At 40.9% G+C, this 72089-nt stretch overlaps 1 protein-coding gene and 1 pseudogene across 1 annotated transcript; one reads left to right on the top strand and one right to left on the bottom strand.

The window, feature by feature from the left end:
* Window positions 1-17913: 17913 nt before the first annotated feature.
* Window positions 17914-18834, top strand: LOC115075430 (olfactory receptor 1019-like). Its single transcript, XM_029575786.1, has one exon. The coding sequence runs from the start codon at window positions 17914-17916 to the stop codon at window positions 18832-18834; it is 921 nt and encodes a 306-aa protein (XP_029431646.1).
* Window positions 18835-41644: 22810 nt separating this feature from the next.
* LOC115075283 lies at window positions 41645-42520 on the bottom strand (annotated as a pseudogene).
* Window positions 42521-72089: the final 29569 nt, after the last annotated feature.

The raw sequence follows: 72089 nt of genomic DNA, 5'->3' as shown, positions 1-72089 counted from the left end.
TGGCTCCAGATCACAGATTTATTTTGTGATCCCTTCTCTATAGCCTTCGGGGTGGATGCTGGCACTGGAGTTGAAGTAGTGGATGGACCCTGAGAAGCAATGTCAGGGGCATCAGTCACACTCTGTGCCTGGGCTGACTGCTCTTCCTCATCATCATCACCAGTTTCCTCTCTCTCCTCCAGCACTGAAATGGAGACTAAGACGGAACTAACTAATCCTCCTAAACCTTCTTTAGCTATTATTTCTTATATTTATAATGAAGGGAATCCCATACAAGATAATTCTTCATTGGAATCAGAAGCAAACAGTGACTGTGCTACATTGTCAGTGCTAACTAGAGTCTGCTGTCACACTGCTGCTTTTGGGTCTCACTCTTTTGCTTTCTTCACTGCCCCAACTGCCTTGGATGGCTCAGCCTCCCCATCCCTCACCTCCAAAACAGGGTCAGAAACAGGTGGTGGTGGTGCATGATCTTTAAATTTAATTTTTTTCTGGCTGGAATTGCCTGCCCCTCCAGAAATTTTGGATTGGAACAGGTCCCTTTTTAATTTTAATGGGGAACTGCCTCTTGAAGTGCCTCCTGTGCCAGTGCCAATCACTTGACCTGTACCTTTCCCTGACAGCATGGATTTTAATGTCACTGCCTACTGGGGATTTGGATTAAAAGGATTATTTCTTGGTTGTACTGAACACCACTGTACCAATATATGTGAGTGTGGGAAAACTGCGCACACAGAAACACAGACACACAGTGCAGTGTCTTGCTGTACACAACTGAGACTGCTCTATGTGCACAAAAACAGTACTGAAACTCCAGATAAAACACTGAAAGCCTTAGCCTGACTACTGCTGTGAGTCTGCAAGCCCAATTCCTACAGTTCTCCTCTCTGTGCACTCACTGTGATGCTGCTTGTAGTTAAAATACCTACTGCCAGACAGCCACTGCAGCTCTCACACTATCTCCCACCCTCACCACCCAAACCCTGCCTGCAACCTACCCAAGAGGGTAAGATCAGCAGCAAAATACCACTGTTGACAGCTTGTCTCAGTGGGTGAGACAGAAAGAAAAGTCTGAGTGCAGTAAAAAAAAACAAAACAAAAAAAAACCCCAACAAAAAAAACCTGGCTGCCTGGCACAGCAGCATAAAAGGACAAATAATCTTTTTCATCAATAGCAAATTAGCAATAACTCTGATTTTCAGCAATTTAATAGAGATTTGAGACACTCTGAGAGAGCTCAATCAGCAAACAACCTTCTCTTATAGAACCCAAGAAGGAAGTGCACTGTGCTACACTGGTGAAGGTAGAAAAACACCAGGATGAACAGTGATTGGCTGAATTAGAAAAATGCTTTGCTCTGATACGTTGGTATTCTGGTCTCCTTGACAACCTGTCCAACCCACTCTATGACAGGGCTGTGAGGTCACTTATGACTCACAGGAAAGGGCTGGTTGCTATGGATACTCCCACATGACCTTCTCCTATTTCAAACGGCTGCCAAGAAAGCACTGTGAACCAAACAACAGCTTGCTTTAGCCCTGCTGACACAGCTTTTTGCTTAAAAAATAAGTTTCCCAAGCTTAAAAAGTTTCCCAAGCTTAAAAAGTGACAGTGACAGGACAGCATAATATTTATATACCGAGGCACGTTTTGCAAACGTGCCTCGGTATACAAAAAACCCTTAAATAAAAAAAATAAAATAAAAATATTTGTTCTGAGAGCACTTTTTAACCCATCGTATTACACTAACCATAGCCTTGGACCTGATCACATTTGCCTGCTGCCTGGATGTGACCATTGCCTTGTACCTGACTATGCTTGCTTGCCAGCAACCACAACTCCTGGCCTGTTCATGGTATGTCCAGTCTGCTACCTGTCCTGAGCCCAGCAAGTTCTTGGACTTGTGTTCTCTCTCTAGGAACCTGCCTAAGTCCTGCCAGCCTGCAGAACCAAAGGGCTCAAAGTGAGTGGGAGATGGCTCAATTAGGTGAAGCTGCAGTCTGTCCCACTTCAGAGTGTGGTAGCTCCCTGTCAGCATAAGCCTCTTAGGTTCACCTTCAGGCTGCATCAACTACACCAAAGCACTAAGGGCTCACTCCCATGCCACTCATCACAGTTATCCTAAACAAGGTTCATTATCCCACAAGTTTTATAAATGCTTATATACTGACTCAGATACTCTTCAATGCACAGTTTAGTAAAATTGGTTCCACCAAGACCATCCTATCCCCCTTTCTTTTCTAAAGCTGAAATCCACTCTAGTCTCAACTTTTTTTTTTTTAAATGAAATTAGAGTTAAAATGTAAGAAGTCTCTCCAATCTTTAGTTAATTTGATTCCTGTCACCAATGTTCACCCTAGAGATGACACCAGGATGTTCATCCCCCTTGAGACCTCAGTTACAAGTCATTTTTCCATCACCAAATGAAAATGCTATAGCAAAGCAAGACTCCAACCATGATATTTTAGCTCAAACCCAATTACATGTCAGATTCATAAGGAAAATGGTCAAAGTGTGCTACATAATCAGAAAATATAGAAATAGTCTGAAGTATATGAAAGCTGAAAAGATTTATCAAATGAGTACCAAGAGTAAATAGTGGAACAGTATTTAAGAATCAGTAATCTTTCTAATCCCTAGTCAATGCTCTAACTTTCTAGAGGATGCCTATTCCTTGAATTATTTCATCTGAGAATTTAAATACAATAGTTTTAACAGTGTAGATGTCTTGGCTCTTACGTGTTTAATTCCTAAGACATTGCATACTGTGTACAATAATTGCCATGCTGAAGTGTTTCTGATAATATCATATGTCCCATGCCCTCCAAACAATACAGTGTAAACAATCATTTTCCAATAAATTACACTGTAAATTTAATCTCATTGATTACAAAATTTGAACTGGTAGATCAAAATACAATCTTTAAGTGTACTGGACTTAGGTACCAGCTCATTGGGTTCAGTGTGTACAGTACCTGAGCACTCCTCAATATGGAGCAAACTCCTTCACTGTGTCCAAGGATGAGTAATTTGTTTAGCACCCTCAATCATTTAGAAAAGTTGGTGCCTAGGGCATTAACTATCCATTAAAAGGTGTCAGCTAAGCATAGATCCAAGGAAGCAAACAGTAACTGTGGAGCTGATCATGAAGCTACAGGTTTTTGTTTATTTTTTTTTCAATTCATGCATTTCTTTGATAAGTATGCTGCTCTGATTGCCTATAAAGATAATTTGTTCTGGGATCTGTAATACTGCTGCTCTGTGCCAGAGGTAGACTTCTCCTGGGTGTGTATTACCGCAGGTCTGTGCTCATAAGGTGAACTTGTTCTGGGATCTGTAATACTGCTGCTCTGTGCCAGAGGTAGACTTCTCCTGGGTGTGTATTACCGCAGGTCTGTGCTCATAAGGTGAACTTGTTCTGGGATCTGTAATACTGCTGCTCTGTGCCAGAGGTAGACTTCTCCTGGGTGTGTATTACCGCAGGTCTGTGCTCATAAGGTGAACTTGTTCTGGGGTTGGTAATACTGCTGGTCTGTTCTGTAAGTCTGGCTAGTTATGAGGTATGTAATACTGCACGTATGTGCTGTTAAGGTGACTTGTTCTGGGTTCTGTAAAACTGCAGGTCTATGCTGTAAGATGGACTTGTTCTGGGGTTTGTAGTTCTGCAGGTCTGTGTTTGTAAGTCACTGAAACATTCTCGTGAGCCAAATGTGATAATTGTCATGGTTATGGTGAATGTCTTACCACAGTTATAAGAATAAAATTCAGCATTCGATCAGGTAATAAGGCAATGAAATGCAAAAATATTAAGCTCTATCCTATTTATCATGCAAAGAGTCTGTATTACCAGGAAAAATATCATACTGTAATTTGACCAAGATACCATGACAACATCATCCTCTCAGAATATGCTAGACCAGCAATTATATTTTTAGATAGTACTGTTAGAAGATTGTGCAGAACTACTGCAGAGGGAAAAGTATTATAAGGAGTATTATAATGAGAGGTGCAAAAGTCAGAAGAGTGCTGGGGAGGAGCCGGCTGTCGTGGTACATGTGGGCACCAACAACATAGGAAAATGTGGGAGGGAGGTTCTGGAAGCCAAATTTAGGTTCTTAGGTAGAAAGCTTAAATCCAGAAACTCCAGGGTAGCATTTTCAGACATGCTCCCTGTTCCACGCGCAGGTCACCAGAGGAAGGCAGAGCTCCGGAGTCTCAATGCGTGGATGAGACGATGGTGCAAGGAAGAGGGATTCAGTTTTGTTAGGAACTGGGGGACCTTTTGGGGAAGGGGGAGTCTCTTCCGAAGGGATGGGCTCCACCATAACCAGAGTGGAACCAGACTGCTGGCGCTAACCTTTAAAAGGAGATAGAGCAGCTTTTAAACTAGAACAAAGGGGAAAGCTGACAGTCGCTCAGCAGCGCATGGTTCGGAGAGAGGTATCTTCAAAGGATACTAATGATGCATTAGAATTAGGGCATCCCGACAGTGAGGTTCCAATAATAAGAAAAGTAGTCCAAGTGCCTGTAACTAAAAACTCACCTGAGCTAAAAAATTCTAACTTATCCCTATCAATTAAAAAGCAGAATGAAAATACAAACAAAAAACAAACTTTGAAATGTTTGTATGCTAATGCCAGAAGTCTAAGAAGTAAGATGGAAGACTTAGAATGTATAGCAGTGAATGATGACATAGACTTAATTGGCATCTCAGAGACATAGTGGAAGGAGGATAACCAATGGGACAGTGCTATACCGGGGTACAAATTATATCGCAATGACAGAGAGGAGCACCCGGGAGGTGGTGTGGCGCTTTATGTCTGGGATGGCATAGAGTCCAACAGGATAAACATCCTGCATGAGACTAAATGCAAAATTGAATCTTTATGGGTAGAAATCCTTTGTGTGTCGGGGAAGACTATAGTGATAGGAGTATACTACCATCCACCTGGTCAAGATGGTGAGACTGACAGTGAAATGCTAAGAGAAATTAGGGAAGCTAACCAAATTGGTAGTGCGGTAATAATGGGAGACTTCAATTGCCCCAATATTGACTGGGTAAATGTATCATCGGGACACTCTAGAGAGATAACGTTCCTGGATGGAATAAATGATAGCTTTATGGAGCAATTGGTTCAGGAGTCAATGAGAGAGGGAGCAATTTTAGATCTAATTCTTAATGGAGCACAGAACTTGGTGAGAGAGGTAATGGTGGTGGGGCCGCTTGGCAATAGTGATCATAATATGGTCAAATTTGAATTAATGACTGGAAGAGGAACAGCATTCAAATCCACGGCTCTCGTGATAAACTTTCAAAAGGGAAACTTTGAAAAAATTAGAAAAATTGTTAGAAAAAACTGAAAGGAGCAGCTACAAAAGTAAAACGTGTGCAAGAGGCGTGGTCATTGTTAAAAAATACCATTCTAGAAGCACAGTCCAGATGTAATCCACACATTAAGAAAGGTGGAAAGAAGGCAAAACGATTACCAGCATGGTTAAAAGGGGAGGTGAAAGAAGCTATTTTAGTCAAAAGATCTTCATTCAAAAATTGGAAGAAGGATCCAACAGAAGAAAATAGGATAATGCATAAACCTTCACAAGTTAAATGTAAGACCTTGATAAGACAGGCTAAGAGAGAATTTGAAAAGAAATTGGCCATAGAGGCAAGAACTCACAGTAAAAACTTTTTTAAATATATTCGAAGCAGAAAGCCTGTGAGGGAGTCAGTTGGACTGTTAGATGATCAAGGGGTTAAAGGGGCACTTAGAAAATAATAAGGCTATCGCAGAAAGATGAAATGATTTCTTTGCTTTGGTGTTTACTGAAGAAGATTTTGGGGAGGTACTAATACTGGAGAAGGTTTTCATGGGTAATGATTCAGATGGACTAAATCAAATCACGGTGAACCTAGAAGATGTGGTAGACCTGATTGACAAACTGAAGAGTAGTAAATCACCTGGACCAGATGGTATACACCCCAGAGTTCTGAAGGAACTAAAAAATGAAATTTCAGACCTATTAGTAAAAATTTGTAACCTATCATTAAAATCATCCATTGTACCTGAAGACTGGAGGATAGCTAATGTAACCCCAATATTTAAAAAGGGCTCCAGGGGCGATCCGGGAAACTACAGACCGGTTAGCCTGACTTCAGTGCCAGGAAAAATAGTGGAAATTATTCTAAACATGAAAATCACAGAACATATAGAAAGACATGGTTTAATGGAACAAAGTCTTGAAGCAGAGCAGGAAACAGCGGGCACTTCAGAGAGTTGTGCTAGCCCAAGCAGGAGTAGCACTCTGTCAGTGACAGCTAGTACCGCCTCCTCCTCCACTTCAGAACACCAAAGGCCCATAAAGATTCATCTGTTGTGCGACGGGCTAGAGAAATAGCTGCCGGCATGAGTGACTCTCAGCATACCCAAGCAAAGGAAACACCAGCACAGCTGTGAGTGGCACGGTATATCTCAGAGCTGACAGAGAACATGCAAGCAGATCCACTGGCATATTGGGCACACAAGTCCACTGTCTGGCCACACCTTGCCAAAGTGGCTCAGCGATATCTGTCATGTCCACCAACCAGGGTGCCTAGTGAACGTGTCTTTTCAATGACAGGGGATATCATGAGCCTTCACTGCTCAAGGCTGTCACCAAAGTTGATAGAAATGCTAGTGTTTTTGAAAGTAAACCTGCCTTTGCTTGGGTTTCCAAATTTTCCCTGTGAATGGCAAGATGAATAAAAGCAATTGAAAGCCTTGCAGCAGCTTCAACTGCCTCCTATGCTCCAGATAATATAAGCACTGCAGCACATGTACCTGACTTGAAATTATGTGCCTGTCCGTCCACTGTCCACACTGTACGTCCCTACAAGGGCTTGATCTCAAACGCTGTGCCTGTCCATTCACTGTCCAGGCCATACATCCCTACAAGGGCCTGACCTCAAATGCTGTTCCTGTCCATCCACTGTCCAGGAAGTACGTCCCTACAAGGGCCTGACCTCTACCACTATGCCTGTCTGTCCACATTTGGAATGTAAGAACATAAAATGCTCACTTAAGAAGTTTGGAGCTTGCATATTTCATATGCTCAATATTTTTCATGACCTTGCCAACAGTAATGTTTCTAGTACTATCGAAAACTGGTGGTAGTTGCACTCTAGTATCCTCTGTGTTCCAAATGTTTACCGAGGCACTGTGTAAACCACAAAGTCAACATAGGTTGATATTGTAGATTTTGACTTGAGTAGCGGTTTTCTTATTTCTAGAGCTCTTCATGTTCCTCTGTCATCAGCTGAAGTGCATAAGTACAGTTAATAGCTTCTGGGTATTCAAAAATAATCTCCAGCTCAGTTCTTGCTTCACAAATGGCAGTCTCTATTACTGTAAAAGCATCCTCTGTTGAATTATCTTTCAGAAATGAAAAAGATGCCATTTCTTCTGGCAGTGAACCAGTTCAGGAAGAAGTGACAGGTCAAACCACAACATACCTGCACAAAGGAACTCCTCGATTGCTGTGCCTGTTCATCCAGGCCTTATGTAACTACAAGGGTTTGACCTTGATTGCTATGTCTGTGCATCCAGCCCTTATATCCCTATGTGGGCTTGACCTCTGTCCTTGATTGCTGTGCCTCTTCGTCCAGGCCTTATGTCCCTACGTGGGCTTGACCTCTGTCCTTGATTGCTGTGCCTGTCCGTCCAGACCTGATGTCCCTACAAGGGTTTGACCTCTATTCTCGATTGCTGTGCCTGTTCGCCCAGGCCTTGCGTCCCAACATGGGCTTGACTTCTGTCCTCGATTGCTGTGCCTGTCCATCCAGGTCTTATGTCCCTATGTGGGCTTGACCTCTGTCCTCAATTGCTGTGCCTGTTCATCCAGGCCTTATGTCTCTATGTGGGCTTGACCTCTGTCCTCGATTGCGTGCCTGTCCATCCAGGCCTTATGTCCCTACATGGGCATGACCTCTGTCCTCGATTGCTGTGCCTGTCTGTCCAGGCCTAATGTCCCTACAAGGGTTTGACCTCTGTCCTCAATTGCTATGACTGTTCATCCAGGCCTTATGTCCCTACGTGGGCTTGACCTCTGTCCTCGATTGCTGTGCCTGTCCATCCAGGTCTTATGTCCCTATGTGGGCTTGACCTCTGTCCTCAATTGCTGTGCCTGTTCATCCGGTCTTTACGTCCCTACAAGGGTTTAACCTCGATTACTGTGCCTGTCCGTCAAGGCCTTTTGTCCCTACAAGGGTTTGACCTCTGTCCTTGATTGCTATGCCTGTTCATCCAGGCTTTACGTCTCTACAAGGGTTTGACCTTGATTGTTGTGCCTGTCCATCCAAGCCTTATGTCCCTACATGGGCTTGACCTCTGTCCTCGATTGCGTGCCTGTCTGTCCAGGCCTAATGTCCCTACAAGGGTTTGACCTCTGTCCTCAATTGCTATGTCTGTTCATCCAGGCCTTATGTCCCTACGTGGGCTTGACCTCTGTCCTCGATTGCTGTGCCTGTTCATCCAAGCCTTATGTCCCTACAAGGGTTTGACCTCGATTGCTGTGCCTGTCCGTCCAGGCCTTATCTCCCAACTTGGGCTTGACCTCTGTCCTCGATTGCTCTGCCTGTGCATCCAGACCTAATGTCCCTACAATGGTTTGACCTCTCTCATAAGAACATAAGAACATAAGAAGTTGCCATGCTAGGTCAGACCAAGGGTCCATCAAGCCCAGCACCCTGTTTCCAACAGAGGCCAAGCCAGGCCACAAGAACCTGGCAATTACCCAAACACTAAGAAGATCCCATGCTACTGATGCAATTAATAGCAGTGGCTATTCCCTAAGTAAACTTGATTAATAGCCGTTAATGGACTTCTGCTCCAAGAACTTATCCAAACCTTTTTTGAACCCAGCTACACTAATTGCACTAATCACATCCTCTGGCAGCAAATTCCAGAGCTTTATTGTGCGTTGAGTGACCTCTGGAATTTGTAACTCACTTATTCTTCAAGCTGAAGTAACTATTCAAGAACAAAAGATTCTGAGAAAGCAACAGGTGAACTAAAATTCTTAAGAGCCCAAATGGTGGTTTAATGAGATGGGCAAAAGCTACATTCAGATTCCAAAGATCAGAAGAATTTTTTATTGCATGAGATTTTTCATTAATCTGGCAACTGTAGGCTGATGGGTTAACAGGAGCACCATCCCAGTCCTCATATTATACTGCTGTAGCACTAAGGTGTACTCAGACAGTTAAGTTTTCATACCAGAATCAGAAACGTTTAGTAGATATTGTAGTAAAAATGAGATAGGACACAAAGGGATCTTGACTAGAAATACTAAACCCCTTCCACTTAAAATGTCCTTGAAGCTAGAATACATTTTATTTCAGTAGGCAATTGCATAGATGAAAATTGCTGACTTCCAACATCCAAGCACTCACAGCTAGAGAATGAAGGCTAAGATGTGGAAGATTTCCGTTGTATTGTGTGTGAAGGGATGAGAATTCAGTCTGTACCATTGCTCTATTAGTTTTAGCACCCATCTGTCTGTTATTAGAAAAAGCTATGCCGGTTTGAAGTGCTGGAACGTTTCTCCTACCATCCAAGGCAAGAGGGGAATGATTTTTAAGACTGTAGTCAAAAACTAGGATTGGCTTTGACTTACATTTGTTGCAGAGGCTTAGGTTGTGTTCTTTCTCTGGAAAGAGGTCTGTTCTAATGTTGCTGCTGCAGACGAGGGTGCTAATAAGGGTACTGCAGCTTCTGCTTGAACAGAAGAAGTATCTCCTGTCATTGATTGTTATGCCTGTTCATCCAGGCTTTATGTCTCTACAAGGGTTTGACCTCGATTGCTGTGCCTGTCCATCCAGGCTTTATGTCTCTACAAGGGTTTAACCTCGATTGCTGTGCCTGTCCATCCAGGCCTTATGCCCCTACATGGGCTTGATGTCTGTCCTCGATTGCTGTGCCTGTTCTTCCAGGCCTTATGACCCTACGTGGGCTTGACCTCTGTCCTCTATTGCTGTGCCTGTTCATCCAAGCCTTATGTCACTACAAGGGTTTGACCTTGATTGCTGTGCCTGTCCATACAGGCCTTATGCCCCTACATGGGCTTGATGTCTGTCCTCGATTGCTGAGCCTGTTCTTCCAGGCCTTATGACCCTACGTGGGCTTGACCTCTGTCCTCTATTGCTGTGCCTGTTCATCCAAGCCTTATGTCACTACAAGGGTTTGACCTTGATTGCTGTGCCTGTCCATACAGGCCTTATGTCCCTACATGGGCTTGACCTCTGTCCTCGATTGCTGTGCCTGTTAGTCCAGGATTTACGTCTCTACTAGGGTTTGACCTTGATTGCTGTGTCTGTCCGTCCAGCCCTTATGTCCCTATGTGGGCTTGGCCTCTGTCTTCGATTGCTGTGCCTGTTCATCCAGGCTTTATGTCCCTATATGGGCTTGAACTTTGTCCTCGATTGCTGTGCCTGTCCGTCCAGGCCTAATGTCCCTACATGGGTTTAACCTCTGTCCTCGATTGCTGTGCCTGTTTGTCCAGGCCTTATGTCCCTACATGGGCTTGACCTCTATCCTCGATTGCTGTGCCTGTATGTCCAGGCCTAATGTCCCTACAAAGGTTTGACCTCTGTCCTCGATTGCTATGCCTGTTCGTCCAGGCTTTACGTCCCTACAAGGGTTTAACCTCGATTGCTGTGCCTGTCCGTCAAGACCTTTTGTCCCTACAAGGGTTTGACCTCTGTCCTTGATTGCTATGCCTGTTCGTCCAGGCTTTACGTCTCTACAAGGGTTTGACCTTGATTGTTGTGCCTGTCCATCCAAGCCTTATGTCCCTACATGGGCTTGACCTCTGTCCTCAATTGCTCTGCCTTTTCTTCCAGGCCTTATGTCCCTACATGGGCTTGACCTCTGTCCTCGATTGCTGTGCCTGTCTGTCCAGGATTTATGTCTCTACAAGGGTTTGACCTCGATTGCTGTGCCAGTCCGGCCAGGCCTTATTTCCAGTCCTAATGGCTGAACCCTTGTTGAAAAGGGAAACCTTAGTCTCTGGCAATTCAAACTAGTTATCCTTCATAGCATATATATATAAATGATGAAATGATGGCAGAAGAAGACCAAACGGCCCATCCAGTCTGCCCAGCAAGCTACGCACCTCTTTTTTTTTTTTTCTTCCTCTTTCTCTCTCACACCTGTTACTCTTGGCTTCCAGTACCCTCCAGCCCTATTTCCCCTCCACCCCACCACCAATGTAGAGAGCATTGCCGGATCTGCATCCATGTGAACATCCAGCTCAATTAGGGGTAGCAACCTTTGCAACAAGCAGGCCACACCCCTGCCCCTGTCCACCCAGACTATACGATCCAGACCCCGTTGGTTGCCGTCCACACCCCAATCCTTAAATAAAACAAACAGTTTTCTTTAGTTTCAGGGCAGAGACGAAAACTTACTCTGGCTTGCTTATGAAGTCATGATCTGTTTGCAAATGCTTAAATCCTAACAATTTGTACCATTATACACTCTAGGGGGTCAACCCATTCCAGGGAGTCCTTTCCTGCTGTAAGGATAGGGAACTCTCCCCGGTGTAGCAGCCTATCTCTTAGCACCTGTTGACCCATGTTCAGAATGAGAAAAGAGCTCCAAGGTACTTAGACTGTGGCAAACACAGTGAGACCCTGCTCCAGGTCACCATGCTTTGAAGGCCCATGCTCCACTCTAGGGGCCAACCCATTCCAGGGAAGCACTTTCCTGCTCAAAGGAAAGGGAACTCTCCCCAGATGTAACCAGCCTGTATCTACCCTATGACCCATGTTGAACATGCACCCTCCTCCGTCTCGGCCTTGAAAACTCTCATTTGTATATCAGCTATGTCCAATAGATTTTAAAAGACCAGTGAGAGCTCACTAGATGCCAATGGCAACACCCCACTCTAGGGCGAACCCATTCTAGGGAGCCCTCTCCTGCACAAAGGAAAGGGCTACCTTTTCCACAGTCTAAGTACCTTGGAGCTCTTTTGTTCTTCTGATGATTGCTCCCCAGAAGTTTCATGAAAATTGATAATAAAATACCAATTGTGCAGCCAAAAAGAGGCTGCAAATACTTCCTCCATTGACTTTAATGGGAACCAGAAAATGAATGCAACGTATGAAGTAATCGGAGGCGCCATTGAACGAATGCAACGTATTTGGGTCCCAACGAATACGAAAACCGAATCTGACAAATCCATACCCTCTGCACATCCCTAGGATTACATGGTCAATTTTCTCAGTGGAAAAGAGTAAACAGTGGAGTGCCTCAGGGATCTGTACTTGCACCAGTGCTTTTCAATAAGTTTATAAATGATCTGGAAAGGAATACGATGAGTGAGTTTATCAAATTTGCAGATGATACAAAATTATTCAGAGTAGTTAAATCACAAGCTGATTGTGATACATTGCAGGAGGACCTTGCAAGACTGGAAGATTGGGCATCCAGATGGCAGATGAAATTTAATGTGGACAAGTGCAAGATGTTGCATATAGGGAAAAAGAAGCCTTGCTATAGTTACACGATGTTAGGTTCCATATTAGGACCTACCACCCAGGAAAAAGATCTAGGCATCATAGTGGATAATAGTTTGAAATCGTTGGCTCAGTGTGCCTTAGCATTCAATAAAGCAAACAGAATGTTAGGAATTATTAAGAAGGGAATGATTAACAAAACAGAAAATGTCATAATGCCTCTGTATCATTCCATGGTGAGACTGCACCTCGAATACTGTGTGCAATTCTGGTCAACGTATCTAAAAAAAAAATATAGTTGCAATGTACAAGGTACAGAGAAGGGCGACCAAAATGATAAAGGGAAGGGAACAGCTCCCCTATGAGGAAAGGCTGAAGAAGTTAGAGCTGTTCAGCTTGGAGAAAAGACGGCTGAGGGGGGTTATGATAGAGGTCTTTAAAATCGTGAGAGATCTTGAACGAGTAGATGTGAATGGGTTGTTTATACTTTCAGATAATAGAAGGACTAGGGGGCACTCCAAGAAGTTAGCAAGTAGCACATTTAAGACTACTTGAAGAAAATTATTTTTCACTCAACACACAATTAAGCTCTGGAATTTGTTGCCAGAGGATGTGGTTAATGTAGTTAGTTTAGCTGGGTTTAAAAAAAGGTTTGGATAAGTTCTTGGAGGAGAAGTCCATTAACTGCTATTAATCAAGTTAACTTAGGGAATGGTCTCTGCTATTCCTGGCATCAGTAGCATGGGATCTTCTTAGTTTTGGATACTTGCCAGGTTCTTGTAGCCTGGTTTGGCCTCCGTTTGCAACAGGATGCTGGGCTTGATGAATCCTTGGTCTGACCCAGCATGGCAATTTCTTATGTTCTTAAGATCATTCATAATTTTAGTAGACACCTTCTAGACCAACTCCATCTGGTTTAGAACCTTTTGAAGGTGATGTCTCAAGAATTGTATATCATATTCCAAATGAGGTCTCTCCAAGAACTTATGCAGGAACAATATTGCCTACTTTTTCTGTGGATCATTTTTCTCCCTATGCATCAGCGATTTTTTAGCTTTTATTGGTGTCTTAGTCCAACTCAGCTTATTGTTCCATAGGTGGCAGGCATTAAAGGGTTATCCACCCCTTTGGCCACATTGAGATCATCAGATCTCACTCTTGTTTCATGTAAAATAGAATCTCAGCCCCTAAACTGTACCACTCCTATGGCTTTTGCAACCAAAAATCATGATTGCAATTTTTAGCATTGTCTTAGCTGCCAGACTCTAGACTATTCCATAAGTTTATTAGATCCCTCATCATGTTTTCCATATGTTTATGGCTGTTTACATTGTTGTTGAGTTATGTATCAACTGCAAAAGAACAAACATTTCCTGACAATCCTTCACAATGTCACTTACAAAAATGTTGAAAAAAATTGGTCCAAGGAGCAATCTCTGTAGCACACTGCTAAAAGAATTCCTCTCTTCTGTATGAACTCCATTTATTACTACCCTTTGTCATCTCCCACTCAACTAGGATCTAATCCAATCAGTCACCTCAGAGCTCATACCTAGGAAACTCAATTTATTTATATATATCCTATGTGGAACCACGTTAAAGGCCTTACTGAAATCCATGTTCACTGCGTATAGTCCTCTCCTCTGATCAAACACTCTGGCCAAGACAAGACTTATATGTAGTAAAACCATGTTGCCTCAGTTCTTGTAATCCTTTGCTTTCCAGGAACTAAAAATAACTTTTCTTTGAGTCAATCCACCAACGTAAAGTTCTCTACATTTTTTCTACAGTTCTCCACTCTATCAGCTGAGCTATTTAAGGAGCTCAAGCTTATGCTGGACATATGCAGGCAAGATAGAATCTTCTGAAACAATAAAATGGCTTGCTCACTCTACCTGGAGAGGGGGAAAAGGATTTCACAGAAAGGTTAACTTAACCAGATTAGGATTTCTTAGTTTAGAAAAGAGACAACTGAGAAGGGGAAATGATTGAGATTTATAAAACAATGAGTGCGGTGATTATTTACCCTTTCAAATAACACAGGGGTAGGGGATATTCCATGAAACTAGCAACCAGCAGATTTAAAACAAATTCTAGGATATATTTTTCACTTGGCACACAATCAAGCTATGGGAACTATTGACCTGCACTGGCCACTGTCAGAGACAGGATGATGGACTGAATGGACCTTGGTCTGATATAGCATGGCACTTCTTATATTCTTATGTTCTTACCTTCACAATGCACCTGAATTTGCATCAAAATCCTTCAATAGATAACGTGTCATGCATTTTCCTCTTAACACACATCCAGTCATGTGGTCAAAGTATTTTTATTTTATTTATTTATTTAGATTTTTTTATATACCAAAGTATAGCTTCTGCCTTCACTCCTGTTTACAAGATAACAACATAATACATCCATATAACTTAGAACCTTATTTAACAATCAAAACGTAGAACCTTATTTAACATATTAATTTAAAAATTTATATGAATAAGATAATCATTAAAAGAGCTAGTAAATCAATTCTTGTAATAGCATATAGACCCAAAATAACAACATAAGTGTTAAACGGAAGAAATGATTTATCGGTGATAAGGGTCTGACAAGGAGATCGGAGTATGTCGGGGGATGCAGGTAATGTCTTGGGAAAGGTTGGAAGTGGGACGGGGGGAAAGGGGGTGGGATAGAGAGGGGAGGCGGGGAGGGGAGAGGGAAAGGTGTGCTAGTAGAGTGGGATCGTCGAAGTGTAATGGTTCAAGATGAGAGTGTATTATTTTTTTTTTTATTATTATTTTTTTTTTATCCCACGCCATCTCGAAAAGTTTGGCTGAATAACCAGGTCTTTAGTTCTTTTTTGAAGGATTTGATGTCGTGAATTGAGCTTAAATGTTGTGGTATGTTGTTCCATAGATTTGGGCCTGCTATGGAGAACGCTCTGTTCCTGGTGTTGGTGAGTTTGGCTAGAGGAAGTGAGGGAATTTCAAGGTGTAGTTTATTGGCGGATCTGGTCATTCTTTGCGGTTTGTGTGGTTGGATTATTTCTTTGAGAGCGGTGTTGTCCATTGTATGTAGAGTGTTGTGAACTATTGTTAATGCTTTGAATTTGATTCTTTGGTCGATTGGGAGCCAGTGAAGTGATTTAAGGACAGGGGTGATATGGTCTGATTTTTTTTTCCCGGTTAGAATTCTTGCTGCGGCATTTTGTAGTAGTTGCAGAGGTTTTAGGGTGGATTTTGGTAGGCCAATCAGGAGGGAGTTGCAGTAGTCGAGGCTGTTGAAGATGAGTGATTGGAGAACTGTTCGGAACTCATGTTGGTGGAGTAGTGGTTTTAGATGTTTGAGGATGTGAAGTTTGTGAAAGCCTTCTTTGGTTTTGATAGCGATGTTCTTTTTTAAGTTGAGTTCGTTGTCGATCCAGATGCCGAGGTCTCTTGTTGAATTTTTTAGTTGGATGTTGATGTTTTCTATTTGTAGAGAGAGGGATGTGGAGGATTGTATTGGGTTGTTTCTTCCTATGAGAATGCATTCTGTTTTATTCATGTTGAGGCATAACTTTAGGTGGTTCAGCATGTCTCTGATGGTGCTTAGGTGTTTGGCTGCAGTGCTTAATGTTTCTTCTATTGTGGATGTTATTGGGAAGAGGAGTTGGATGTCATCGGCGTACATATAGAAAGTAACTCCGATGGTTGATAAGAGGTGGCAGAGAGGGAGTAGATATATGTTAAAGAGTGTTGCCGAGAGTGCAGATCCCTGTGGTACGCCGGTTTCGAGTGGGAGGGGGTTAGAGGATTGGTTATTAATGGTAACCTTGAAGAATCTGTCATTCAGGAACGATTTGAACCAGTTGAGGGTTTTGCCTGTGAGACCAATGCTGGCTAGTCTCGAGAGTAGACATGTGTGGTCCACGGTATCGAAGGCTGCGGATAGATCGAGTAGGATGAGGATGTGGCTTAAGTTGTTGTCGAATCCCCTAATTATCTTGTTTGTTAGTAACTAAGATAATGGGGTGCAAAAGGGAATTGGACAAGTTCCTGAGGGAAAAGGCTATAAACAGTTTCTTGCCAGAATCACGAGGGAAAGCTGACGCTTATCCCTGAGAGTGAAATACGAGACATGGTTCAACTATTGGGGATTTGATGGGGGACTTGTGACCTGAACTGGCCACTGTTGGAGACTGGATGCTGGACTCAGTGGACCCTGGTCTGATACAGCACGGCACTTCTTATATTCTTATGTTTTTACCTTTCCAATGCACCTCAGTTTGTCTCAAAATCCTCTAACATATAACCTGTCATTCATTTTCTTCTTATCACACAGCCAGTCATGTATCTGTCCATTTAAAAATACACCATTTGCCTTGCCTACATTATAGATACTGTGATCTGTGCCATTGCACCTGTTTAAAATCCCCCCTCCCCCATTCTCTCTTAGTAAATCAATCCCGATTGATCTGGGTAAATAGCAAAGATTGCCTTCCCTTAATCTGGTTAAAGTAGGCACATTGCACATTCTTTTATGCAGCTTGAGGGGAGGCATTTTGGGAGGGGAGGGGGTTGGTGTTTAGGTCAGGGAAGAAAAGTAAAGCATGGTGGGTACTGGTGGTACTGGAGATCACTCCTGCCCTTGGTGGTACAGTGATGGGGATACGGGAGCATGTTTTAGGTTGGGAGGAGGGTGGGGATCTCTGGTGGTGCAGAATTTAAACTGAAACTTGATTTGGTGATGCTATGTCTGGCAATTTGTTAAAGGGGTAGGGGCTGAACTAAATGGAGCTTTTAGAAAATGGGGAGTTTCTGACACGGGGCTTAGCTGTCCTTGTGTGGATCAAGGGAAGTTGGAGGGGTGGGTGGGTGCTGACCTCATTAGCAGGCTTGCCCATGCTCTCAGGGGGGAATTTAACTCTTGAGCTGTATTTCATTTTCCACAGAATAATTCCGATCACAAAAAACATCAAGATCTGCATTGCTCTTTTTTAATATTCATGAGTTGCTTTGTATTAATTTGAATGCAATGCAGCGCTGAGGATTTCGCTTGGGCCACACTTCATTGCAATATTTACAGTATTTGTTCAACGATTGCTGCTCATAGCATATGACAACATATATTTAACACATTACATTCAAAATTTAGCATTAAACGCATGTTGCTGCATGGTAGCAACTTACAGAAATAGACTTCTAAAGTTTCTAGTAATTCGCCACTTGCTCTAGCATGTTTAATTTTCATCACATTGTAGGAAGATTAAAAAAAATACAAACACAAAGTTATCAAGCCATCTAGTGTCCAACTAATTGCACATGTATTTGAAATAAATTGCCCACAGCTTTCAGATTCTTACACAAACTTTTCAACTCTATTTACCTTTTGTCATGTATTTTCTATTTTGTTTTGTATTTCTCAGGTTTCACTCTGACTGAATGGCGGAGGGGAATTTTACCTTATTGAGAGAGTTCCTTCTCTTAGGATTCACTTCATCTCCACAGCAGCAGATGGTGCTATTTGTCGGGTTTCTAGTGATGTATTTGATTACACTGCTGGGAAATCTTGGCATTTTCCTTGTGATCAAGATTGAATCACGCCTTCACACCCCCATGTACTTTTTCCTTGGTAACTTGGCCTTCATTGATCTCTGGTATTCATCAGTCACTGCCCCAAAAATGCTGGTTGATTTTCTTTCAGAAGATACAAGCATTTCATACCTTGGGTGTGCAACTCAACTGTATTTTTTTGTAGCTTTGGCATGTACAGAGTGCATTCTGCTGGCCGTGATGGCCTATGATCGTTATGTAGCAATATGTAAACCATTGCATTATGCTGTCATTATGACCAAGATAGTTTGTATCCAGATGATTGCTTCTTCCTATATTGGGGGGTTTTTATATTCCTTATTACAGACAGGCTCCACCTTTAGATTGTCATTCTGTGGATCTCATGAGATCGACCATTTCTTCTGTGACATCCCACCACTGCTGAAGCTCTCCTGTACCAACACGTACATCAATGAAATTGTGCTTCCAACGTTTGCAGCTTCTGTGACATTCTCTGCGGTTCTGGTCATCTCTGTCTCATACATTTACATTCTGTCCTCCATCTTCAGGATCCGCTCTGCAGAAGGCAGACGCAAAGCCTTTTCCACCTGTGCCTCCCACTTTGTCTGTGTTATTTTATTCTACGGGACAATAATCTTCATGTATCTGCGCCCTACTTCCAGTTATTCGCTGGAGCAGGACAGGGTGGTCTCGGTGGTTTATACTCAGGTGATTCCCATGTTAAATCCCCTCATCTACAGCCTCAGGAACAAGGAGGTAAAAGCAGCACTGAGAAGACTCAAAGCATAAAATATATTTATAAGGAGCTGAATTCCTTTAGTATAACTATCTAAAATAGCGGAACTGAATATCCACATAAAGGTTATCTTAATAATGACCAATGCAGTCAGAGTTCCCTGCTTGACAATTGCCTCTTCCTTCCTACCCCAGAGTGGCCAAATGCTCACTGAATATTTCACACCTGCAGGGCAAAGGAAATCCTCAGGTCAACTGAAGCCATTTTTATCAGAGGAGCAGCAAGGCAGGAGTGAGTGGGGATACTCCTGCCCCAAAGAAATGTTCCACTTTCCCCAGTGGGGGTACCCGGGGGTTAGAAACCCAGCAGAGTAGCAGGGTCTCCAGCTGAAGATTCACTGGGGCTCTCAGCACCATGACATAGCTTTGCAAGGTCTTCAGAAGACTGGCTTAATGGGGCTTTGCCATAATCCCGTGAAGCGAGGGGGAGGACTGCACGGTGGAGGGCCGCGTCTTCACGCTCAGGCTGGGAAAGGGGCAGGGGGCTGTTTCATCTTGCATCATCATCAGCAGGAGCACAGATGCATTGCCACCAGTAGTACCTTACAAGAAGTAGCTGCCAAGTTAACCCACTCTAATGCGGTATTTATTAATACCTTAACATCCTTTGCTAAATGCCATTTTAAAAGACCTGCACTGTGCATTAAAAATGAACATTAAAGAGTATTCTTGAGGACCCATAATTAAAAAGGAAAATGAATGGAGTAATTTTTAATCTGTGTGTTTTGGTGATAACTTTGTGTGTACTTGAACCCATATATATTTTGTAAAGAACCTGTGTGTTTATCTTTTGGAAATTACCATAGGAACAGAGTATGCACACACCCTTGCACCTTATTTTTAAGTGGGTACCAATTCCCTGGAGTACATATGAATGTGCAATCTATGCCCATTATTAAACGATCCTGCCCACCCATGGACTGACAGGTAAGAAGCCAATCCCCATTCAGTGCTGAGCTTTTCTACAGAATGTATCAGGACTTAGGTTTCCAGCACTATAATATCCAGTTTCTCTCACTGATACAAAATTAAAAAAAATTATAAATAAATGTAAAATGCACCACCTTGGAAGCTCTTGGACATACATCTTTAATCTTCAAACTTAGATTTACTGTTATGACTGATAGTGTGCATCGAGCAGAAAGGTTACAATGAAAAATTATCTGAGCACATGAGATTCCATTGCACAACATTCTGCAGTCCATGGCTATTTCACTGTCATCTAGCAATGCATGATATCTGTGATATGTCATGCTAATAGAGAGTATGAGGATTACAAAGGAGCAACAATAGTGTTTGAACAATGAAACCCTAAATTTTAGAAAGAAGTACATCCATGAATTGTTAAACCATTATTGTAATATTGTTGTTCTTATTATTAATTAAATATGTTGCCATCTTTGGGCATTGGAAAATGTGTTCACTGGTTTGATTTTTTCAGTCAATCTTTGAAAGTAATTCCTTTATGACTAAGGCCGTGTATTCTCGCAGCTGATCTTTGGCGACATTGTTTGGAAACATTTCCTTTACGACTAATTCTGTGTATTCCCGTAGCTGCTCTTTGGGGTTCTTATTAAACTCTATTAGCTCAGAAGGGCTCAATGTAGGGGTCAGTAGGTTGCAGGACTCTGTGTTGCAGCAGACAATGGATTTATCGTTACAGGTGTCTTTATTAGCACAGCCAAGGAAATAAGCGTAACGCATTTCCACTGCAAATAAATGACAGCACAGGAAATGTTAGTGCAAAACAGGAATGGTCTCTCCTTTGAAGCAACCCATAAAATCAAGGACTAATTCTAAACCTAACTATAGCCCTGGGTCTAACCCTAATCTTAACTATAAGGTTACACCAAAATCAGAATCCTAAATCAAATAAGACTATATTAAAACAATGGTTTGATCATCCTTTGCAAAGTTATGACTCTTACATCCTCTTAAACTATTACTAGACTCCTCTTATTTCCATGCAATTTTGCAGTCTTTATTACTGTTGAGCTTGGATTACTGCAACTCCTTATATATCAGTTTACTTGCTAGCACATTGTGTCCTCTACAAATTATACAAAGTAGAGGTGTGCATTCATTTTTTATGAATTAGGAAATTCTTACAATATTTCATGGATCGGTAAAACCGAAAACCGATTGCATTTCCCCCGAATTTTCGGGAAAAATTGTTTATTGGGTTAGCGCACACTAATCATTTTATGTTAGCGTGCACTAATGGGTGTTAGCGCACATTAACTCCCATTAGTGCATGCTAACCCGATAAACGATTCACCACGAAAAAAAACCATAATGATCCAGGGGACATATGAAATTTCCCACGGTTTTATGGAAACGAAGCCCAAAACAATAACCGGTACGATACACATCTCTACAAAGCTCATCAGCTTGTATGGTATCAGGTTTGAGTATTTGTGATCCTGTTTCACCAAGTTTGCAATAATTACACTGGATCCTTACCTTATGGTGGATAAAATACAAATTGTCTGCATTAACATTTAATATAATGAAAAATATCTCCATGGATTAAAGCAATTTTGAGATTATTTACTCTGTCAAATCAAGTTCCATCTCTTAGGTCAGCTCTTCTAGCTGAAACATGGAAAGGGCATTCTCATTTATGAATCCTATACTGTGAAACTCTACCTTGGTTTAAGGTCAGAACATCCTAGCAGCAAGTCTTAAAATAGACCTTGACAATATATTTGTCTAAAGAGATGTTCCACTTGCCAGATTAGAGTATTTATTATTTTTCTTCTACCTTAACTGAACCATACATACTATATGGGGATTTTGATTCTTGTGCTCTGAAGATTGCATTTATCATGTGTATATATATATAATGTTTTATTTTGTTTGCTTGTGTTTTATGGATGTGAAGATGTACCCTGCCCCAAACCTTCAGGATGTGGGCAAGAAATTATTTTAAGTAACTAAATAAAATACTTGATAATACAAGTTTATGTAAGCTATAGGTGTTACTGTATAACCTGCCTAGAACTGTGGATTGCATGGGCTACAAAAGCTTTAAATAAATAGATAGAGAGATAGACAGAGAGATAGACAGAGAGATAGATAGATAGAGAGATAGATAGATAGAGAGGTAGATAGATAGAGAGATAGATAGATAGATAGAGAGATATCGAGATAGATAGAGAGATAGATAGATAGAGAGAGAGATAGAGCGATAGATAGATAGAGAGATAGATAGAGAGATAGATAGATAGAGAGAGAGAGAGACAGATAGAGAGAGATAGACAGATAGATAGAGAGATAGATAGATAGCGAGATAGAGAGATAGATAGATAGATAGAGAGATAGAGCGATAGATAGATAGAGAGATAGATAGAGAGATAGATAGATAGATAGAGAGATAGATACATTTCTTAGTTCTAATCTTAATGCTCTTCCTAGCCCTATTTCTTATTCTAATCTTAGATCTTAACTGTATAACTAATTTGTCAAAGTCCATCTGTCTATTCATCACAGGATAACTTTCAAAATTTTCACATATATCCATATACATGTGTATATGGGCACATGGAAATTTAATATGGTAATCTGCATTTTATAACTTGTACTCAAATGATATGCGCAGGTTATAAAATATGAGCAGATATGCATGCATACATGCTCATGTATGTAAAACCCACAAACTGCTCAGTTTTTAACTTATCCAGATAAGTTCTGATTTATGCAGCTAAGTACCAGCACTTAGCCAGAGAAGTACATTTAATTAGAACTTTTTAGACTTATCCATGTATGTAAGATAGCTATAAAAGCAAAAACAAGTTCAAATATGTCTGCTCATTTCTGTGCCACAGGACCATTTTATTTAATTTTATTTTATTAGCTTTACAGTGCTACTTAAATGGATATCTTTGAAGATATATGGTTAAGAAGCAAGTTATTCAGGCCAATAACCTAAAAACCTAACCAGTTATAGCTGGTTACTTTTTTAGTTATCCAGCTACTTGTAACTATGGCCTGGATTTATCAAAATGCACTAAATATCGCATGCATTAGGAAAAGGGGTGTGTTTTATGGTAATGGACAGTTTATTGCAAAGTGCACACTCCTAGCACTTTGCATGGATATTACTGCAAATTGTGATAACTTTTTCACACTTTGTGATAAGTGCCAGAATTGTTGTATTTCCTACATACAACTACTGGGGGGACCATTTTAAGGTGCTGGAGAGCCAGCCTAGCTATTAGGTCCCTCCTACAACCATTGGGGGGAGGGGGAGGGAGGGAGAAAGAGAGAGAGAGAGTGCAATAAAACCCTATCGCATGGCTTTACACAAATTAAAAGGTTGTTGTTAAAATACACATTAAAGCAGTGCGATAGGGCTTCGCAAAATTGTGAACCCAGCCCACTTGGCCACAAATCATGCCCCAAACTCCTCCCTTTTTTTCTGCTTTGCATCCACCATGCGTTATGGTGCTTTCACAGGCATTAAAGGCGTTTTCGCATGCGTTAAGTCATTTTCGTCTGCGTTGTCATTTGCGCCTGCGTTAAAGGGGATTAATGCAGGCAATAACGCCTTAACACATGCAAAAACGCCATATAGCACTTTGATAAATGACCCCCTATATTAGGTGAATATATTCAGCAGGAAGTTTATCCCATTGAATATATTAGGCCAGATAACTTGTCCACTCTCTAGCTTACTGAATATTAGCTTCTTTGTTGCCAAAATGTGTTCATCTATGACCACAGGATAAGAGTATCACTTAACTGAATGTACATTTGTTATTTCCATGGTAGAGTAGACTCACCGAATCTGACAAACCTTACTCGTGTTGCACACATCTCTCCTAAATCCTGATCGCATTCTATAGAGCCCATCTGAGACTTACACCCTTTGCCAGGGACATACGCGTCACATGAGTTACACAAGATAATGTTCTTTGTTTGAACTAAAGAGAACAAATTAAATACATGAAGAAAGTTAGTTCTGGTTGAAAGCAGTTCTAATCCTCATGCCTCAGACATAGAGGAACCCATTGACAACTGAAAAGCAAATATGTGCATAACTTTCACCACACACAACAATTTGAAATTGTAGGTCTATGTGTCATTCTTTTATGTGTATTATTATCCCCATCATATGTTGGAAAAAAATATGGCTCACTGGCCCAGTGTATCTCATAAAAGTCACTTAAACTAACGTCAACTAGGGGGCTTACTTCCTTATAAGAGATAATGGGATTCATTGAAATGAGCTTGCTATTGTAGTCCTCTTAAATATATGGCATCAACTTCCCACTTCCCCCTCAAAGAAAGGTAGTTCCTTGTTATTGAACTAACACAATATATTTCTTGACCAGCTTTTCTCAGGGCTGAAAAGAAACAGAATAGAAGAGAAATGTATTTAAGTCATAGATGAGACTAGGCTAAAGAAGCATGCAAGTCAGGGGGTTATAAGCCCTCGCCTTGAGTATGTTAATGCTATCCACCATGGATATTCATGAAACAGATTTGCAAACAATTCTTTCAAAGTATACAAATCTATCTCACACATTTTCTTTAGAGACTCAGCTGGTTATGGGCAATTCAAGACAGGGTTGAAATTCCCTTGATATAAACCATGTTTTTTTAAAGTTAGTCCCAGCCATGGCATATGAGTATGAATCTCATAATCCCAGATAAGATAAGTAAGTCATCAAATTGATGTTAGATATTTTAAATAGGATGATTAAATGCCAATGTCAATTCAAAATAAGGTAATGAAGCTAAAACAATCTTGCTCACACTCTAGTCCCCAAGCAAGTCATTTCAACAACTTACTCACCCAAACTTTATATAAATTAAAGGGGAAAATATAAACATATATACAAATCCTTATTTCATGGTGACAAATGCATTATTTTATGACAGAATATGCTGCATATACATGAAATATAATTGACATATTGTGAATCCAAGAAAGGTAAATACAACCATACCAGCTCTCATTTTTTAATCTAGCTTAGTTGAGTAATGATTTATCCAGCTAAAACATGGCTGGTCAGTGGTGGTGGTGGTGGTGGGGGGGGGGGGGGGGGGATTTAAAACTCAGATTTGTCTGGCTAAGATTGGAACTTAGCTACAAAAATCTTTTTGAATATTGACTCCCTATTCTTCCAAGATCCTTCTGCATTTCATCATAATCCGCTGTTGTTTTAAAAATCTTTGAATAATTTTGTGTCATTTGCGAACCTGATCACCTTATTTATTTGGCCTTTTTCCAGATCATTAATGAATATGTTTAACAGCACAGGTTTCAGTACATATCATACATGTTCAGCCTTGTCCTAGATACTGATCTGATGGACTAAATGCCTCAACCGAATGCCACCATTTACTGACCAGAGCAGGGCTGACTCATGAGCTCAGGAGGTAAGTTGATCTGTAACTGAAAGCACACACCTGGTACACCTCAGGAACTTGACTGACATATACCAGAGTGGAAATGTCATTTCAGTGCATGTTCAGCTAGCGGATACCCCTGATGCTCAGAGGTGAAGACGTCTTTATTAGCAAGTCCATCTTTAGGAAGGTGAAAGGTAAGGTAGAACTGGATACTCTAAAGTGCAAAAATACCCTGGACAAGAAACTAATTTGCAAGTGGGAGCAGGTAAGTTAGTGCCGAAGGTAGGTGGTAGAAACTTCAAACACGTTTTCGTAATCAGAGCTTTAGGTTCACAGAAATACTTGGGCTCAGACTGCGAGCCTTTATTAACCTGGTGAACGATATTGTCCGGAACCTACTGGAAGATGATCTGGTAAGCAGCCCCGCCGTTCACAGGTCACGCAGGTCCGGGCAGGCAGTTCCCCAGGGATGGGAAGTGGAGAGACCTGCAGGGGCCCATATCCGTTCAGCTTTTTTGCCTGCGTTGTGCCCGTAATAGGACCGGAAATACTTTTACTGCATGTGGTGGGGGGAGAGAGAGAGAGAGACGGGGAAACTTTAAACTCGGGGTGGGGAAGGCTTGGGGGCAGTTTAAGATACAGCATAACAGGTACAACTAGCACCGTATAAACCTGTGACGATTTGATGTTGTTAGGAGTTCTGAAACTTGAAAGAAAAGTAGATTTGTAGATTGTGGTTATTTCCAGCGATAAAACACATTATTCCATTTGTTGTTAGAGCTGATCATTTCCATAAACTCTGCCCTAACTCCTCCCACATGCGTAACTAACGTATAATTTGCTAATTAACGTGCATTGTGGTATTTCAGGACTATAATGCAGGCATTGAGCCCTTACAGCAAAATGATAAATGACCCCGATAGTTCGTTAATAAACTATATCTGTCTATAAGTGTATAGGAGTTGGTTTTTGGAAACGTGTGTGCGGTTCCCGGCACAAGCACATGGACGCGCCGATTGTATAACATGCGCCTGTCACTGCACGCGTGTTATAAAATATGATTCCTGCGTGCACATGCGTGCTGGATTATAATGTCTGTGCATGGATATACGGGAGGGTAGTCTGTCCCATGTGCAATGGGGGGAGTTTTTTAAAAATATGCACTGTGACGCGATCAGCCGGTTCCCAGTTCCTTTCCAGTCCACTCAATTAAGGAGCGGACTGGGAGGGAATTTCCCTATACCCCTTCCTGCTCTGCCTCCATGACCCCTAAAACCCTTTACCTACCTTTATTTCAGAACTTACCTCATTTGAATAGATGATGTAAGTTCCACGTGCTGGCCGGATGCTGGTGTGCATTTCCCCGGGACAGTGCCCAGCCGACCCCCACCCTGCCCACACCCCACCCCCCAGTCGGCTTCTTTTTGATGGCCCTGGCACTCCTGCGTGTACCGGAGATACTCGTGTGGCCGGGCCATTTCTAAAATGCGCTCGGTGCATGCATGGCCTGGCCATTTATTATTTATTTTCATGCAATGATTCCATATTTACATTTTGCTATTTTATTGATTTTATTATTATTTTTTCATTATATTGTAAACAGCTCTGGTCAGTACATATTGTTAAGACGGTATAGAAATATTTTTAAATAAATAAAAATCATGGATTGTAATATTGTAATATTCTTTTAACCTGTTTTAAAATATCATGGATCCCCTTGGTTTGTTCCTAAAATATATATATGAATGTGTACTTGCAAAGCCCATCCTGGAATACCCCCAAATTGTCCTACTTCTGAACAGAGACATGCACGTACAGCAAAGGCTGTGTATTCAAGGGAATTGTCTATGAGACGTGGCCTTTATACGCACGATGAAGAAACTGGGGGGGGGGGGGGGGGGGAGGAGACAATTATAGTCCTTTTAATGTGAATAAAAGCTCTCCCCACCCCTTCTTGTCAAATCTATCACTGTCAGCTGAAGGGACATTTTTCACTTTGAAAGCTCATATTCTGCCTCATTTTGAATAATTCTTAAATTGTTCCACTAAAAGTTGTCACAAGGCAGTGAAGGGTCCTGTTTCTTCCGGTGCCACCCCAGCTCCTCAGTGCCATTCTGCTTCAGCTTAGTGAACGAATGGAGTTTTGTGACGCCGCATAACGACTCCAGCACCGTCACGCAGAATCACTTTCCATGCTGGAACTAACCTTATTTTTAGATAACTTACCTACTCTGTAGAAGCTAGAAGTGAGGATCATCAGAAGAATAAACTTGTCCATCTTATTCTCTTTGTCAGTAAAAGAAGGAATCTCTCTGGTGAACAGAGACCCCACTGTAGAATCAGGAGAAACGCCTTTGTCTGTCTCTCAGAGAGCACTGACTCTTGCTGCCATTCACTTACATCTGTAGCTCTAGATATGATGTTTATCAACCAATAGTGCTCAGCTAATACTCAGTGTGCTTGTTCCCATGCAGTGCTTCCAACCCTTCTCATAAAATATGCTGTCATGATTTGGTTAGTGAGGTTTAAAATGGGAATGGGCAGCAGCTTCTTTACAGATGGATGGTTTGACATCCTTCATTAGATGGAACAGTTCCTTCTTTACCCATTGCTAAAACTGGGAAAAATAAGCCAGGGCTAATTCTGTTGGATATTTGTACTCATTCCAAGTTACTAGGATAATTCTTCTTATTGCAAGAATTCTGATCATGTCCTGGTGTTTTTATGCCAGAATCTGGGACCATGGGTGTAAAAGAAAGGGGAGAAGAAACCTCTTATATGTTTAATAGAGGAAAAATGACAAAGTCAATGCACTTTTAGCTTCTCCATGGAATTTCAAAGCCATCAGTCAATATTCCATAGTTTTGGTGATTTGAAATCTTCAGAAATGCATTGACATAACAGCAGCCTTTCTTCATATCTCTCAATTTTCAGTTTAGTTATTTTATTATGGTCACAATTTCATCTGATGTCTTTAGCTACAGACTCTCTAGGTCAGAAGTGAATGACTCAGAAGACATCGATGGTGTCAATGAAGTGGCCCCTTACAGATGTTTGTCTTTATTTACTTGACATCCTGTCTTTTCCCAGGAAAGGCACAAGGCAGATTAGAAAGAAAATGTGCAGTACATATATTCAGGGGGAGGGGAAGGGGGGAATAAAATACATATGCATTGCATACATGGTATATCATTTTCACTCCCCTTCAACACTATTCAAAGAAAATCAAAGCAAAACTTCATGTTCAAAAACGTTCACAGTCAAAACAGATAATTTAAAATGCATGATGAATATCTCATAATAAGCTCTGCAAATAGTTTTATTATGTGCATTTTAAGGTTTTTACAAAACTAGTGTTATGACCGCCAGTTGCAGACAGCTGCGACCTCTCATGCTCACCTCTTTTTTCCCTGCACTGTCAATCATTGGGAGAATGCCGGCCTCCGCCAACCAACGCCGACCTCCCCGACATCCCCGGGACAGCGTGGGTGCTGCTGAACTCCATCTTACTTCCCGCAACACCTAGGCATGCAAGAACGCAGATTCTCCTTTTGTATATGTCATGGCGGGAACCTTGGGGGCATCCCCTCCCAATGACGTCAGCCTGTTAGTGTACTTAAGCTGACCGGCCCACTGCTAAGATGAGTTAGCAAGGAGTTCTCTCATTGTTAAATCCACTCCTCTTTGTATCTTCTGTTCCAGAATCTCCTCGTGACATTCGGACACTCTGGGTACCCACTTCACGGGGGCCCTTCCGCGTTTTGGCTATCCGCTCCTTGGAGGGCTTTTCTGCCTTGGACTTATCCTGACCCGATCCTAGGGTTTCTCTGCTGGAACTTCCTTGTGTGAGTGCCATCTTCAGTTTCCTACAACTTTGCTGAAGTCTCCACAGTGTACCCCGTGCTTTGGGCCACTACCGTTTTCAGCATATCGATTCTACCTATACCGAGCTTCAGGGTATTGCTGCACCTACTCAAGATCCTCTGCCTGGTTCCTGTATCCCAGACCTCTGCTACTTCATCACCTACAGTACAGCTATCCTCGGCATACCCTGCACTGTGGGCCACTACCAGATCTGCACTCAGAGGTATCTCCACCAGCCTACAGGAATCTCCTGGTGTACCCCGCGCTGTGGGCCACTACCGGATCTTCTCGTCTACAATATCATCTTGACTATTTCATACTCAAGAACTGTGTTATTACATTTCCCGCTCCTCAGGTTATGCATTATCTTTTTCTCCCTAATAAAGTTTCTCTCACAGCTGTGTCCTACGTCACTGAGACCACACCCATGGGGGTCCTCCCTGTGGGTAAAGACATCTCTCATCTCAGCCCGGGGTTCACAACTTCCTTCAAAACTATAACAGATTGCTAACTCCATGGACCCAGCTCAGCTCTCAGCCCTTCAGGCCATTCCTGGCCTGGCCCAATGTCTCGCCGAACAACAAAGGACACTAGAGATTTTGGCTAATGCCTTTAAACAGCTAAACTCTTGGCTGAATTCCACAGGAATGCCTGACAAGGCCATTTCCACTCCACAGATGACGCCTTTATGTCTCTCCGTGCCCTTGCCAGCACCTATATGCTTTACAGGTGACCCCCTGTTATGTAGGGGCTTTCTAAATCAGTGCTGTATGCACTTTTTGCTTCAACCTACTTACTTCCCAGACGTAGTTTCCAAAACTCTGTACATTCTATCTCTGCTAGATGGAAAAGCCCTGGCCTAGGCTTCACCTTTCTGGGAACGCAATGACCCTATATTCCAGGACTTGTCGGGATTTTTCACACTCTTTCATTCTGTATTCAACGATCCTGCTTGCAAGACTGTCGCTGATTCCGCTCTCCTGCGCCTACAACAAGGTACCAACCCTTGGACTGATTATGTTATTGAGTTTAAAACCTTGTCCTCGGAACTACATTGAGATCTGGGTTGCTTACGGGCTGTCTTCCTGGAGGGTCTTAACCCTCACATCAAAGACGAACTAGCGGCACGTGAACTCCCCGATACCCTGGACTCTCTCATTGATCTTGTTGGATGAATCGATCGACTACGTGAGTGCTCACAAGAGATAAAGAGTTCCAAGAAGATGTCATCGGGAGTTTCTCGCTCTCGTCCAATGGCAGTTACTCAGACCACTCCTTCACCCAATGCCGTGGAGGAAGAACCACCTTACGTCGAAGGAGAGATGTTACCGAAAGAGGCTTGGCCTCTGCATGTACTGTGGACAAACTGGCCATGCGATACCCTTCTGTCCTATCTGTCTGGGAAACTTGCAGACCTAGGATCCGCCGGAGGACTCTTCCTAGGTCTAACTTCTCCATCTCCTCCACTGACACTACCAGTCTCTATTATTTTGGAGGCCCTCAAATTCCACACGCTAGCCCTTGTAGATTCCAGGGCTGGTGGGAACTTCATACTCCATCAACTCGTAGAGTACCTACGAATCCCTACTGTTCAGATACCCACTCCACTACTGCTGTCATCTATACACGGTGAGCCTTTGCCTGGTGAGGTCTCTTATACTGCTCAGCCACTTCATCTCTGCACAGGGTCTCTGCACTCTGAAACCATTACATTTCTAGTCCTGGATAAAGCTATACATCTGGTGGTACTTGGAATACCATGGCTTCAAATTCACTCACCCCAATTCAATTGGAGTACCCTTGAATTATCCCAATGGGGAAACGCCTGCCATGGAAGATGCCTAGAGGATGTGTTTTCTAAACAAGCGGCAGATACTTTGTTCTCATAACCTAAGTGCTGTGATACTCAGGTAGTTCAGATCATTACCTGCTTGTGCAGGGAATTCAAGGTATCATTACCTGACCTTTTCAGGGAGTTCAGATCATTATCTGTGGGCTTCACACACACAGAGGGGTAGATTTTCAGAGCCCTGCTCGCCTAAATCCGCCCAAAACCGGGCGGATTTAGGCGAGCAGGGCCCTGCGCGCCGGGAAGCCTATTTTACATAGGCCTACCGGCGCGCGCAGACCCCGGGACTCGCGTACGTCCCGGGGTTTTCGGAGGGGGCGTGTCGGGGGCGTGTCAGGGGCGTGTCGGGGGCGGGACCGGCCGTCGCGGCGTTTCGGGGGCATGTCGGCAGCGTTTTGGGGGCGGGTACGGGGGCGTGGCTATGGCCCGGGGCGGTCCAGGGGCGTGGCCGCGCCCTCCGTACCCGCCCCCAGGTCGCGGCCCGGCGCGCAGCAGGCCCGCTGGCGCGCGGGGATTTACGTCTCCCTCTGGGAGGCGTAAATCCCCCGACAAAGGTAAGGGGGGGGTGTAGACAGGGCCGGGGGGGTGGGTTAGGTAGGGGAAGGGAGGGTAAGGTGAGGGGAGGGCAAAGGAAAGTTCCCTCCGAGGCCGCTCCGATTTCGGAGCGGCCTTGGAGGGAACGGGGGGAGGCAGCGCGGCTCGGCGCGCGCAGGCTATACAAAATCGATAGCCTTGCGCGCGCCGATCCAGGATTTTAGTGGATACGCGCGGCTCCGCGCGTATCTACTAAAATCCAGCGTACTTTTGCTTGAGTCTGATGCGCAAGCAAAAGTAGGCTGATTGCGCTTCTTTTAAAATCTACCCCAGAGAGTTCAAAGCCCAAAGCCTATGCTTCCTGGGCAGAAGGCCAGCCCTTCTACAATAATTAACTGCCTTTTTGTCTTAATGAATAATCTGTATTAGTAAAAGGCAAGAAATGAATACAATTAGTCTTTCTTGGAAGCAGCACAGTAAATCTAACAGTGACGTACTACCTAACCTGCTCAGTTATTACAAGATACATTATTGTCATATACATGTATGGCTGACAACATTTTTTTCTTTTTTTTTCTGGGATGGCTCCCTTATTTGGAATGGAAAGTTACTGAAACTTTTACTAAAACTAATGATGTCAAATGCCGTTATCTGGTACACTCCCTTCTTTCCATGCTCAGTAGCTAGGCCTTGAAGTGTCAGCAAGTTTCTACACAAACTGCTTCTGTTTCTCACCCAAGGTCTGTTTTGCTTGCTCATAAAGACAAAATACATTCTTCTACTTGTGCAAAGCAGTTCTATTATTTCATTATTTAATCCAGGTTATTCTCCTTTCCCTCTTGAAGAATTAGCGCTATTAATTCTTCTCACCAAATGGCCCATATCTGGCTGTCTTAGGTTGTCTGGAATTACCCATCCTAGTGGTAGGTTACACGAATCTTACCCGTCATAGCCTAGCATACTGTGCTACTTGATAACCTCATGGAATGCCCCCTAGTCCTTCTATTATTCGAAAGTGTAAATAACCGATTCACATCTACTCATTCAAGACCTCTCGTGACCTTAAAGACCTCTATCATATCCCCCCTCAGCCGTCTCTTCTCCAAGCTGAACAGCCCTAACCTCTTTAGCCTTTCCTCATAGGGGAGCTGTTCCATCCCCTTTATCATTTTGGTTGCCCTTCTCTGTGCCTTCTCCATCGCAACTATATCTTTTTTTAGATGTGGCAACTAGAATTGTACACAGTATTCAAGGTGCGGTCTCACCATGGAGCGATACAGAGGCATTATGACATTTTCCGTTTGATTAACCATTCCCTTCTTAATAATTCCTAACATTCTGTTTGCTTTTTTGACTGCTGCAGCACACTGAGCCGATTTTAAACTATTATCCACTATGATGCCTAGATCATTTTCTTGGGTGGTAGCTCCTAATATGGAACCTAACATCGTGTAACTACAGCAAGGGTTATTTTTCACTATATGCAACACTTGTTCACATTAAATTTCATTTGGATGCCCAATCTTCCAGTCTTGCAAGGTCCTCCTGTAATGTATCACAATCTGCTTGTGACTTAACTACTCTGAATAATTTTGTATCATCCACAAATTTGATAACCTCACTCATCGTTTTCCTTTCCAGATCATTTATACATATATATTGAAAAGCATCGGTCCAAGTACAGATCCCTGAGGCACTCCACTGTGTACCCTTTTCCACTGAGAAAATTGACCCTTGCAGATTAAAAGCTCAAGTAGTGTCTTATGATCCTTGGCTGCACTCTATACCTCTCAAAGAGAAATCCAACTTGCGATCTTGCAAAGCCAGGAAAGTTCCAGCTGGCCCTCTTATCGGGGGTATTGAGGGTGTCACAGATTGAAGAAATGCAGCCACTACCTCTCTCCCTCCAGTCTTCCTGGCTCTGCAATGTCATCAGTCCATGTTGAGGCAGTTGCATCTCCAGTTGGAGCCTCACCCAACAGTTACAATAGCAGGATCTTACCAGCTCCAAAGGCCCAAACCCAAGTTGAATGTTTTGAGCCTCCAGCTTGACAGTCTCTTGGTCAATCAATTCAGAAATGTCAGGGTTCCCAGAATCCAAGGGAAAGACCTAAAGTTGTCCTTTGTGTTTCATCATAGGTAATATATGCAGCAGGAGCCAAGCTGGAGGGAAACTCAGTGTGCCACTATTTGGAACCATATTCCAGTGGGATTTGAAATCTACTTTTTCTGGTTCTTACCCCACTGTTTTAATCGCTAGGCTTCTCCTCTACTGTCAGTAAAATTTTAAAAGTTTTTATTTCCTATGAAATCTCTGCTACAATCCTTGGTTTCTAAGGCAACAATGTAAATACTGATAATGTAAAAATTCCTTTTGTATTTTACTGTGCGGCTAAAAGTCTTATTGCAAAGTAACAATTATAAGATAACTGCAACTTTTAATTACAAAAGAAAATGTACTCATTCAAAATGTTTAACTGCTATAAGTAAGTTACAAGTTCTGGATAGAAGACTTACTTAAGCTATGCCTATGAGCAATTTGCCTGCGTCAAAATGTTTTATATTACAACTGTAGAAGAAGCACAGCAGCACCTTGGTTCAAATGAAAAGAAGGTCTTTTTGTTTTAGTTGTTTATTAGAAGTGAAAAAAACATGCTACTAGGAAGTGGATGCTTTAAAGGTAAGCTGTACACTGAGAAGCTTGTAGAACATTTGTATACACATTTCTTAGAACATATTATATTTATGATATTGAAAGGAATCTAAAGCCTTAATTCGAGACTACAAAAAAATTAATGATGTGCAGGGAGACAAGAGGAAAGAAAACAAAAATCCTATAGATTTTTCCCCTAAACGTTAACTAGTAGATACTATCACTTTTCACCAAAACATGCCACTTCTGTTTCACATTTCTTTTCAGCTTAGCAATCCTCCACCAATAATTGTTACAATTTTGTAAGAGAAATTAGCTCCAATTCTTTTAACAATAATAATTATTGTTAGAAACCAGAAAATTACGAATAAAGTTTTATTTCAGCTTAAAACTACAAATTATTATTCAAGCCTGCACGAATGTTGAGTCCTTTGTTTTGCGGGGATTTGCAATTCCATAGAAAGTGACTGTTGTGACACTCAATTCTCTATGGGATTTGATGGCCAATTTGTCCCAGTTAGTATTGAAGTATTAGCACTGGGTTGAGGCTGTGTCCCATAAGGTGGACTCCATTGCTGAAGACCATCAGCGTAATCTCTCTGAACCTACTGGAGGTCTCCAAATATTGGGCAAACTTTCAGAAAGTTCAGGCTGTTAATGTTCAGGAGAGTGGAAAATGTGGAACATTGTCTGACATTTAAATCTAAGGTTGAGTAACCTTCCTAAAGTTATCGCTGAGCTGCCTCATTCTACTTTGAGGAAATATCCAACGGAGGTTCTAAAATCTCTGAAGACCAAATCCCAGCTTTTAATAAGGGTTTTCTTCTTTCCTTATAAGTCTCAAACTGGTGAACTAGGGCTGACTCAACCAAGTGCTGATTTGGAAAATGTACCTGCATTTCTGGAAACCTCTGGTATTGAAATTATTGAGAAAACAACTTTGTTTCTTTTTTAATGCAAAAATGATTTGTCTTGTAATGAAATATTGCTTCCAAAATATGAAAGTTAATTTCCAATGTACATTTGTTAGAATCTACCCTGATTTAGATAAGTCCAGCTTTTCTTACTATGCGATAGAATGTTCAAGTGATTGGAGCCTTCTTTTGTTAAGGTATCCATGTAAATGCTTGATCACGTTACATGCTCAATGTATGTATGTTTTGCTCCAGAACAGTTGAGGGGGTTTTTGAATGCTAGATCAGGGAATATGGTCATCAATCCCTAGAGCATCGATAGAGGGTCTAATTTATACAAAGAGAAGGTTATTTTATGTGTATTGCCTTTTCAGTTGTATCAGCAGGATTACATTAATGTATGCTTACTCCCCTGGGTTTTCCAGCTCTTCCCCATTATATTACTGTTTGGACCTGTATGTGAGAAATGTACTTCCTTTTCATTTATCCAATGTTGATTCTTCCTTTTTTATTCTCACAATGTTACTATACCTACAGTACCTGAATGTAAACCGATGTGATATCTCAGATCGAATGTCAGTATATAAAAAATAATAATAATAATAATAATATACAAAGTTTGTATTTATATTGAAAACTGAATAAAGAGAAAGTTAAAAAAAAAAACAAGAAATTACAATCCAAGCAGGTTATAATATATATTTCTTTCTATTATCAATTTAGTTAGATGCATTTACAAAGGATCTCCAAAAGCTTATTTGCAAACAGGCAGATTTGCTGACTATTCCTATAAATAATTTTTACTCTCAAACTATACCAGAGTCCAGAATAATAAGATTAAGGCAGGGAGATGTAGATTGGTGATGAAAACAGGATATCTTCGTGATGATGTCGCCATAGTCTTTTGGTTTGAGTCATAAATATGGGCACAATAATCAGTAGATATCTAGCTGAACAAGTTAGCCTGCTAAACCTATACAGCTAACTTGTTCAGGATATTCAGTGCTACGGCTACACCATAGGATAACTTTAGACCTGCTCAATATTGCTACTTAACTGGCTAACCTTTAGATTCATCAAATGCTATAAGTATAGCAGAAATAGCACCCACGATAAAAAAAATATATAGGTAAGGTTAGGCAAATTGTGAAGTTTATTTATTTATTTAACACTTTTTTATACCGACCTTCATAGTAATAACCATATCGGATCGGTTTACATTTAACAAGGGTATAACTGTAGCGTAACTAAAGAAAATTAAACAAAAGAAATGAATAAGGCAAAGTTACATTCAACAAGGATAAGGAACTTGGAAGCTTATGTAGCTGGAAGGAAGTAAAGGTGGTAATAATTAAGAAATACAATAGAGGATATGGGTTAAAGCTTAAAAGTGCTTTAACCTAGAGGTGCCATAGTCCATCGTTCATGTAGATCAAAGGCCATCGTCCAAATAATAGAAGGGCAACTAGTGATTGTCTGGGGGATCCCCGAAGGCTTGGTGAAAGAACCACGTCAATATTTATCTAAGTTACCACATAGATAAATATTGTGTCCCACTACTTGTTTTTAATGCACACAATATACTATTGTGGGTTATAGTGCACACCTGTGGTGAGAGAAAGATCCTCTGATTAGAGTTTTATTTATTTATTTATGAACTTTTAATATACCGACATTCGTAGGACACATCAAACCGGTTTACAATCAACTTCAGGAGAAAGGAAAAATTACAAAAAACAGGGAAGGGGGAAGGGAAGCAGTCAAGAAAAAGGGAGAGAGAGGGGCCGGGCGAAAATAAAAGCACAAGAGAGGGAGAAGAAGAGAGGTGTGAGAGAGTGAGAGGAACATATGTAGGAACTGTGATAACAGTATTTACTTAATAACATTTCAGTAAATTACATAATCAACATTTCTCTAAGGTACACCATTGGTGGTGGGGGGGGGGGGGGGGAGAGTGTGACTGAAATTGGGAGGGGGCAGTGTATAAAAGGAAGGGTGCTGAAAGGATGCAAAGTGGATTAGGTTTGATTTGCATCAGGGTAGGCCTGCAGGAAGAGCCAAGTTTTGATGCCTTTTTTGAAGTTGAGTAAAGAAGGTTCCAGGCGGAGAAAGGAGGGGAGTGAGTTGCACAGGGTGGGGCCAGCGATGGTAAATGCTCTTTCGCTGGTGAGGGAGAGATGTGCAGTTTTGAGGGGTGGAGGGTGCCAGCGAGGGTGGCTCTAGTAGGGCGATTAGAGGCACGGAAACTTGATGTGAATTGCTCTATAACCACTGTCTGAGGGGACACTTTCAGCTCGGAGTGGGTTTGGGGGTGAGGTGGATTTACAAGCACGATCAGAGGTAGTCACTGCAAATTTGATACGACTGCTGAATTTCTATCATTTAAATCGATGAAAGGTAACAGCTTTGTACAAATCAGCTCCTCTTGTTGGTATCTTTCATCGATTTAAATGATAGAAATTCAGCACATTTCAAATTTGCAGTTAATTCCACTGACTGTGCATGTAAAATCACGCCCCCCCCCCAACCCGCCCTGATTTGAAAGTGTGCCCTCTTACAGTGCTATATATAGCATGCCACATTGACTCTAACAGATGTTCTCTCTGTCATTCAGCTGCCACCACTTAGCACAGTAAATCAGTTTTTATCCAGCCCATATCAGTTCTAGTTTCTTTACCTGTTACTCATACATGAGAAGTCCATTACCTGCTATTAATTAGGTTGATTTAGATAATAACCACCGCTATTACTAGCAACGGTAACATGGAATAGACTTAGGTTTTGGGTACTTGCCAGGTTCTTATGGCCTGGATCGGCCACTGTTGGAAACAGGATGCTGGGCTTGATGGACCCTTGGTCTGACCCAGTATGGCATGTTCTTATGTTCTTATTTTTCTGAGATTTCTGCCTGGTTACAGATGATGTATATCTTGTGGGTGGGTGGGGGGCATACACTGAGCTACTTCTCAGAACATTTCCACTGGGCCTTGTTGGGTAAAGTCGCAGTTACTATCTCAATGGTCGGAGTCTCCAGTTGTTAGTGGTTCAGTGAATAATAAGCAAAGCCCTTGGAGGCCTGCATTTTTTGTACAGCTGACATTTCACATATTGTTTGCATTTACATTTTCACTGTTATTCAGCAAATTTCCCAGGTTTTTTTTTTTCCATGTTTGTTGATTCTGTAGTTAGCGTGAGTTGTATCAAATTCAGACAATAGATTTGGAACTGAAAAACTAAGCATTAGAAGCAGAATATGATACCACAAATCTGTCTGAATGTCCCAATATATCATTTCATTTTTACATTTATATACCACCTTTTAAAACAAAATTACTTATAACATATTCATGATATAATAAATATCATCATAATAAAATAAGCATAAATCTCCCACCATAACTACCACTCTCACTGGAGTCCAGTAAATAAGAAATGAAAGTACACGAGTGTTGAGGCTGGGATTAGTGGACCCTTGGGCCGGCCGTGCAGATGAAGATTAGATGAGAAGAGAACTCCACTGAGATGATACGACCGGGAGGCAGCAAGGAACCAGGAGACCAATCAGGAGCTTCGCCACTGGAAGCCCGCGGTCCCTCCGGGAGAAGCCTGTGAGGATCCGGGCTGCTGGGACTTAGGAGTGGTCTCCCGTAGCTGAAGTCCAACAGAGTGGAGAACAGTCAGAAGATTTGAACTGGCAACGGGCAAAAGAAACAGTCTACGAACCAAAACAGGAACCAGAAAGTCAGTCAGTCCGAGGGCTGGAAAGCAGAAACTGAAGCGGAGACTGGAACTGGCAAGGAAGCAGGATCAGGAGCGGAAGCTGGAACAGAAGAGCAAGCAGGATCTGGAGCGGAGGCTGGAACAGGCGAGCAAGCTGGATCAGTACAGGACCAAGGACAGCAACAATCACTCCTTTGAAAGAACTCTGTTGCAAAGCAATGACTTCAGTCAGAAGCCGGATTAAAATATTCGGCTGACGTCTGACGTCATTTCGGCACCCGGCCTCGATTTCATTCCCCTGTACTTCCAACTGTCTCCTCTTGTGCCTGCGCGTGCCTCAGAGGGGGCGGAGCTCTGAGACGCTGCCACGGAGAGGACCGAGAAGGCCGGTGGCAAGTCCAGCAACCGGGACTGCCACAACGAGTCAACACTAGTGGTACGGAGAACTGAAGATAATGAAGTAGCTGAATAGAATTTTAAAAGCTATTAAATTAGTTTTATATTTTAAAAAATATTATTAGTTTTTGTCAGTGTTTTCAGGTCAAGATCATTATAGATCTGTGAGTATATAATCACATTATTTAGAGTGGGAACTTCTTCAAGTCAGCTGTAGCTTTACAGAACAATTTTTAGATTTGTTTGAATCTAGATCCTCATGCCAGACTGATAAAACGTACTCAGCTCTACTGGCTCTGTCCTTAACATCCAAGTGCAATCACAGTTAATGTTTCCAAACACTAGGCATGAAGTTACATTATTTACTTATGTATTTATTTATTTGTTTGTTTGTTTATTTATTTAGGTGTTTTGTATACCATCATTCTATTATAAGATCACAACGGTTTACAAAATCAGCATTTAAATTCTGGGTTAACAATCCCATTCTGAGGCAACATTGATATTCTAGTTCCATGCAGCAGTAAATATTTATTCTAGGACCCAAGAAACAAATCGGAAGCCGATCAATAATGCTGGAAAGCAGGACAAACTGTAGTGATCGGTATAATCAGGGATTCTTTATTGGTGTTAGCCCGACTCTGGCCGAGTTTCGCTCTCGCAGGAGCTGCCTCAGGGGCCACTGTACCAATGGTTGCTTGTATTATCTCACATGAATAATATGAGAGCTTCACATCATATCAATTGGAATTATGGAAAGTTGACTCAACATAGAGACAGTAACTTTGCAAATCAGAGTGTAATTGATGTTTTGAAAACATGAACGCCACCTTGCCATCTTAAAAAATGGCACGGGCCATCCATTGCTCCTACCATGTGACAGGGGCCGACCAATGGCACCAATAGTCCCTGTCACACAGTAAGGGCAAGAGGCCATCAGCGCCATTTTGATTAGTGGCAGCCGATGGCCCAAGAGGGGGAGATTTCTCCTGGGCCCCCACTGGACCGCCAGGGACTTTTGGTAAGTCTTGGGGGGGAGTCGGGCAAGTCTTGGGGGTTCAGGAGGGTGGGGAGTTGCAATTCATTATATTTGAAGGGTTTGGGGTTTTTTTTAATGTGCCCTTTCTGCCCCCCCGAAATATGATAAGAAAACCACATGAAATTTTGTGGGTTTTCTTATCATTTCAGCAGGCCCCTGAACCGCGAAGAAATAGGAAATGTCGCCTATATTTCCTATTTCGTTGCAAACGAATGCACATCCCTACAATCTAATTATCTAGCACAATTGATAACAACCTCATCTGTTGTCAGTTTTTGAATGGGAGGGCCTGGTAAACTTCTGGAAATTCAGGGTGAAATATTAGGAGGGTCTCAGTGAACTGGAGATGGACTAGTTAAAGTCGTAGCTGTCATGGGAAACTAGTGATCTCAAGTATGCAGCATATTTTAAAATAAACCTGCCTCCATGTATAAATCAAGTTTTATGTGTACGTATATATTTTTTTGCATATAAAATGCACAAAAGTATGTTTATAAAATAAATTACATGCTTTCAATGCATTGCAAGTATTTTACATGTACTGAAGCACATGCTCGTACTGTCAGAGTTGAAGAATGCAGTGTTTTATAAAATCATGCAGCAACCTGCTGCAAACCTGCTGCTAGTATAAATGTCCACTTATGCACATTAGTCCATTAATGCAAATAGGTTTGGACTCCCCCAGATCTCACACTCAAAAATAGCAGACAACAAATGAGTCTGATATCAATTGCCCTAGATAATTAGCAGGTATAAATCTTTGTGAATAGGTTGCTCAATGTATTCACTTAAATATCTTATAAAACAGCAACTTCTGCACATACCTCCTGGAAAATCTTTTTTTTGTACATGTAAATGTGTTTGAAGCCAAAAGTACGGACATAACTTTCAATGTTTATAAAACAGAAAATATGTGATGACAGGCTGTTTATGTGCATATATTCATAATTTTCCATATAACTACTATGAAAGTGTGCTCATAACTAAAGCAATGGGAGATAGAGGGGTTTATCAGGGTAACGAGGAATGTCAGATTGGGACATTCTGGTCCCTAGTGCTCTTGGTCAATTGCTCTAATCACTTAGGCCTGGATTGACCATTCTATCGCAGAATGGTGAATCCAGCGGTAACGGGGGGCGGGGGCGGGCCTGCGAAAGCCAGCAGCCATCGCACCACCTCGATGTTATCGTTGCCGGCTTTCGCACCCAATAGCGCCACCGTGAAAGGCGGCGCTATTGGGCGCGCTACTGGCGACGATAACGTGGCCTACCTTATCGCCGCCAGCGAAGACAGCACCAGGTCCGCCTCCTTGCCGCCCCCCGCCACCCCCCGCCGCCTTCTCACCACCCCGCCCCCTCGCTGCCCCCCGCCGCCTCCTCGCCACCCTACGCCTCCCCAACTCCGCCCCCTGCATGCTATCACACGCGATAAGCGTTAGACAATGACCCCCTTAGCTACACCTTCTTTCCATTATGTTACTGATCGGTTTGAACATCAATGTGAGCCAAAACGGCATGCTTCTCCGTGATCTTCTGCCAGCTTCCATCAGGGTCCTGGATCCATTCCCCAGCTGTGCAATGGTATGTGCCTGAATCTTCCGGACGCAAGCTGGTGATCACCATCTTGTACTGATCACTACCAGTTTTCTCTATGCGGAGATCCCCGTTCTGGAAACGGTCGGCAAACAGGCTGCTGTCCCCAGCTTCAACTGCAAAATCTCGCCGCACTGCAATAATCTCATGTAGGTTTTCTTGCTCGGCTGGTGTATCGTGTGCAGACACAGCAAAGGAGACAGAAAGATGGGTGTGCTGTTGTGAATGGGTCAGCACAGTGCAGCATAGCTGCAGTGTCGCACTTTCTGTCAAGCTCACCTTCGTTGGAAAGCTACACATTGGATTTGAACTCACAGAAACCTGGAGAAGATCAGGAATAACTTTTAACTCCACCTTTCCGGCATACATGCCAAATAATTTGGAGTCTGTGCTGGGGGTGTAACACTCGTATTCTCCATTATCCTCATCTCTCAGTTGTCCTATATGGAGTTCCACGCTGTCATCACTGACTCGGTGAATGTATATCTCCCCACTATCTACACGAGATTCGAGAATTGCATAGTTGAAATGAGGGTTTCTGGTGCTTTTGACATTAATGGGTTTCTCTGGTGCACTGGGACGGTAAACATACCATTCAAAATCCTGAAGGGAGGGTCCTTCATACCCTGAAACATTGCAGGGGATTGAGGCGGGTCTGCCTTCCACACGATAAAGGGGACCTTTGGGAAGGTGAACATTGCGAGGCAAGCCGGTGCAGAGGAGGACAGGCAGCAGCAGGAGGATCCCAGGGACTTTCATCTTGTCACCATTCAAGATGGAAGCTAAAAGAAAAAAAAAGGCTAAAGCTTTAAAAGAGAAAAATAAGGAACCATAATTTTCAGAGGTGAATTTTAAAAGAGTTTTCTGCATATAAAATCTACATAAGCCCATGTAAGTAGTATGTTCATGCATCAGTCTATTTTAGAAACATTATGGGGTAGATTTTCAAAGATGCGCACACGCGTCCATGTGCACGCACTACACGGCACGCACACGTGGACGCCAGATTTTATAACATGCATGCACAGGTGCGTGCATGTTATAAAATCAGGGGTTAGCGCGTGCAAGGGAGTGCACACTTGTGCATCCTGCGTGCACCGACGCCCGCGGCCTTCCTCATTTCCCTCCCAGTCCGCTCCAATTTCGGAGCGGACTGGGAGGGAACTTCCCAACCCCCAACACTAACCTCCCTTCCCCTTCCCCTAACCTACCTGTACCCTAGACCTACCCTAGCCCCTCCCCCAATTCCTTATTTAATGTTTTGCGCCTGCCTTGGGGCAGGCACAGGCTGCGTGCACCAGGACCCTGCCGGCGCACGATCCCCCAGCACAGCGGAAAATGGCCACTGCTCCGGGGGCCTCTAGCTCCGCCCTGCCCCCGGACCACCCCACCCTGCCCCGCGGCTAACGCATGTCCCAGGGATGTACTCGCGCGGGCCTTTGAAAATTGGCCCGGCCATAAATCCTCGGGATGTATGCACGAAATGCTTTGAAAATCTACCCCAGTGAGTACATGAGTACTTGCACTGCTATATGTAAATGCTAAGATTTTAATAAAGGGCAGCTTAGTGGCGTTGCTTTGCAGGGTTCAAAAGTACGCACATAAGTTCCTATTTTGTAAGTGATAGTCGTACATTTATTTATTTATTTATAACTGCCTTTCAGACACTACACGGAAGATTACATTCAGGTACTGCATACATCAACGCACTTGTCTGTTATTACACCAGTAAATTCAGTCATGGGAGTGAAATCAAATGTGTATTTTGTCTGGAGTGTTTTGGGTTGGAAGTTTGGATTTAGTGGTAGAGGGTGAAGGTTAGCGAAGGTGTCAATGATCTGGTTATTTTCAAGTACACTCACAAATAAGTATTTTCATAAGCAGAGTATGCACACACTTTATAAAATTCCTGCCTCTGCATTTAACTTTTGAGTAAGGCATGCATTTGCTACAATTATTAGATGCATAAAATATATGCATGCAATTTTACAAAATGGGTAGAAGTGCATGTTTTCCTTCATTGAAAATATACACTCATACTGAAACATATTATGCAGCATTTTCTATAATGTGCATCCTGTGCCACATGGTTTATAAAATACTAGCATAAAGCTGCACAGATCCACTTATGCATACAAGTAATGACTAATGCAGACGATTGAAAATTGACCTCCTCAGCATCAGATCAGCAAAAGGATGGGAGAGGCACATCCCAGTGCTGAGGGATATGCCCTCCCCTCAGCTGGAAAAACCAATAGTAGAAAATTATTTCCATTGAGAAAACAAGGGGTTAACCTTGAAAATATAGGGCGGAAGAGTTAATGTGCCAGAAAATTGACAATTTATCTGGCAAAAGTTAGCTGGATAACTTAACTTATCTCAGGTATTTAGTGGGTTAAACATCCCATTGAATATACTCACCTAACGTTAATCAGCTTCAAGCAGGCGGGTAACTAACTGAATATAACCAGTTACAATCTTATAAAGTATCAGGACTTGTGTGGCCAGATAACGAGATACTGAACTAGAAATCTTCAAAAATATATGGTTAAGGAAAACAGAAAGAAGGGGCCAATGCCCCATTCTATCCCTCTTCCCACTTAAATTTAATATTTGACCCTCCTGGGTCTTGTACTCCCCACCTCCCCCAACCCCTCCAAAATTAAATTAACATAGTGTAGGGTTCACAAGCAGCTAAGCAGTTAGATTTTTTAGTTACGATGAGTGAGATAATCAAATTTGCGGATGACACAAAATTGTTCAGAGTAGTTAAATCACAAGCAGATTGTGATAAATTGCAGGAAGACCTTGTGAGACTGGAAAATTGGGCATCCAAATGGCAGATGAAATTTAATGTGGATAAGTGCAAGGTGATGCATATAGGGAAAAATAACCCATGCTATAATTACACAATGTTGGGTTCCATATTAGGAGCTACAACCCAAGAAAGAGATCTAGGCGTCATAGTGGATAACACATTGAAATCGTCGGTTCAGTGTGCTGCGGCAGTCAAAAAAGCAAACAGAATGTTGGGAATTATTAGAAAGAGAATGGTGAATAAAATGGAAAATGTCATAATGCCTCTGTATCGCTCCATGGTGAGACCGCACCTTGAATACTGTGTACAATTCTGGTCGCCGCATCTCAAAAAAGATATAGTTGTGATGGAGAAGGTACAGAGAAGGGCAACCAAAATTATAAGGGGAATGGAACAGCTCCCCTATGAGGAAAGGCTGAAGAAGTTAGAGCTGTTCAGCTTGGAGAAGAGACGACTGAGGGGGGATATGATAGAGGTGTTTAAAATCATGAGAGTTATAGAACAGGTAAATGTGAATTTGATATTTACTTTTTCGGGTAATAGAAGGACTAGGGGATGCTCCATGAAGGTAGCAAGAAGCATATTTAAAGCAAACTGAAGAAAATTCTTTTTTACTCAACGCACAATAAAGCTCTGGAATTTGTTGCCAGAGGATGTGGTTAGTGCAGTTAGTGCAGCTGGTTTTAAAAAAGGTTTGGATAAGTTCTTGTAGGAGAAGTCCATTAACTGCTATTAATTAAATTGACTTAGGGAATAGCCACTGCTATTAATTGCATCAGTAGCATGGGATCTTCTTAGTGTTTGGGTAATTGCCAGGTTCTTGTGGCCTGGATTGGCCTCTGTTGGAAACAGGATGCTGGGCTTGATGGACTCTTGGTCTGACCCAGCATGGCACGTTCTTATGTTCTTAACTATAGCAGGCTTTATCCAGCTAACACTTTAGGACAGCTCTTTGGCCTGATCAGACAGCCAGCTAAGTTTTTTGAATATTGGATAACCGCTGGCTAAAAACACCTCCCAGTTATGTTCTTTGAATGCCCCTAACGTTTCCTACATAATTCTAATGGATACATTCTCTCATTTTCATTTAGCTGGATAACTTCTTTTGACTATGAACCTCAAAGAGGATAATTTTTTAACAACTCATAAGTAAATACTACTCACAGACTTTACCCAAATTTTTAATGTGGAGATGCACATAGGCCTGTGTGCAGAAACTCTGCCAGGTTAGGTGAGCACATTTAAGCCTGCACCAGAGCAGGTATTTATCTTTTAAAAGAGATAAATTTATAATCTGCACTCATAGCATGAAGTTCGAGGCGATATACATACAAAACATGTATAAAAGAATTATTATTATGGAACATATAACACCTATTGTTACAGGAAGTTTCCTGATGGTAGGTGTTGGGTACCTATCCCATATGTGATCAATGTATAGATCACTTGCCCTATGGTAGAAGCCCAATTAGAAATCAGGATGCTAGGACTATGTATACCGATTAACTGCAGAGTACACATTCAATCTGGAGCCTTACACACACCCTGGCACAAATTCAGACTCTGAAATAATATAGATAAGTATTTTATTGCTGATTTGAATAGGTAAATAGTATATTTTATTATTGATTCAATTTTCAATTTCCTACCATATGATATATGCAAACTATTGCTTTCTAACTGTTTAGTTTCCTTCCTTTTCTTATCACTCCTGAAGTGAAGTATCTTGTAGCATGACCAGGTATTCTGGACTTTCCTTATGCCTCTCCAAACTGAAGTCTGCCTGTGCATGGTCTGCTCTGTCTTGTTCCCTTCAGGTCACATCTCAGTTGACTGGTTGAATGCCTGGTTGTGTGCCAAACTTCTGGTCATATGCATTGGGATTGATTGGATGCCAAACATTCTGATCTCAGACTTAGTTCTTTTATGAGGTTTTCTCATGTAAACAGGCAGCAAGATATGTACCTTTCTCACTTCATTGATTGGACCTGTGAGTGATGATCTGTCTGTTTTCAGTTACAAGAGATTAAGTTGCCCAGGTCAGAGAATCCCGAGCACGGAGTTCTTTCACATCACATACTGTTTATCCTCTTCCATGTGGTAAAAGGGGTGGTGAAGGGCTGTGATGCTTTTTGCTAAAACACAGTTTTACAACTTCATCAGCCAATCAATATTTGGGAATGCTGAAACTTCAGGCTTACCTCCAATCATGATCTAACCCTGCTAGGTTCCATAAAGCATTCACGGTCCACTCTGCAGCTGAAACTGGTTTTCTAGAGGAAGGCCCCAAATGCTGGAATAGTGTCTTCCTTATGAGATACTTATTAGTATATTCTTATGGTTTGGTTAAAATACATATTTGCATGTCCATCGTTTTTTAAAATGCCCATTTTATCCATATGAGAAATTCATTGCAGATACTTAATTTGTTTTGAGTTTAAATGTACATTATTCCATGCATTATTTTTGTGGTAGGCCACAATAAAAAAAAGTCCATTTGAAAAGTTAATATGATAGCCAGGACATACTTTAGGAGCTTATCCTAACTGTTTTATCTGCTAATCTATAAGTATGTGGCCCCCCCCTTGGTCCATACTATGAATTAAACATATACATGGGATGAGGAGAGCAAAATGAGAAATTATATTTACTAATATGATTGATCTTTGGGTTTGTAGCCTGAGTGGGGGATGAGATCAGGGTCCCATTCACCCTGATACCACAGTTCTGTGCCCTTACCAAACAACTTATCACTTGTGGCACCACAGACCATATAAAATCATTACATCAGAATAATACAGTAATTAACCCTTTTACTAGTATTGCGTAAGTAGACAGTAAATCCAACCAGAACATTAAATGGGAAAAGTATGGAAGTGAAGTGTAATATAAACTTGCAATTGTCTTAGTTTATATTAAGCAACACAAAAATAGCACTGGGTATGACTTGCTAACCAGGGAAACCAACCCACTCATACGGATTGAAAAAAAATAGGGAATGCTAATAGGAAAGGCAGTGAGGTGAGGAAAGGCAGTGACGTACACAACTTTCAGGAATTGTCTTAAGAACATAAGAAAATGCCATACTGGGTCAGACCAAGGGTCCATCAAGCCCAGCATCCTGTTCCCCCTGAATATTCAGAAAAGGAGGGGAAGGGGAACTGATCCACCCCAATGTCACCAGTTTGTATAGGGTACACCCTGACCCAAATACAAAATTGTATGGAAAAACTAATCAAGAAAATGAAGATGTCCCTTTGATGATGGAACTGACAAGATGACAAACCATGGGGATGAGCATTATATTATGTGAAAAGTCTCTTTCTCCTGAGAATTCCCCAAATGGTTTATTTGGCCCTAAACAGAAAGTTAGCCTGGTTTCAGTCTCTTACAGAAAGACCACATTCCACCAGTTTTTCTTTCACATCAAGTGTTTATGCTTGATGGGTGATTAAGGTGAGATACTGAATTTGGGGATAAAAGACAAGGAAATAAACCTTTTCCTTTCGCTGCTAAAAAGTTTAAATTACTTAATTCATGAAGGTGATCCATCCATCTGCTTCTAGGCCTCAATATCTCTGGAAAGAAAGCTTCACAGCTTTCAGCTCCTCCTTCCCTTGTTGGGATTTTACATGAAGGAACAATGATAGACTAGGATCAATTACCATTACTAAATTGCGCATTTGTTGAACAACTGGAATGCTGTGACCAAAGGAAAAAATGTAATGCTAGAGAGTGAAACGTTCAACATGAATTTATTTTGGGACAGCCAGCATTTAACAGATCTAAGCATAAAATGAAAGTTTGAAAGTTTCAGACCAGGAAGAAGTGTATTAGACAAAGAATTGATGTCATTGATATCATGCCATGATTTTACATAAAGGAAAGAGATAAATGTTGAAAAGGGTTATCAATAAGGCAGAGCCCTGCAGAATGCCGGTGGTCAGGTCATTCTAGTCGGAGACTGCATTTATGATTCCAGTTGGACAACTAGGAGGAAAACCAATTAAAAAGTATCAGAAATGCCAAATGATTTTAAATGTGACTAAATAATCTTATGATCAAGGTTTTGAAAGCAGTGGATAAGTCTAAAATAACCAATACATTCTCAAGACCACTATTGAAACCCATGATAATGGTATCAAAACTTGACAAGGGAAGAGTTTCCATACTATGTGCCTTTCTGAAGTCATATCAGTCAATGATTTCAAGAGTTTGTCAAAATCAATAATCTGAGCTAGTACAACACTTTCAATTACCTTAGCAAGGGATGGAAGTGAGTTTGTAATTAGCCAGGATGAGAGGATTAGCAAAAAGATTTTTCAAGTCAAAGTGGACAGGATGTGTAAATTTGTTCATTTGCTCTTACTCACATACTTCTGAAAATTAAAAGTGCATACATAAATGATTTCCCCATCCCAACTCTTTCCCCCTCCCCCTTGAGTTGCTGTAAAAGTGCATATGTAAGTGTGCTTCACGTGTACTTTTATGTGAATAACCCCGGGCTTTTTTCAAATGCCTTTTTACAAATCAGGCCCTATCTAAGTAAATTCTGTTGGAAAATCTATGTGCACCAAATAGCAGTTATAATTGTGTGCATTTAATTTTGACAGGATAACACCAGTTTTCAAAGCAATTCTACTTATGTAAGTGATCTGGGTGCATAGCAGTCCAAACATTTACAAATGAAATGCCATGCTAGGTCAGACCAAGGTCCACTGGGTCTAGCACCCTCTGACTGACAGTGGGCAGTCCAGGTGACAAGTACCAGCAGATAGAGAAAACTAGAGCTATTTCTTGTTACTCACTCTCAGGGACAGCAGTAGTTTTTTTTGTTTTTTTTTAAGTTTGCCTGTTTAATAATGTTTTATAGACTTTTCCTCCAGGAACTTATCCAAGTCTCTTTTAAAACCCACTATACTATTCGCCTTGACCATGTCCTCTAGAAACAGATTCTGTTAAAGGAGGTTTAATGATGGAAGTTTGGGTACTTAATGTAAATATTATGGACTTCTCCAAAAACTTATACAAACCTTTTTTGAACCCAGCTACACTAACTGCACTAACCACATCCTCTGGCAACAAATTCCAGAGCTTTATTGTGCGTTGAATGAAAAAGAATTTTCTCCGATTAGTCTTAAATGTGCTACTTGCTAACTTCATGGAGTGCCCCCTAGTCCTTCTATTATTCGAAAGTGTAAATAACCGATTCACCAAGTTGGAGAAAGGATTGATTTGGCAATGTATATCAACAACAGTGCTACCTACATCCACTCTGGCACTCACTCTGATACAACTCTAAAGACTCTGAGATATGTATGTATGTGTGCGTGTATATATATATATATATATATATATATATATATATATATATATATATATATGTAATTTATTGAAAGTAAATTTGTATAGGTTTCTTGTTACTGATTAATATAGATTAATATATATATTCTCAGGTTTAGTTTCCCATAGCACATGATAATTGTCAAGCTAATACTTAACTGTTCAGGATATTCTGGTTACCCACTTACGAAATGAGGTGTCTTGTACCTTGGCCAGTGATCCGAGGCTTCTCAAATGCTGAGATCTCCTCCTTTCCTCTGCGTAATCTGTGCTTCTGGTCTTGAGTGTTGGGGCTAACAGCTTTGCTGCCCGTATATACTGGGCTGAGTGTTTGCCTGGGTTTTCTAAGGCTGAGGGTTTGCCAAATGTTTAGGCTCCAGCCTCTCTTTTTTATGTGCAAGATTGCATGTCTTTCATCTAATTCCTTAGAATTGATTGTGTGTCTTTCATCTAATTCCTTAGAATTGATTGTGTGTCTTTCATCTCATTGGTTGGATCTGATTATAAATCCACACCCCTAAAATGTCAAGGTGTCCGGGTTATTTGGGTCAAACGAGACCAGATTGGTTAATCATAACATCACGTGCTGTTTACCTCTTCTCCCATAAGATCAGCGGGTAGAAGCAGCTTCTGAATAGGATGCCTTCCCTCATTTGTTGTTTCCTGTCTTAAAATATATCTGATGTCTATTTGATATTTCATCTCTCACCAGTCAATCAATATCTGGCAATGCTGAGCCCTTCGGGATCATATCATATCGGTATATAAAAATTATAAATAAATAAATAAATAAATAAATAAACAAACAATCATGTCCTCGTTCTTGTCGATACTTGCAAAGTTGCAAAGGACTTCTTTTATCCTTGCAAGTACAGGGCCCACCTGATCTGCAACTGACTGCTGCTACAGCTCTGACTTTTAAATGCTGTGAAATATTCTAAAAGGCACATTTGCTGGTAGAGTCTCAAGGTCTAGTTTCTCTGGTTATACGGGCGACCGTCGCCTGTATGACATAGTGAGGGCAAAGGTAGCGCCGGCGCCATTTTGAAGATTGGCAATACGGCCCGTGTGCAGGAGGTCGCTCCCGGACCCCCGCTGGACTTTTGGCAAGTCTTGTGGGGGTCAGGAGGCCCCCCCAAGCTGGCCAAAAGTCCCTGGGGGTCCAGCGGGGGTCCGGGGGCGATCTTCTGCACGCGTGACGTCGGGAGCCAGGAACCAAAATGGCGCCGGCGCTACCTTTGCCCTGTCACATGATAAGGGCAAAGGGCCACCGGCGCCATTTCTATTAACGCAGCCGTGGCCCGAGAGAGGGAGATCGAGCCGGGACCACCCCACTGGACCCCAGGTAATTTAAAACATTTTGGGGGGGTTTGGGAGGGTGGGGGATTTGTTTTAAAGGTTCGGGGTGGGTTTTAGGGTTTTTTTTGTGTGCTGGTTTTCCCGCCCTCCCCCGATTTACGAATTTTAACGATTTTTAAAAAAATAAAAACACGACGATCAGATTTCCCTCTCCCCCAGCCAAAATCGATTGTTAAGACGATCGATCACACGATTCACACCCCTAATGTACAATAGTGACAGTCAACTGCTGGAACTGGGACCTGTTGTGATCATGTACACTGATTGTGTGAGCCTTCACACTTATGAATTGCATAACAATATGTCCGCGGCAGTTCTAATGAAACTGTACTTTGATGTGAAAAATGTCATCAAATACCTGTAAAAACAGCTGATAAAATGTGAAAGAAATATATTTTAATTTGTATTGTAAGTAATTCTTAAGTTTCTTATCAATTGCAGAGCCTAATACATAGCTCCAGATTTTCATTCCTGTGATGGCTCTAGAGTGCTTGCCACTCCCAGTGGTTTGAAGTATATTATTAGATTTTTCTGTACACACACAGTCAGTGTTGACTTTTGTTTTTAAAGATGTTGTTGGTTATTGCATCTAGTTTTATGTTCACTTGAAAAACATTTACTGTGAACAAATCAAAACCCTACAATGAGTTTGTATTGAAATCATATTTGACTAACAGTAGAGGAACCACTGTTGTCCAAGACTGTACCAACAAATCTTTGAAATAATTAGATAAAATGCTTAATTCTTTTGTATACTTATTATAAAGCATCAATCTTTGCAGAAATATTGATGGTTCTAGGATGTTTGCCATTCTCAGTATATTTTTAGATTTTATAGTATATGTACAGTTGAATCTTGACATGTTTTAAGGATTCTCTTATCACAGACTGTACTCTCAAAATTTTGAAAACATTTGATTAAATGCTTAATTTTTGTCTGTATTTATTACAAAGCAACAATTTTTACACAAATATTTGTTTTTCTTTCAGTTGTAGAACCTAAACCATAGGTGCACAAAAATGTGAACGTGGTGTTTCTAAGGTGCTTACCATTCCCAGTATATTTTTAGATTGTATTATACACATACAGTCATATCCAGCATAGCTCCCTGCTTCAACGGCAGGGGAGAAGAAAAACAACCAATAAGGGCTGAATAACATAGTCTGGGTAAAACAAACAAGCATGGGTGTAGCTTGCTTATTGCGGCGGTTACTACCCCTACTACCCCTAACTAATCAAGCTAGATATTTCACTTGGATGCAGCTCCATCACTGCTCTCTACATTAATGGTGGGGGTGGAAGGGAAATAGAACCAAAGAGCTAAAAGAAACAGATAAGTATGAGAGAAAAAATGTGTGAAGCTTGCTGGGCAGACTGGATGGGCCGTTTGGTCTTCTTCTGCCTATGTTTCTATGTTGAGTTTTGTTTTTAAGGATTTTGTTGGTTATTGCATCTAGTTACATGTTCACTTGAAAAAAACATTTACTATCAATAAGCCTAAATACTACAATGTGTTTTTATTATTGAAATCGTATTATATTAACAGTAAGGAAACCACTGTGCTCACAGTCTGTACCAGCAAACCTTAAAAATAATTTGACAAAATGCTTGATTTTTGTCTGTATTTATTACAGAGCATCAATTTTTATATGAATATTATGTTTTTTCTTTCAATTTTAGAGCCTAAAACATAGTTTTTCTAATGTTAATGGACTAAATTAATACCTCTTTGACCGTCTTTTGAGAGTTCATCCTGTCATCATTTTTCACATTTTTAGCTGTTGGTTTTCCAGAGTCCCATTCACCACACTTTTAAACTATGCTTAAGGTTAATACAGGTACAGGCTGGTGCATAATGCAGCATTTTATCTGCAATTCTTGCCTATTTTATTGATTTTTATACTTTTGGAAAAATAGAAGTATGTCTGTATGTCAGGCCCTATTTTGTTGATGGATCGATAACAAACCAATAGGCTTTGCCTTTAAAGTCCTAAAAATAGAAAATATATATTTATACCAAATATAACACAATTATTGCAATCCTTTCTAATCAACGTAAGTGACGTTCCCTAGATACTCTGTACAGTTGATCCTTTGCTATTTGGAATACCACAGGGATTCAGTCCTGTAGGTAATATAATACATAAAATATACAGACACTGCTAGCTGAATTCACACATGCGTTGCCGTCAAGAAAGAACTTCTTCCTAGCACAGGTAAGAAATAAATCCCTGGGATTAGATAAAAGCAGGGTACTTTAGTTTCATAGCTCATTGTCTGGATGGTGTGAATGAGTAGCACAGGGCCACGGTCTGGGATGTCTCTGCACTGTGGATAAATGAAGCAGTTCTGTCTTCACTGTGACAGATTGTGTCAGAGCTTTAAATTCACTAGATGAGAGGTTTCCAAACCTTCTGAACTAGTGACCTTTCTGACCTTCAAGAAACCCCTCATCAGTGTAACCAAAATGCTCAATCTAACCTGTTATATTATAAGATAACACCACCACCCCTGCGCGCACACACACACACACACATAGACACACACACGCGCGCACGCGCACACACACACACACACACACACACACACACGCGCGCGCACACACACACTTTTCTCTCAGAAGGGAATAATGAGGGTTCTTCCCTATCAGAGGGGAAGCTATACTTCAAGACATTCCTGACAAGGTTACTTGCACAGCAATTCCAGCCAGCCTTGAATAATTCACAGCAACAGTCATAAGCTGTTCCCAGAAGAGATTTCTCTACTTGATAATCAGCCTAAAAAGAAACAAATAATCTTTACAGAAAGCTTTTGCAGTTCGCCCCAGATAATGTAGGCAGGATTATTCCATCCTTCCCATTTCAGTAGTCAAAGAGAGCTTTACATGTGAATATTGACTCTCTTAGAGCCCAGCAGTGCCAATCTCTTCCTCACCTCACTCTTCAATTGCTCTGTTTCTCAGGGATGTCTCCTCTTACAGTTTTGGATTGGACGGCTTCGTTTCATTACAGAGGCTGCAGCCTTCCTCCTCTTTACAAATGCGCTATAGTTTATCCCTTTTGGTAGACAAAGTTTGTGCTCTCTTGTCCTTTGTAGGTGATTCCCAAATTTACTGCTCCCTGTGCCTTCTTTCACAACAGTAGAAACACTTCCTGTTGTGCGTTTCTCTTTTTCTTCCCGATTATATCTCATAAGAACATAAGAAATGCTATTCTGATTCAGACCAAGGTCCATCGAGCACAAATACTCACTCTCAGGGATAGCAATGGCTTTCCCAAGTCCACCTGGCTATTAATGCATTCTGGAATTTTTCTTTGGGAATTTATTCAAACTCTTTTAAATCCTGCTGTGCTAATCACCTTGACCATGACCTCTGGCAACAGATTCCTTAGTTTCAATGTGCATTCAATGAAAAATTGCTTTCTCTAATTTGGTTTAAACCTGCTGATTGTTAATTTCATGGAGTACCCTTTTTCTTAATATTATTTGTAAGGGTAAATAACTGTCCTTTATTTTTTCATTCCACTTCACTCATGATTTTGTAAATGTCTACCACGTCACATGTGGATAAAGGTGAGCCAGTTGATATTCTGTATCTGGGATTTCCAGAAAGCATTTGACAAAGTCCCTCATGAGAAACTTCTTAGGAAATTAGAAAGTCATGGCATAGATGGCAGTGTCCTAGTGTGGATTGCCAACTGGTTAAAAGATAGAAAACAGAGAACAGGGCTAAATGATAAATTTTCCCAATGGAGAAAAGGTTAATAGTGGAGTGATCCAAGGATCTGTTCTGGGACCAATGTTGTTTTAATATATTTATAAATAACCTGGAAATGGGAACAACAAGTGAGGTGATCACATTTGCTGATGACACAAAATAGCTTCTTTCACCTCCCCTTTTAACCATGCTGGTAATCGTTTTGCCTTCTTTCCACCTTTCTTAATGTGTGGATATTACAATAGTTGCAGTATGATTACTAGATCAATCGTATAGCCAGCTTTGAGCTGGATTGTTGATAAAATGGTGAGGCCTATGGCATCCAGCAAGGAGAGGAAGTTAGCAGCAGGTATTGAGTTTGTTTTGTTGAAATGGACGTCATAGTCTCCAAAGAAATGTATTCTTGTGTACTATTGTTTTTTTAGTGGGCTTTATAATAGGAAAAGACCCAATCTGGGATGGGAATTGAACTTTTGGAAGATGGTTTCAACAGTGCAAGCCTAGTGGGTTTCTGAAGCTTCTTGCTACTCCATCTTGTTTATTTTTATGTAGGCTTAACAATGAGAATAACTGTAGTCTGGAGGGCAAATTTGAAGAAAATGGGAGTATCACATGCCAAATTTTTGCCAGTCCCAAGATGTCTGAAGAATAGTCAGGTATCAGATCCTCTTTTTTGTGAACTGACCTGGTATTGAGAAGATGCAGATTATAGGCTGGGGTGGGAATGTAATGGAATAGCAGTGGGTTTTTTGTCAGTGTTGCACAGATTGTCATTCTAGAGAGGTAGATGATAGTCCTCTGGGATATTTGTTGCTTTTGTGCCTGTAAAGTGCTTTATTGAGAGTAACGGTTGGTCTTTGCCAATTATTGTATCTATGGGAGATGAATGGGTGGAAGGGGTTGGGCGTGGCATTAGACATGTATGATGTGTTCAGGGGTGGGAGGGTAACATCATAGGCTAATACTGGCAAGTGTTATTCAGGGATATGGGGAATAGGTGTTTGAGATTTGCTCAAGTTATCCGGGGTTAGGGTACTCTTAGCTGAAGTTGGCATGCTGATTAATGATAGGGATTGTCGGCTAACATTTATTGATTTTTGGTAAGGAGCCCTTCCTCATGCAGACAGAGAATTTATCTTAAAACAGAGGTATGCAGAAATCTTTGACTGGCGGTGGACTCATTCACCCTTCTGTAGTTCCCTTGCAGCTTTCCAGCTGTTGCCACTTTTTTCCCTTTTATTTAAAGAGCTACTTATTTGAGTACTTTTTACTTAACTTATATATCACTAATGACCCTAGTTTAAAGTCCTCCTTAGAAGATTTATCAGTCTGTTCTAGAAGATGCCACACCCCTTCTATATAACAGGTAGATCCCACCTTTGCCCAGCAATCCTTGAAAATTCATCCCGTGGCTTAGGAAGATGAAATTCTCTCAATAAAACAATCTACACGGTGCTGCTTACCCCTCACTCTACATCTTGGGATTTTGATGCTACTCTACTTGCTGGCTCTCTTCTCTTTTTAGTCTTTGGGATTTTGATGTTGCTCTGCCTTTTTTCATAGCCCTACAGTCTATGCCTTGGGGTGGTCTATTCATTAATAATTTTTTGAGAATATTATGCAAAATATATGCTTTTTTGAGGTGGGAAAGACCAACAGCTACTAAACAATAACATTTCTTAACAAAAAGTGAATCGATCCCCCAAAGGTAGATCAGCCATATCTATCAGCCAGGACCAAAAGTTTGCAAGCAGAGCAATTCTTTTACCATTTTTCTTAAACAATAAGTTACTACACTCTTCCCTGAGCTCATGAAGGAGGGGATTTCACAATGTCTGATCTGAAACTAAAAATGCCTTATTACCAGTTTTTTAAAGTCTGACTTCAGGAAATGAAGAGACGGCTAATAATTCTTTCACAATAGCACACAAGATGAAACAGACATGATTGCGGAATCCTCTTTAATTGCCAGAGATATTTTATGCCATTGTGCTTGTTGCCTTGCTGCTTACTGCCATACCCCTCACTCTCTGCCTTGGAGTTTTCTTGCCATTCTTCTTGCTGTCTTGATTCGTACCTATGGTCCTTCAGCGTTGCCCCTCTTCCTTGGGGTATTACTGCCCCTGTTGATGCTGCTTTGCCACTCTCAAGGTGCCTTTTGGTGGTGTTGATGTTGTTGGTGATGCTTTTCCCACTCACAGTGCCTTGAGTTCCACTGTTGTTGATGCACTTTGCCTCTCTTTTGGTGCCTTGGATTTTTCATGCCTGTAAGGCAATTTGCCTCTAATAACTTGAATAAGCTGTACTCTTTATGATGGACTGTACCCTTTATCAGAAACCAATTATGATTCTGTTTGTCTTGATTACTTTGTTCTATTATTGATTTCTTTAGTGCTAACACTAAGAACTTATTAATATGGTTGAAATTCCACTGCCACTCCCTGTGACCTTGGACATGTCAAATAACCCTCAGGTACAAACTTATAGGGTCATTCATCAATTTGTTAGTACCTCATAGGGATGTGCATTCATTATGGTTCGGCCATCCTGAAAAATGAAGCGGAATTTGCCAAAATTTCGGGAACATTCATTTTTCGAGGTTAGTGCACACTAACAGGGTTTTTGCGCGCTAACTCCTGTTAGTGCGTTCTAACTCCCCATTAGTGCTTGCTAACCCCAAAATTTGGGGCGGCTGAAAAAAATCGGCCCGAACCACAGGTAAACAAATTTCCCGCGGCGGGCTAATAACAAAGGCTGAACCAAAAGATTCGGCCGAATAACATCCATAGTGCCTCAACACATGTAGAAAGGGGTCTAACATGCAATAAATGCACAGTCTTTATCCTTTGCACATTTGTATACAAATTTGATAATTAGTATGCAAAGCTAGCTTTTTATGCAAATGAGGGACTCCTACTGCATGTCACAAAAATTTAACACACAATAACATGTGATTTAACATTGGAAATAACACCTTTTTTGTGAATAAGGGTGAAAAAATAGTTTTATCATGGGATAGACGCTGTTATTTCAGGTTGTAGCTATAATGGCAGCTAGTATTGGGAGTGATAAAATAAGGGTTTTTCTCAGACACACCTAGACAGCCCTGCTGGTCCAAAAAAAACCCTTTTCTTACCTGCCCTTTCTTCCTAAATCATTTATGTTAAGGAAAAGTATAATAGGAGTATGAAACTGGCTGCCTCACTAGCCCACTTACGTGAAGGAATCGGGATTTGCACACATATTTGCACGTATATTAAATAGGACACTCATGTAGGCACTTTCATCCTATTAGATACCAAGCATGCATATATGCACCTATGTATTAATGGCTGCAGCCAAGTTATTACATAGGCATATATATGCATGCATGGTATTTAATAGGATGAAAATGCCTATATTTGTGCCCTATTTCATATATATGCACACATGAGTGTGATGTTGAAAATTTGCATAGCCATGTCCCTTTTATAACGTGCCTGTTAATGTTCCATATTCCTGTGATAAATATAGTAATTTGATGAATCTAGGCCTTAGACTATGAACCCTATAGGGACAGGGAAACAACTAAATTCAATCTGCTTTGGAGTGCCTGAAAGATGGAATATAAATCAAATAAATAAAAATAAAAAATAATATATATTCACTGATTGGTAGATGTTACAAAGACCATGGATTCAGAGATTGTTACAAATAGGAAAATATTCTGTTCTTATAAAATCAGTAAGGCACTATCATATCAAATCTAATTTGCACTTAGAAATTACCAATGAAATATTCCTGCTACCCAGAGAAGGAACATAAATGCTCAAACCTTACAATGACATCTGTGTTTGGCTCATTGCCAGGGTCAATGAGGTTTGAATTTACAATCCTGGGATTTTCAGATGGTAAACTTGCTGCTGGCTTTACTGGGCTGTCTGGTTTCCTGGGAGAAACAGAAACAGCCCTACAATCTCCTGACTGGACCAACATTAGGTGTGCTCCATTTTCCCAGCATAATATAAGGCAAGTTCAAAAGTGCTTTTACAACATCCGCTTGGTGTATGCTCTGTGGGAGTGTTTTCTGTTTGTTTCCAGATTCCTAATCCTTGTTCTAATTTATGTATCCTATTCCTGAAATTATATTCATGTTCCAAGATTCCTGCACTTACAACTATGTCTAGCATTTATTTATTTATTTATTTATTTTTATTTAAAAACTTTTCTATACCGTCGTTTAGTAGTATACCATCACAACGGTTTACATATAGGCACATAAATAAGTTTGGTTAGGATTATAAATTAGCTAGTAGGTGCCATTAAAGTTTCGGTTACATGAATCAAATAATATACGCTATTTGGATTGTGGATTGGAAATTCCATTTATATGAATAATAGGATATCCATATATGAGAATACTGTACTCTTAAATTCCTGCATATAAAACTTCTTCCTTTACAGTTCAGTCTCCAGAGTCCAGCTTGTGTCCAGTTCCAGTATTCCTGATCCATATGTCTCTCCTGGCTCTTCTCTGGCTCCTGACCTCTGCCACCATTCCTACACTTTCCCTCTTAGATATGCATCTTCCCTCTGGGGTTGCCCTGATTGCCAAGGCCAGATACCTATGACAGCTTGGACCAGCTCAAACAGAGGCAAGGATGCCCAGTGAATTTTTTCCCCTGTGAATCATGTACACTGTGTCAAGATGTTTTCCCTAACAGATTTATTATTATGGATTTCTTTCTTGTGTTGTGTATATGACTCTTCTGAAGATCAGATCCATATAGAAGTATCTATTCCACAGTATGGGGCAGTCATATAATCTATGAGTGGGACACTGTCAGCTCCATTTTTGTCAATAACATTTTGGTATGCTGGATGTTTTTCTGGCAATTGTCCAATGCCATCTTTGAATATGAGATAACACAGATTGCCCAGATTCTCTTCTTCAGAACCCACTTCCTGGGTTTCTTCATTGAACATGCAATTCTCCTGGCAGTATGTATTATATGGGGACCTGGTGTTGCTGAGTGACCATGAGGACCAAAAAACAAACAGATGCTCCAGAGTCTGTTATTTTCCCAGGACAGTTTGACTGGAATAGTGACATGAAAGAGAGATATGCCTGCTGGGCAGTGTTGATACTCAGATGGATAACTACCTCCTGAGCCATTTCTTCTACTAGGACCAGGAATCTGTGTTTCCCTGCTTTAAACAACTTTGATTCTGAGATATGCTGAGGCAGGAGTTTTGAAAATGCCATGAAAGGCAACAATAGAGGCACTATCATTCTGAATTGTGCCATTCTTTGTCTTCTTCAGAAAGGCAACATTTCTTGTCATCAACAAGCATAGGATTTTCAGAAGTTAACTGCCAGTTTAGGTGGGGGCAACCTGTTCTTTCAGAGTTTGCAATGTTTTGGGTTCATACTCTGTTAGGTAGAACTAGGTGAGTGAATTGTTAATAAGGGGAGTTCCCCTATAAGTCATTCTCTTTCCCTGGAACACTTATATCTCATATCATTGTTCCTTAGAGATAATATATTAGTTTGAAATCAATAATTATTTTATAAGAACAGAGCAACTCAGAAATCAGAAAAGAGATATTCTTTAAAAGAATATGCTTATTTTTTATATATGAGAAAAAATATTTAAGATCAAGTCTTATCCTAGATACAGAAAAAGATAAAAGATAGTTATTCTTACCAATACACGTTAATTGACAATCTGGTCCAAGACTGCTATCTGCTTGATGTGATAAAGGTGGAAATAGCATTACCTGAGCCCTGATTTCATATAGTATTATTTATACTTTTCATTTGTTGACAATTTATGACATTATTACTCTGTAAATTTAGATACCCAATACACAGAAATTGAGAAAGTAATTGCTCAGAAATGTAGGTACTGAATTCCCAGTAAATGAGAATATCATTTTCCAAGAAATACATAACCCCAATACATATGTAATTCATGACAATCATATTCTATAAATTTATAAACTAGTCTTCCATCATCCATTCCTGGTTGGCTGGCTGAATGCCTAGCCTAGACTTGCTGCTTAGATATATGACTACAAATATTAGAGAAGCACTTATTTCTATAATGAAATTATTATGCTTATATTTTATTAGCAGATAAAGCTTCTTATAGCTGAAATGTTGTAAGTATTGACTTTAATCACCTATATTCTTCTCCGCTCAGGATAAGAGTTATAAATATATCTCACCTCAATCGTACTCTCTCCTATAAGTGAAAGTCTTAATGACTGATTACTTATTCAAAAAAGTTTTTAAACTACGCCGCGGAGGTGAGCACCCTGAATATGAAACTTACCTCTTTTCCTCTAATTATTTTTCAAGTTTAAAAACTTTTTTGAATAAGTAATCAGTCATTAAGACTTTCACTTATAGGAGAGAGTACGATTGAGGTAAGTATTGACTTGTCATTTAAACAATAAGCTAATTTAGTAAGACAAATTTCCAGTTTAACTTTATTTTTCTTATCGATTATATAGGACCTTTGCCACCATCTCATTGGAAACATCAGGTATTGGTATATGTTGACCATTGTACTAGGTTTTGTTGTTATACCCTCTTAGGTCTATCTCTGCTAAACTCACCTGTGAGGCTCTCAGTTTGTTAGTTGCAGTTGCTATTCTGAAAATCCTGAACTCTGACCAAGGACCTGCCTTCACTTCACGAACATTTTGATTCTGGGCAGAAATATAAGGTATCACTTTGGAATACAGTGCTCCAAATCATCCACAAAGTAGTGGCAAGGTGGAACAGAAAAATTCTGATGTAAAATGAGCTCTCACTAAATTGTTATGCAAATGTGACTTGCATTGGTTTCCATTGATTCCTGTGGGGCAATTTGGTCTAAATAACTTATCTGATTCAGAGGGGGGTTACACCATATAAGAAAATGTTTGGTGTGGATGCTAATACATAATTGGGTTTGTTGCCCTACATATTCACCAGGTAAATAACTGTTTATGGCACTTGCAGGAGTTGCGGGCTTCCTTGACTGATGGTGTCATTTCACACCCCCCCCCACCTCTTTACTTGTACCTGGCCTTCCTGTCCAGGGGAGGGCATCTATTCTTAGAGCTCTACACCCACATTGGCACAAATCTATTTCAATTATTCAAGTTATGAACCTGAGACAGGAACTCTCTTTTCATCTCTTGGCTCTGATCTCCCAAGTGTACCTTAATTCTTGTGTATAAGATGAGCAGGGCTTCTAGGTTGGCTGAGAGTTTTAACCAGGCCAGTGTATCCTTGATGTAGACCACTAAACCTCACTGGAAGTGAGCATGTAGGGCCGGTTCATTCCATTCCAAATCATTTGTCAACTGATTTCATCCTATGACATACTTAGTTACACTAAACTGTTTTGCTGAAATCCCAAGATCTTACTTTCCATCAATTGAACATGATAGGGATCAATGAAGGCCAGGGAGAGGGCATTCATAAATGTGTGTGTAATCAGTTGAGGACTGAATCATATTGCTCCAGAAATAGTGTTACCCATGAATGGGTTTCCTTTATAAAGAGGCTAATCATAAAACCCACCTTTAGTGATACCAAGGGCTAGAAGTGCAGGTGTAAATAGAACCATAAATTGCACTGATGCAAGAACCCACACTACTCACCTCTATTCCCATACAACTTCTCAGAAAATGGTAATTGAGGTTCCAGAGGTGGCATGCCTTTACTAAAGGGATTCTACTTTTTTTATGAAGGGCGTGCAATTCTGCCTGCAACACTTATACTGTCTTTATAAGGTCCTTTATACAAGCATGAAGCTGCACTAGTTTCCCTGACCATTGTGTTGGGATGATTCATGGAGGAAAGGTGTGATGGTTAAATAAAAGTATACCTTGAGAGGCTGAGTGATCTGGAGATACCATCTTCTGCCTAGGGCAGACACTATTCCCCACAGATTGAGCTCTTGGTTGAATGCAGCCATCAGTACTTCCACATTTACTTGAGAGCAGGATCCAGAATGGGCTGTTGACCCAAACCATAGCAAGAACCAAGAACCAAGAACCAGGAGAGTAGCCAAGACCAGGATTGAAGAGAAACCAGAAGATTACAGGAGATTACAGGAACAAGGCCAAAAAACAGCAGACAGATAGCACTTCTGAAGGGCTGATGCCAAGTGAGCTGGTTGACCAGCAAAAGTGTGGCAGGCTGGAGCTTCATATACACAACTCTTTGGGCTACAACTAATTCTTGTCTAATAGGGAGCCTCCAGAGGCAAGTATCTGTAACTTTGCTTTGCTTGACATATATTGAAGGATTCTCACTGTTTTACAAATCCCAGTGGCTCTACTGCAGGATTCCCTGGTTTTGAACAGGTTTGATCCCCACTGTCCTTCACACTACTCAAGGATAAAAAAAAATAAACTCTATGGCAATCATTCAAGGCATCTCCATCTTCTAAACTTCTCTCTGACAAAATCAAAGCATTGTCTTTAGGCAGTATATATTGAATTTTTCTTTGTCCTTATTCACAGCCTCAGATTCTGACTCTGGGTTGTCTGAACAATTTACAAAATCTTATTAAATATGGGATTTATTTACAAGACCCTACATTAATTTTGGTTTTTTGCTTTTTGTCATTCCCACAGAGATATCCAACTTCTAACTAGAGAAATGAGAGGAAGAAATGTAACCTTGGTGGATGAGTTCACCTTGTTAGGATTTACTGACCTACACAATCTACAGAGCTTCCTCTTCTCAATGTTTTTGACCATATATATAATCACTCTAATTGGAAACATCAGCATCATCGTAATTATTAAGATTACTTCCCAACTTCACACACCCATGTATTTTTTTATCAGTAACTTATCATTTATAGATGTGTGTTACTCCTCAACCATCAGCCCCAAAACATTGGTGAACTTACTAATGAAGACAAACAACATCTCTTTCCTTGGGTGTGTTATGCAGATGTACTTTTTTGTTACCCTGGCAATTGCAGAGTGTATCCTTCTTGCGGTGATGGCCTGTGATCGTTATGTGGCCATCTGTAACCCATTACTTTATCCTGTTGTTATGAATAGGAAAGTGTGTATCCTGCTGGCAACCATTGTATACATCATTAGTTTTGCATTTTCTGCAATGCACACAAATAATGCCTTCTCTGTGTCATTTTGTGGTCTTAATCAGATTGATAACTTCTATTGTGATATCCCTGCAGTGATAAAGCTCTCCTGTTCTGATAACTTCATCAATGAGCTAGTGATGTCTATCATTGCTACCTTAATTTTCACGGTTACCATTGCAACAGTATTGATTTCATATACGTGCATTATCTCCACTATCCTTAAAATCCGTTCTGCAGAGGGAAGACGCAAAACATTCTCCACATGTGCCTCCCATTTTATTGGAGTGACTTTATTCTTTGGGACTCTTTTTGTCATGTATGTAATTCCTAGTTCTCATTACTCATTAAACATAAATCAAATGCTTTCTGTAGTTTACACAATGATAATTCCTATGGTAAATCCAATGATCTACAGCCTGAGGAACAATGATATCAAGCAAGCATTGAAAAAAGCATGGAGAAAAAATGTCTTTCTCAAACAATGAATTTCCTTCCATGATTATATTAAACAAATATTTTTATTGAATGAAGGTATTTTATAAATTGCTTTCTATATAATTAAACAAGGATCACCAGCTAGGTATCAGTTATGTTGAAAGCAAGACAAAGCATTATAAGTTTAGTCTTATAGATCTGAAAATAGATCACTGATAGAAGCGAGATGAATAGAATTCTCTGGCACCCCACAAGATTAACTCTTTCAGACATTTAAACAGAAGAAAGTTAATAGTACAAGCAAAGGCAAAGCAGAATTAATCAGTTCATTCCTCTTCCAGCATATGATAAATAGTATGCTAAACTATGTAGCAGACATGCATTGATACCAATATATTCCCTGTACATATGAATAAGTTTAAATATGCAATTTGATCTAGCATTTTAGATAGTGCTAATGCTAGATAGCATCTGGATTGTATTGCTTGCACTATATTTTTAGAGTACAATTTTCAAAGGCATTGCATTAGATCAATAAGCATATACTGGGAAGATTGTACTGGTTGAACATTGTCCCACTAAGAGTGGCTTTTACATAGAGTGTTTCTTTGATTGGACTGAAAATAATATTTCTGGCACTGTATTTAAGTTAATGGAGGAAAACAAAGTGATTCCATTTGATTCTCAAATGTTCAAGTTCTGTTTTACCCTCGATTGTCTGTCTGCTGAAATAGTAGCAGCCCTGTATGCAATCACATTGTACATAGCTAATTAAAAAAACCCCAAAATAACTGGCCTAGTTTTCTTTTGAGATATTAGTTATTGTTATGCATGTACTAAAGTGTGCACTTTCATTTGCAATATTGCAGGCTACTGACAATTCCAAGGTCAGCGTGCAATTCTTCCTCAAACCGCAGTACTTGGGTCACATCCAATAATTGGGTTTTTTTGGATATCCACAATGGATATGCATGAAATGGATTTGCAAAAAAAGGAGGCAGTATATATTCAAATCTAGTTCATGCATATTCATTGCAGATATCCTGAAAACATAACTAGCTGGAAGTGTAGGGAGATACCCAATATTTTACCACTGGAGGCAACAAAATATTAATATTGACTTCAGAGGGACACAGACTGTAAAATATGGATGCTGACATGTATGTTCCAACCAAGAAACACTGCCTCAGCAGAAAGAAACAAGGTGAGAACTTTGACCAGCCTAACAATGATACTAAGGGAATCAGATCAAATTGTTGACTATACGTTTATTTCTAAATAAAAGTAAGTGGCCCCAGGACTACCAGGGCAGCAACAAAACCCCCTCCCCAAAAAAAAAACAAACAACAACTTAATTCCTAAGAAAGAAAACAAAGCTTGCATGTAACAATGATCTTTTCTGTCCTTACCTTATGTACCGGATATGTTGCCTCCTCTGTTTTATGTATGTATCTAGTATTTTATTTGGTTTGTTCTTAATGTAGCTTTCCATTTTATACATTAGGTTGACTTAGTTATTCATTTTTTCATTAAATAATTTTAATTTCATTTTTTAACATGTGTAATATTCTTTTAATTTTTAAATTTTATAATATATACAATTCATTGTTACTTTTTACAGCCCCCGATGCAACCATAAGGGCGAAACTTGGTTGGAGTCGGGCAGTTCTGTATTCAATAAATTTCCTTTCCAAGGCATCGGTCTAGCTTTTGTTTTTATACATTCGTGGCTACTCTAGACCACCTTCCGTTTTGCTTTTTGGGACTTATCTTCTCATCCATGTATTGAGACTCCGGAGTTCTGCCTGCCTCTAGGGACCTGCTCATGGAGCGGGGAGCATTTCAAAGAATGCTAGCCTGGAGGTTCTGGATTTCAGCTTTCCACCTAAAAGCTTACATTTGGCTTCCAGAACCTCCCTTTCACATTTTCCTAGATTGTTGGTGCCCACATGTACCACAACAGCCGGCTCCTCCCTAGCACTGTCTAAATTCCTATCTAGGTGATGCATGAGGTCCGCCACCTTCGCACCAGATAGGCATGTTACTAGGAAATCCTCGTGCCCACCAGCCACCCAGCTGTCTACATTCCTAATAATCGAATCACCAACTATAATGGCCAACATAACCCTTCCCTCCTGGGCAGTAACATTGGAAGAAACATCCTCAGTGTGAAAGTACAATGCACCTCCTGGAGAGCAGATCCTTGCTACAGGATCATTTCCTGTTATGCCAGGTTGATGTTTTCTGACCAGGAGCGCATTAGATGTCAACACACAGGTAAAGGATCTAGGTGTCATCATGGATAATACAGTATGTTGAAATCCTCTGCTCAGTATGTGGCAGTAATCAATAAAGCAAACAGAATGCTAGGAATCATTAGGAAAGGAATGGAGAATAAGACAGAGAATATGATAATGCCTCTGTATAGATCTTTGATGTCACCAAATCTTGAGTATTGTGTGCAATTCTGGTCACTGTATCTCAAAAATGATATAGCAGAATTAGAAAAAAGACAGAGAAAACTGACCAAAATGATAAAAGGGATTCCCCTGTAAGAAAAGGCTAAAGAGGTTATGGCCATTCAGCTCTATCATATTTCCTCTCAGCTCTTCCGCTTAGGGAGGATATGATGGAGATCCATAAAATAACGAGTGGAATGGAATGAGTGAAGATAAATTGATTGATTATTCTTTCAAAAAATACAAAGACTAGGAGACATGCAATGAAGTTACTAAGTGGTACATTTAAAACAAGCAAAATATAATAATTTGTACTCAAAGCATAATTAAGCTCAGGAATTCATTGCCAGAGGACATGGTGAAAACTTTTAGTGTAATTGAGCATGGTTTGGACAAGTTCCTGGAGGAAAAGTTCTTAAACCATTATTAAGGTGGAGTTGCAGGAATCCCTGGGATAAGCAGCATGGAATCTATTTAGCTTTTTGGAACCTGCCAGGTGCTTGTGAACTGGATTGGCCACTGTTGGAAACAGGATTCTGGGTTTAATGGACCTTTGATCTGTACCGGTATGGTAAATCTTATGTTCTTATGGTATTGTATGGATTAAATTCAAACATGTTAACCTTTCCCTGTTTAAATGTATTTTAAAAATGTATATTCATCTGCATACAGTTTTAGAATTCTGTTATATTTACATTAATATTATATCCAAGACATATTAAGTGTTTGCAATTAGTTATTGTCTTTAAAGCTTAGCTAAGAATCCTGGGCATTATTAAGGGATCTTGTCACAGAGGACACAAATAGCATAAATATTCCCATTGGATTCAGACCTCATTCTACTCACATATTTCCTAAGAGGGAAGCACCGCAGTACATCTGTACAGCATATATATGAAGAGAGAAACTATTTCAATTATCAGTGGAAATGTGCAGGGGGGAAAATGTTTCTATGCTGCTGAGCCAGTCCGTGCCAGTAACCAGCGATGTCATTGCTATACAGGTAAAATGTAATTGAAATAACTGTAAAGCCTTCATTTGTTGTGCTGGAAAGGGGCTTAAATCCTCCAAACCAGAGAAGATATTAGCAGCAGTCCCTCTCGTGGGCCGCAAATGTGCTTCTGCCCTGGCCGGGAGCGATCACTGCTACAGGTGAAATGGAAATTCTGTAAGGCTGTAATGTAGTGCGTTATTTGTAAGAAAACAAAAAGAAAAACTATTGGCAATGGAGCAACTTTCTTCAGATGCTTCTTTAATAGTTCCCTGATGACGACTAAGAAAAATTCAAAAAGAAACACTCTCCAATTTGGGCCACGTTCAAAGAATATGTAGAAGAACAAATATTAGACAAGCCTGCAAGCCTATTTGCTTGTAGAAATTTGAGATTGTGAATTTTCTGCAACTTCTTGAAAGGGAAAAATTTCTCAGAAATAGTTGTACAATCAAAAACTGGAGAAATTTCAATATGAATCTTTTATCCTAATCATGTTGGGCAAAACTCCTGCATCATTTTATGCTTATGCAGTTTCCTTTATTGAATTTTATGGTTGGTTGAGAGGAAGTAATATTCTTGCATGGTGTATTTGGATTGCTGATCATCTGGTCTGTTATGCATCATGTAAGGAGGCAGGAAAATAACAAGGGGGACTGATCATGAGCTGTCCAAGAGGCTTGCAAGCCTATACTGATTGGTTACATATGGGCAGCCTGTCAGTGTCCTTGTAATCTGACCTTCCTATTGAAATTGGCCTGAGAATCTATGGGTGGACACAATGTATTGGCTATGAGCCTGGCTGTGTCGCTGTGCTATGGTGTACATAGACTCTGTGAGAGTCTCACTAATGAAAGGATACTTCATCTTTCCAAGACGATAGTGCTATTTTCTTCTACAAGAGGAAGGCGGAACATCTAGAATCAGGACACATTAAGGTTAGGTTAGCAGCACATCTAAAGTTTGTCATGGAGACTCAAAGTTAGACTAGTATATTAGGTTGCTTATGAATGCTAGTTGCAACCTTGGTGAAGGATTGGGATTAAACGTGAAGTGCGTAACTCCAAATTTTAAAAACCAAACCCTCAGTGCACGTACGCTAGATATCTGCGTAACTTTACTGCTGCTAATGAGGAACAAGTCTGCAAATCTCAAGTTTTAGGGCTTATAGGATAAGGTGAGGGGTCCGGGGCAGCTGATCAGTGTGCATGATGAAGAGTCAGTGGGGTCTGAAAGACCTCCCTATTTACTGGACATTCTGGTGAACTAAGGGGAAAACTGGGAATGTGCCTCACATGAACATATTTTAGAATTTGTTGACATATGCACGTAAAAAATAAGGTCCTATTGAAGAAACACATGCGTAAAATTAGGAGCATACTTTCATGCAATGGTGTATTTTAAAATATACAGGTGTAAGTGCATGCACAATTAAAAAATCTAGTGTATCCTTGTTCGTGCACCAATATGCCACCTGTATGGGGGAACACACGCTCATTTTAAAATCTACCTCTTAGTGTGTAGGGGCCCTTAAAAAAATTTGTATAACTTTACCCATTTCAAAATTATGTAAATATATGCATGTTATTGGCAGGTTAGTCGCACACTTAAAGGTAGATTTTAAAAGTGTCGGGCACACAACCATAAACACGAGTATCTCACCGTGCACAAAAATACACACTATTTTATAACCTATGGGGTAGATTTTCAAAGGTTTACGCGCGTAAGATATGTGTGTAACCCCCGAAAACCTACCCTGGGGCTTCAAAAATTGGCGGTCTGGGGGCGGGGCTGTGGGCAGGGCTGCAGTCCGGGAGCATGTCCGGGGGCATGGCGGCAGTCTGGGGGCATGGCCAAGTACCCCGACACAGCGGCCTGTGTTGGGGCCTGGCGAGCCGGCACGTGGAAGTTACACCTGCCAGAAGGCAGGCGTAACTTACAAAACAAGGTGGGGGGGGGGGGGATTTAGGTAGGGCTAGGGGGTGGGTTAGATAATGGAAGGGAGGAAAAGGTGGGGGGGGGACCAAAAAAAAAGTTCCCTCCAAGGCCGCTCCGATTTCGGAGGGAACGGGGAAAGCCATCGGGCCTCCTCTAGGGCTCGGCGCGCGCAAGGTGCACAAGTGTGCGCCCCCTTGTACGCACCGACCCCCGGATTTTATGACATGCACGCTGCAGCACGCGCATGTTATAAAATCGGGTGTACATTTCTGCGTGCCGGGTAGCTCGCACAAATGTACCCCCCGCGCGCAAAATTTAAAATCGGCCCCTATGTGTGTAGGTTATAAAATACTCTCAGATGTAGAAGTCTGGAGCTGTCTGCATGCCACCTTGCTACTGCTCCTTGTAAGGTGCACATCAGGCAGGTGAGCGAGAGGCTCAGTCTGATATTCTATATATGGGGCCACTTTGTTCGGGGTGAGTTTCAGAAGGCGGGTTTGGGTTAGGGGGAGTTGTTGCAGATACCTTCAGAGGCATCCATTTTAAAATTGATCTCATTAAAGAATGTTAGACCTTATAATTGATGAAAAGGAGTTGATTTGTACACTGCAGATATAGAGTATCAGACTGAGCGTTGTAAAGAATCTCTCTCTCTCTCTCTCTCTCTTTCTCTCTCTCTCTTTCTCTCTCTCTCTCTCTTTCACCTGCCTGATGTGCACCTAACAAGGAGCAGTAACTATACCTTAGAAACAGTGGCTGAGGAAAATTAGAGGTTATGCAAGTCAGTTTTGCCTCTGGAACACCCATGCCCTGCCCCTTTTCTGGCTGCACATACATCAATGTACATGCACCTTGCCTGGCTGTTTCAAATTCACATAGCTCAGGCCAGTTATGCACATAAAAGGTCATTTTTGGCTTTTTGCGGACAAAAGGTTTTTAAAATCAACCTTTTACTGTTTGGAAATATAACATACATCCATACAAGTGCAAGAAAATATAAATTCCTGGTTCAGGGGGACCTGCATTTAAAGCTTGTATTACAAATAAGGAGTTGCCGAAATAAAAGAGAAAATTACTTTTAAAAAGTGAACCAGGAATTTATATTTTCTTGCACTTGTATGGATGTTCATTATTGAGAGTGCAAGCAATACTTCGGTGTGTTGTTGGAAATATAACATATACATATTGATGCATAACATACCTTTGAAATGCACAGCAGGACATTTTTTTGCAAGCAAATTTTCTTCATTATGAACCTTATGCATTTAATAGCTTTTTAGGTAAATACAACTTCACTTAAATTCATTCTACATGCCTAGCTCCTTATTTTATGCACATATAAGAGGTCTATGTACTAAACCGACGAGATGTTCCCAACGTTCGTCGGTATATAAAAGATATTAAATAAATAAATTACAAATTTATTTTATAAATGAGGCTTGTGTGAAAAAAAACACACAAAAAGCCATGAAACACACAAAAAAGAACATATGGAGGTTTTGCATATTTTTTCAATTGAAGCATCCTTTGCCCCTACACATGAAAGTTTACTGAAATTCTTAGTTAATGAAGCATAGTAACTTGATGGTGGAAAAAGACTGCATGGTCTATCTAGTCTGCCCATCCTCCCAACAAATGTAGCTTTATAATTCCCATAGCTACCTCTGAGACCCCCCTGTGCTTATCACGTACTATCTTGAATTCAGCTACAGTTCTTGTATTTTTCTCCACTGGGAAACGGTTCCATGCATCCACTTCCCTTTCTGGAAAGGAATATTTCCTAAAATTACTCCCTTTCACCTTCCTCCCATGACCCCTCGTTGTAGAGCCTCCTTTCCATTGAAAGAGGCTCAGCTCCCGTGCATGAAAACGTTTGAGATATTTGAATGTCTCTATCGTATTTCCCCTATCTCACCTTTCCTCAAGGGTGTGCATGTTAAGATCTTCAAATCTATCCCCATATGCTTTAGTACAAATAGTAACACCACTGGCCATTTAGTAGCCACACTTTTGAAGGTGCGGCCTCCAGAATTGTACACAATATTTCAAGTGAGGTTTCACCTATGCAATATCATACAAAGCTGTACATTAATTCAGATTTCGGCAAAAAAGCAGAAAGCAAAGAGATCTTCCCAAGCCGATTTTCACAAAAATGATGGGCTGGA

The sequence above is a fragment of the Rhinatrema bivittatum genome, chromosome 13 (genome assembly GCF_901001135.1).
Source record: "Rhinatrema bivittatum chromosome 13, aRhiBiv1.1, whole genome shotgun sequence".
NCBI classification, from domain to species: domain Eukaryota; kingdom Metazoa; phylum Chordata; class Amphibia; order Gymnophiona; family Rhinatrematidae; genus Rhinatrema; species Rhinatrema bivittatum.
The sequence above is the reverse complement of the archived record's forward strand: the minus strand, read 5'-3'. Positions and strand labels throughout refer to the sequence as shown.

Coding starts and splice junctions, on each gene's coding strand:
- LOC115075430 (XM_029575786.1), top strand. CDS start 17,914: ATGGCGGAGGGGAATTTTACCTTATTGAGAGAGTTCCTTCTCTTAGGA.